A 71,631-nucleotide genomic window follows, 5' to 3' on the forward strand; every position below is an offset into this window, starting at 1 on the left:
AAAGGTTACAATAAAAGTTGGGACATCTAAGGAAAATGGATTAATTTTAGTTTGAAGGTTATTTTAGTAAGATTAGCTAGTTGTGCATGTATGCATGGGTTATATATGAGATATATTCTCTCCTCATTTTAGTTGTTGTAAGTTGTGTAGTCTTAGCATATGTAGTTGTTTCCTAACAAGAGAGTGTGAGAGAGAGAGATTCCGATATATTCTCTCTTCATTGTGGTCATTGTACGTATGCATTTGTTTTCTCGTATAAGTGTGTGTGTGTGAGAGAGAGAGAGCTTCCGATATCTATGTATCTATCTCTTCGTAATGAGCGAGAGTGTTGTTCATACAATTGGTGTCTTAACTCTTTAATCTCTCTGTTTTACTCATTAGCATTATGCTATGCTAAAACATTGTTGTGTTGACAGCAGAGATCTTAGGGTCCCCATACACGTGCAGTGTTTGAAGTCTTTTTTTGACAACAAAGGTCTATTACACTTATAGTGAAAGCTGTACAAGACGAACTTTAGAAGTTATTTCGATCAACTAGTTTAGAGTGAATGGGGCTTAGCAACTTTAAGCTATGCTTGCAAGCAAGTCCGTACAGTTTTCACTGCACTTGTGCAGGGGCCCCAAGTGCTCTTTTTTTAATCATAGGTTAAGATAAAATTGTCTTTAGAAGAGTTTTTTTTTTGTAATTTTCTACCCAAAAGTCTTTGTTGATTTAAAAATGCCCCCATTGCGTTAAATAGGAAGCATTTTGGGTATTTTTATTATTTGCCTTTAACAAATAGGAGGCCTATGCCTTAAAATAATCGTTAATATGAAAACCTTTCACAAATCCCTTTAGGCTTGCTTGAAGATGATGATTAATTAAAAGTTTATGATTTATGCCACAGATTCTTTTTGGATGGTGGATTCTTTTAGACTTTTATAAATGAAATATAAAATTTCAATCTCAGTCGCTATGTTCATTTGCATTTAAATTTAAAATGTGCCAAGCAAGACAATAAAAGCAATAACGATGACGACAACGACAACGACAAAGACGACAAGACACGTGAAATGCTTAGCTTGCCATATTGCTGTCTGCCTTTGTTGTGGTTGTCGAGTGATGATGGTGACGTTTTCCATTGCCTGTTAGCTGGGTTTAAAGTGAAATGTGTTGTTGGTGCTTGAAACAATTAATTAATTGTTTTGATGTACACATTTCATAATTATGTTTTATTTTTATTTTTGGCATATTTTCTTATGTTTTGGCGGTGGCACTTTGTCATTCTAACCTTGAAGCGAAATTAATTAGCAATCCACCCCCCTAGAACAATACCAACCAAATATGGCCATTAATGAAGGAGTAGCTGCTTAGGCTAATACCAAAGAAAAACCATTACATGGTTCACAGAGATTTGTATTTTGCCTTATAGCAATGAAAAATAAAATGGGAAGAGTTCTCGCCAAATGTCTTCGCCAGCAAAGGATCTTAAGATGATAATACACATCTTAAATTAAAATAGAAAAATTATTACAAAGGCTAGAGTATAAAAAAAGAAAAACAAAAAATAGCACACAATTTAACATTGTCTTCTTATTTTAAGAGAAAAGTTCACCCTAAGCCTAAGGCAGATTTGAAGAAAAAATTAATTGTCTCCCTTGGATTTTGTTTTTTTTTTCATATGATTAGCTAGGCCAGCAGAGTATTATCTGGAATGAAAATCTACGGTCCCCTTTCTTAATGATGATTGTTGTGTTCACTTCTGTTATCAGTTACGGCCTAAATAATGGCGAGAGAAATTCATTTACTTAGAGGCCTTTGAGCTGATTAAAAACCAGGAAAATTAGTGTAAAGGCTAATTTAGATTTTCCTTAAACACGAAATAATACTTTTACAAAATATAAGATTTTATGCAAATTTTGAATTTCATATTTCTATAGAAAATTTCAATAAAAATATAGCCAGTCTGCTTGGATTTGATTTTCATACAAATATTGAAAGTTTTCTATTTTGCTAAAAATGCTGCCAAAATATAAATTTTATAGAAAAGGATTATGAATTGCTATGCTATTGGAACTATGTCAGCTTATGAACCAATTCGGGTCATAGTAGGCTTGGATGTTGTAGACCATAGTAGATACCATTGTGCAAAATTTCAACCAAATCGGATAAGAATTACGCCCTCTAGAAGCTCAAGAAGTAAAATCGAGAGATGGGTTTATATGAGAGCTATATCAGGGAATGAGGAACGCGGTGAGGAACGCAGTGGGGAACAAAGTAGAGGACGAAGTGAGAAACGATGTGAGGAATGAAGTGAGGAACGAAGTGAGGATCAAAGACGGAATCAGGAACTTCGTAGGGAATGGTGTAGAGTAAGAGTAAGGGTGTTAGGATGGGAAACGATGCAGGGAACGACATGAGGAGTGGAATTGCGAGGGGAGTAGAGAGGCTGTAGGAGAAGGATTGGAGAGCGAGGAATGAAGCGAGGAACAAAGCGAGGAATGAAGCGAGGAACAAAGGGTGGAACGAAGTGAGTTAGCGGAAAAGGGGTTTGGAGAGAGGAATAGGGAACGAAGTGGGGAAGGAAATGAACAAAGAAGTGTGGAATGAAGTGTGCAACGAAGTGTGGAACGAATTGAGAAAGAAAGTGTGGAACGAAGTGTGGAACGAAGTGTGAAACGAAGTGTGAACAGAGTAGAGGACGAAGTGAGAAACGATATGAGGAATGAAGTGAGGAACGAAGTGAGGATCAAAGACGGAATCAGGAACTTCGTAGGGAATGGTGTAGAGTAAGAGTAAGGGTGTTAGAATGGGAAACGATGCAGGGAACGACATGAGGAGTGGAATTGCGAGAGGAGTAGAGAGGCTGTAGGAGAAGGATTGGAGAGCGAGGAATGAAGCGAGGAACAAAGCGAGGAATGAAGCGAGGAACAAAGTGTGGAACGAAGTGAGTTAGAGGAAAAGGGGTTTGGAGAGAGGAATAGGGAACGAAGTGGGGAAGGAAATGAACAAAGAAGTGTGGAACGAAGTGTGAAACGAAATGTGGAACGAAGTGTGGAACGAAGTGTGAAACGAAGTGTGGAACGAAGTGTGGATCGAAGTGTGGAACGAAGTGTGGAACGAAGTGTGGAACGAAGTGTGGAAGGAAGTATGGAACGGAGTGAGGAAGTGTGCAGGAATCGGAGTGACGAAGTGTGGAACGAAGTGTGGAACGAAGTGTTGAACGAAGTGTGAAACGAGTGAGAAACGAAATTTGAAACTAACAGAGAAAAAAAATCCGAAATATCAGAGGTTATAGAAAAAGTCATTGTGGCATATTGGATAAGAATTACGTTCTCTAGAGTCCCAAGAATTATAATCGGGACATCGGTTTTTCCAAATCAATAGCGTTCGTCTGGAAGTGTGGAACGAAGTGTGAAACGAAGTGTGGAACGAAGTGTGGAACGAAGTGTGGAACGAAGTGTGGAACGAAGTGTGGAACGAAGTATGGAACGAAGTGAGGAAGTTTGCAGGAATCGGAGTGACGAAGTGTGAAACGAGTGAGAAACGAAATTTGAAACTAATAGAGAAAAAAAAACCAAAATATTAGAGGTTATAGAAAAAGTCATTGTGGCATATTGGATAAGAATTACGTTCTCTAGAGTCTCAAGAATTATAATCGGGACATCGGTTTTTCAAAATCAATAGCGTTCGTCTTTGGACCAAAAAAGTGACTTGTGCAAAATTTTATGAAAATCGGGAAACAAATGCGACCTGTACTTTTATAACAAGAATACATGGACAGACAGACGGCCATAGCTAAATCGAATCAGGAAGAGATTCTAAGCCAATCGGCATACTTATCGATGGGTCTAGCTCCAACTTAGCGTTGCAAACAAATACACAAAGTTATAATACTTGCAACCACAATGGTGGTGTAGGGTATAAACAGAATTCTGTTTACAGCCCCAGTAAACAGCATTCTGCATATACACATTGAAACTTAAACTCTTCTAATAAAGCTGCCACTTATACCATATGAACATACTAAAAAAACTCACCATAATTATTATTTAATATTTACAAATATTTCAATAGCATTGCAGCAACAACAACAATGACAGCATTAAGCTCAATTGTCTATAAGAAGAAGAATTTAGGATAACATATTTGAAAATATTGCAATAAATATAAATTAAGAGTATTTGCTATTGCCTACTCTCTCAATTAACCTCACTTGGCATACAGTTGCACATAAACATCACACACTCGTGCGTTCTACCACTCGTGTAGACAATATTTACGGCCCATTGAGTTTGTAATGAGTTTTAGTTGGAACTTAAAACCAAAAAAAAAAACACAATGCTAAATAAATTATCAATTAAAATAGAAAATGTTTAATATATTTGTATATGTATATTAAATTTATAAAATCTCATTTATGAGCTGCATTTTGTGCAGCAAAATATTGAAAATTATGCATGGATATATTGAAAAGGCTGCCCCCTCTTCGCCACAGGCAAAAGAGAGAAGGGTAGAAATCATTTTGCCATAAATGCAGTGGTTTTAGAGCTGCCCTTGCGGTTTCCCAGGGTTTGTAATAAACAGATTATAAAGCCGACCGACCATAGTTAATGTAAATGAAAAATTTCCCCTGTTTTATATTAGCTATATGGGCAGGCAGCCCAAAAAAACCACAATAGACCATCATGGTTTTCTTGCAATGCTGTAGATAGCAAGATAGGCAAAATGAAATATTTCGAGTTTTTCATTTATTGTAATATGAAGGTTTGTACTTTTAGCATGCTATGCATTTCTAGCAAATCTTGTTTGGTATTTACAGTTCAGTTCACGGAAAACATATTTTTTTTTCAATTTATTTGAAGAGGAAATTAGAAATAGGTTAGATGAAAACATGTAAAAGCGTGCTAAGTTCGGTCGGGCCGAATCTTGAGAACCCACCACCATGGATTGGGACAAAAATTTCGGCTTGTTTGGGCTCATGAAGTCAAATCGGGAGATCGGTTTATATGGGAGCTATATCATGTTATAGACCGATTTGGACCGTACTTGGCACAGTTATTGGACGTCATAACAGAACACCGCATGTAAAATTTCTGCCATATCGAACAAAAATTGCGGCTTCCAGGGGCTCAAGAAGTCAAATCGGGGGATCGGTTTATATGGGAGCATTATCTGGTTATAGACCGATGTGGACCGGACTTGGCTTAGTTGTAGGACGTCATAACAGAACACCGCATGCTAAATTTCAGCCAAATCGGACAAAAATTGCGTCTTCCAGGGGCTCAAAAATTCAAATCGCGAGATCTGTTTATATGGGAGCTATATCCAAATCTGATCCGATATGGCCCATTTGCAATCCCCAATGACCTACATCAATATTAAGTATCTGTGTAAAATTTCAAGCGGCTAGCTTTACACGTTCGACCGCTATCGTGATTTCGACAGACGGACGGACGGACGGACATGGCTATATCGACTCAGAGCGCCGAGACGACCAAGAATATATATCCACTACGAGGTCTTAGACGAATATTTCGAGGTGTTACAAATAGTATGACTAAATTAGTATACCCCCTTCCTAAGGTGGTGGGTATTATAACATATATCTTGAGTATTTCATATAGTTTGCATTTTTAGGGAAATCTTGCTTGGACCCCATTTGGCAGTTCACGGAAAATATTTTTATACCCACCACCATAGAATAGGGGGTATATTCATTTGCAACACATCGAGGTATCCGTTTCCGACCCTACAAAGTATATATTCTTGATCATCGTAAAATTCTAAGATTTAGCGATGACCGTGTGTGTCCGCCTTTTGTAATCACGCTACTGCCTTCCAAAATTTAAATATTGAGCTGAAATTTGGCACAGACCCATATTATTTCCATAAGTTCGTAAATGGGCCATATCGGACCATATTTGGATAAAGCTTCCCTATAGCCCGATCTGCTGATTTAGGGTCTTATGCCCATAAAAACTGAATATTTCGTCGCATTACGCTGATATTTGAAGCAGTAAGTTGTACTAGGGCCCCCGGCGCGCGGCCCTATTATGGTCTTTATCGGGTCATATTTGCTTATAGCTCCCATATAGCACGATCTGACGCTTTAGGGTCTTAAGTCCCCGATTTCGCTTAATTTGAAAAAGGGAGTTGTTTTAAGTTGTGGACCGATCGGGATAATATGGGAAATATACACTGGGACAATATACACTGCGTTCCTCACTGCGTTCCTCCTCACTGCGTTCCTCCTCACTGCGTTCCTCCTCACTGCGTTCCTCCTCACTGCGTTCCTCCTCACTGCGTTCCTCCTCACTGCGTTCCTCCGCACTGCGTTCCTCCTCACTGCGTTCCTCCTCACTGCGTTCCTCCTCAATGCGTTCCTCCTCACTGCGTTCCTCCTCACTGCGTTCCTCCTCACTGCGTTCCTCCTCACTGCGTTCCTCCTCACTGCGTTCCTCCTCACTGCGTTCCTCCTCACTGCGTTCCTCCTCACTGCGTTCCTCCTCACTGCGTTCCTCCTCACTGCGTTCCTCCTCACTGCGTTCCTCCTCACTGCGTTCCTCCTCACTGCGTTCCTCCTCACTGCGTTCCTCCTCACTGCGTTCCTCCTCACTGCGTTCCTCCTCACTGCGTTCCTCCTCACTGCGTTCCTCCTCACTGCGTTCCTCCTCACTGCGTTCCTCCTCACTGCGTTCCTCCTCATTGCGTTCCTCCTCACTGCGTTCCTCCTCACTGCGTTCCTCCTCACTGCGTTCCTCCTCACTGCGTTCCTCCTCACTGCGTTCCTCCTCACTGCGTTCCTCCTCACTGCGTTCCTCCTCACTGCGTTCCTCCTCACTGCGTTCCTCCTCACTGCGTTCCTCCTCACTGCGTTCCTCCTCACTGCGTTCCTCCTCACTGCGTTCCTCCTCACTGCGTTCCTCCTCACTGCGTTCCTCCTCACTGCGTTCCTCCTCACTGCGTTCCTCCTCACTGCGTTCCTCCTCACTGCGTTCCTCCTCACGGCGTTCCTCCTCACGGCGTTCCTCCTCACGGCGTTCCTCCTCACTGCGTTCCTCCTCACTGCGTTCCTCACTACTTTCCCCACTTCGTTCCCCCCTTCATTCTTCTTTCAATTCCCAATTCCATTATCCAATCCTCCTCCTACAGCCTCTGTATTCCCCTCGCAATTCCACTCCTCACATCGTTTCCTGCATCTTTTCCCATCCCATCACCCTTAACCTTACTCTACACCACTACTTTTGACGTTCCCGATTCCGTCTTTTGCTCCGTTTTCTACTCGGTTCCTACTCCCTTCATTCTTCTGATCAATAATCCCTTTTCTAACTACAATTTTTACTTTGTGAGTAATCACTTCCCTACTCTGTTACCAACTCTGTTACCAGCTCTGTTACCAAATCTGTTACCAACTCTGTTACCAACTCTGTTACCGACTCCGTTACCAACTCTGTTACCAACTCTGCTACCAACTCTGTTACTAACTCTGTTACCAACTCCCTTCTCTACTCCACTCGCTACGTTGTTCCAGTGTTCTACTACGTTTTTTACTTCATTCCTACTTTTGTTCGCTTCTCCCTTAATCCTTCCGATCAATACTCCGTTTCCTTCTCCAATTCCCATACTTCCATATTCCCATCCCTACATACTTCTCTATTCCACTCCCTACATCGTTCCCCATTTCGTTCGACCCTTTTTCTATGCTTCCTTCTTTAGTGCCCTCGCTTCATTCTTCTGATCCATTTTCCGTTTCCTACTACAATTTTTACTCTGTTCCCTATTTCCTAATTTACTCCCTTTCCTACTCTGTATACTACTATTCAGCACTCTCTTCTCTACCCCACTCGCTGCGCCGTTCCAGATTGCGTGTCCTACTCCATTTTCTACTTCCTTCCTGCTTCCGTTCCCTTCTCCCACAATTCTTCTGATAAATACTCCGTTTTCTACTCCTATTCCCATGCTTCCATATTCCGTTCCCTAAAGCCTTCTCTACCCCACTCCCTACGGCGTTCCCGATTCCGCCTTCTACTTCGATTTCTACTCCCTTCAACTTCCCGTTGCCTTCCCCCTTCATTCTTTCTATCCATACTCCGTTTCCTACTCCAATTTCTATACTCCCATTCTTACACCCTTCTCTACTCCACTCCCTACTTCGTTCCACATATGGTTTGCACTTCTTCAATACTCCCTTTTCTATTCCACTACGTCTTTCTCGATTCTACGCCTTTCCCGATTCCGTCTTCTACTCCGTTTTTACTCCCTTTCTACTTTCGTTCCCTACTCCCTTTATTCATACTCCGTTCCCTACTCCGTTTCATATTCCCATATCTACACCCTTCTCTCCTCCTATCTCTACTCCACTCCCTAGGACGTTCCCCACTGTTTTCCCCATTTCATTCAGCACACCCTTCTTTACTCCCTTCTCCACTCCACTCTCTACGGTGTTCCCGATTCCGTCTTCTACTTCGTTTCTTACTCAAATTTCTATACCTTCATACTCCCATCCTTACATCCTTCTCTACTCCACTCACTAGGAGTAGAGTAGGAGTGGAGCCCTACGCCGTTCCCCACTGCGTTCCACATTTGATTTGCCACTTCTTCTATACTTCCTTCTCTATTCCACTTTCTACGCCGTTCCCGTTTTCGTTTTCTGTTCTCCTCCTTCAATCTTTCTACCTATACTCAGCTTCCTACTCCATTCCTTACTTCCTTCCTACTTTGTTTCCCACTCCCTTTCGTAGTCTGCATCTATTTCGTCCCCAGTCCATATATTCTTGCTACTCTGTGCCGATAATGTCCGCGCCCCTTGGTTCTTCATTTATCGGGCTATTGTTTTTTTTTCGTACTCACACATATCCTACATTGTTTTTACTCCGCAACTACTTCGTTTCCCCCACGTTTCTACTCTACACAGTTTCTACCCCATATCTACTTTATTTCCTACTCCATCCCTAGTCCATCCATTTTTTGTTTTTTTGCACACTTCATTTAAAACTTAACCACCGAAATTTCAAAAATTTTCTTTTCGGTTCACACAGCGAACTACCTACCTAGCCTTTGTGAGCAGATTTGTGTTAAAATCTTCTTCATGTGTCATATTAGTTACCTAGTGTGTAAGTGAATCCAAGTATTGAATGGCCTGAGAGCATTTGAATGTGTGAGTGTTTGCATATGATATTTAAATGCAAATTTGAATATTTTTCCTCAGTTTATCCTCTTTGGATGCCTTATCTGAGACCGGCCTATGTTTGTGAATACTAATTTGGAATATTGTTACAAAAACCTTGGGCGGCTCCGTTTCTCAATAAAAGGATTTGAATTTTGCGTAAAGGGTCTCTTTTTTGCTTTGCTTAGAACTCAGAAATTTTAGCTATGTTTGTGGCGGTGCCATTTTGCTTGTCGCAGTCAACCCACATGTGTTTCCCTCATCTTAGCTGTAGTTTATGTAAATTTTATTATAAGCCTCTCTGTAAGGCTTTTAGGCGGGGGGCGGTTGTGGTTAATGGTTGGGTAAGAGGGGTAAAAGGTAGCTAACCACCGAAGTTGGTGTAATTCCTTTGTATTTTTCACCTGTAGCAGCTTTTGTTGGGGCTTTGTTAAGACAAACAAAATCTGCTGATTTATTTAGACGGCATGTGGCTGTGAATCACTGAGGATAATGTACGAATCACTACATGGTGAGGGTATACAACGAATTTATTTTAGAGTACAACCGGTTTGACTTTATCAAAAGCAAGGGGACATTAATGACTTTAGCACATTTTGAACGATTAAGTTTGCTTTAGTTTAGAATATTTCTAAATATAAAAGGCCTATAAAATCCTTTTTTAAGTTTTTGTCTCTAATTAAAAGAAGAGAGAGACATGTTGACCTACTATTATAGGGTACCTTAGCAAAAGAGCAACTTCATAAAATTTTCATTATCAACTTTTAGGGGAGCACCGAGCAACATGACTCCTCCAGCCAGCATCATCGCGATAACAAAGCAACAAAATCTCCATTAAAAAAAAAGAGGAAAAAAAAGACGACTAACAACAATGATGAAAAATTGTGGTAATGCTGGCCCATGTCACAGCATGTTCTTCTCGACTCATTTGTAAGAAGAAGTACTACTTGATTTGCCAGTACTACGACACAAACCAGCAACTAACTCAACACTAATACTCGTACACAGTCATAAACACACATTCCAGAGAGTAGATACGTGTTTAGAACATAAATTGTGAATGTGAAAACTTTTTGTAGCCATAACGCTAGTGCAGGCATTCAGTAACCACTCCCTCCCCATGGGAAATGAAAGTACAAAGTTTGCACACGAACGTAACTTGACGATTGTGAATCAATGCTGGCTAAACCATTGTGTTTAATGGGCCCTAACGTTTTTGGGCGAAAGAATAGGAATTATTGAGACCAGGCTATTGAAATTGATAAGAAAATAGAAATTGTAGAAGTAGTTTAAAGTTAGTTGGAAATTTATAAAGGTCACTAAAGGTTGCATTACATATTGACAAGATTTTCTTACGATAATGCCCCTGTTCCTTAGTGGAATGTTCAGGGGCAAAGTTTGCAATTTGCAATGCCTAAATTGTGGCAAGTCAAAGGCCATATCGGATGAAAAATAAATATTTACGTTTTATCTACATCTGGATCTATTTTTATGAAATTTTGTGCACATACTGGGACTTCAAATAAAACACCACAATCTAAATTTTGTAGTAGCTACCAACATTGTAGCTACTACGGCCTTGAAATCCCATGTCTGATGAAAGTTATACATGGGAGCTATATCTAGATCTAATCCGATTTTGTTGCCATTAGACCAAACAAGTAAGAGCGTGCTAAGTTCGGCCGGGCCGAATCTTATATACCCTCCACCATGGTTCGCATTTGTCGAGTTCTATGCGCTGTATCTCTTTTTAGGCAAACAAAGAATATTGAGTAAGAACTGTTTTGCTATTGGAGCTATATCAAGTTATAGTCCGATTCGGACCAAAAATGAATGCCGCACATAGTAGAAGTCATTGCGTAACATTCGCTCATTTCATTCAGATAAGCATTGCGCCTGTAGGGGCTCAAGAAGCAAAATCGAGAGATCAGTTCGTATGGGAGCTGTAGCAAGCTTTTGATCGATTAAGACCATATTAGACACGTATGTTGATAGTTATTGGAAGTTATAACAAAACACCTCATGCAAAATTTCAGCCAAATCGGAGGAGAATTGCGCGCTCTATTGGCTCGAGAAGTCAAGATCCAAGATCGGTTTATTTGACAGCTATACCAGATAATGAACCGATTTGAATCATACTTCGCAAAGTGGTTGGAAGTGATACCAAAACACTACGTGCAAAATTTCAGTCAAATCGGATGAGAATTGCGCCCTCTAGAGGCTCAAGAAGTCAAGACCCAAGATTAGTTTATATGGCAGGTATATCAAAACATGGACCGATTTGGCCCATTTACTATCCCAACCGACCTACACTAATAAAAAGTATTTGTGCAAAATTTCAAGTGGCTAACTTTACTCCTTCGAAAGTTACCGTGCTTTCGACAGACAGACGGACGGACATGGCTAGATCGACTCAGAACGTCGAGACGATCAAGAATATATGTACTTTATGGTGTCTCAGACGGATATTTCGAGGTGTTACAAACAGAATGACGAAATTAGTATAAAAAGAGTGATGTGTGGAAAATTTCATGACAATCGAACCACAAATGCGACTTGTACCTTGATCACAAGTATACATATACGTACGTGGACCGATGGCAGACGGACACACCTTATTCGAATTTGGAAGTGATTCTAAGCCGATCTGTATAGTTATGTTGTTGTTGTTATTGTTGTAGCCATATTTTCATGTGGAGGTGACGATTCTCGTCAAGCTCCTGCAGGTGAGTAAGCTCGTTACGGTCCAAAGGACCGATCGCCGCGGGTACAGGTTGTATATTGGTTATAAAATTGAATCGGACAGTGAGTGTGGCGGCCTTCAAAGTCCGTCCTTCTGTCCCCGATATCTAAAATTTCTATCGTGCTTATTATCGTCTGTCCAAACGCCCTTTTTACTGTTATTCCTGCCATTCCTCATACTGTCTTTCCAGCGTGGCTACCCTCAGGGGTCCATCTGTGCTCCATACATATGGAACCTCATGATGGATCCCCTGCTGGGACGTCTCGCTGAGTCCAAAATCAGCGCATATGCGGATGACCTGCTCATCCTGGTTGAAGGAGATTCCAGACTTGCTGTGGAAACTCGCGGTGAGCTTGCCATGGGCATTGTGCGCGAATGGAGCGATCGTGTTGGTGTTGATGTCGCGGAGGACAAAACCGTGACTATGTTGCTCAAGGGCATCTTGTCGCGGAATCGTCCACCCACGATTCGATCTGGTAGAGCTAGCATCAGGAACGTAGCACTCGTCAAATATCTGGGATTGACTGTTTCGGAGAGAATGGGTTTCCTGGTCCATTTGGATCGGGTGAAGGAGAAGATGACTGGAATTGCCGGTATGGTGAAGCGTGTTCTGAGAAGCAATTGGGGTCTTAGTCGTCGCGCTGTTCGGTCCATATATGGTGGTCTATTTGTTGCTTGCGCAACTTATGGAGCGCCTGTATGGCACGGAATTGCTGCGACTGTCTTAGGACGAAAGAAGATCCTCTCTTGTCGGAGGGTGGCAATGCTGGCTTGCTTGCCTGTGTGCAGGTCTGTTTCGACAGATGCACTACAGGTATTGCCTGGCGCGCCCCGCTTGATTTACTCGTGAGTTACATGGCCGTTCTGTATAGTGTGAAAAAGGGAATTCCATTAGTGCGTGAGGATTGGCTCACCGCTTCCGAGTTTGCAGATGGGGATATTAGGCATGAATACACGCTTGTTATCCATAACGAGGTGTTGCTGTACTGGCGCGACTGTGTGATTTGGTGCTGCGCATGACATGGTCTGGCACCTGCCTTGCCCATGTTGATGCAGCGGTGTTTGCCCATTGTTGGTTTCCTTTGGTGTTGTGGTTGTGTTCGGTCACACGTAAGGGGGGCCACGTTGATTGTAAAGTCCCATGTTGATATATGTGGCGTAGACCGTGAGGGCTGCAGTGTCCTGTTTGTGTTTGTGTATATCGTCCCGTTGCATGTTTGATGCAAAGTTTTGTATGCTGGCTTGAGGTCGGCTTAGGGCGATTTTTCTCATTCAGGTGACCAGTCCGGAACTGTTTGGGGTTCAACTGGTAGTAGTCTTTTAAGGCTACGAAGTCTGACCGGAGACTTTAATCTGGTACCACGGGTGTCAGCAGCCCCTGGAACTTTGGTTCCAGCCTGACAATGGTGAGGCCCCAGTGGGGAGCAACGTGGTGGCTGTGGTTTGTATCCAAATCGCGGGTATAGCATAAGCTCGGCGTGGAGTTGCGTTTTCAACCGGGTGCCGTGACCCATAGAACGGAAGGAGTTTTAGGTAGCGCTCCGCTCCTAACCAAGGAGGTGAACATGTCCAAATACGTGGGATCAAATTGGTACTCATGTGTGGGTTACCACATGTGGGGGCGTTGGTAGACGCATTGTATTCACCCTTGGGCCTTAGGTCTCGCAGGTTTGGGCCGTGATGGCAGGTATCTGCGTAAAACTCGACATTCGTGTCCCCCTAACTAAAATTCCTATCGTCCTTATTATCGTCTGTCCAAACGCCCTTTTTACTGTTATTCCTGCCATTCCTCATACTGTCTTTCCAACCATCCTTCCTACCGTCCTTATTACCGTGCTTACTATGATCCTTTTTTTTACCCTCATCCCTTCAGTACTACCTATCGCGTTTCTTACCGTACCGTCTGTTCTTTTATTTATATATCTCTGTGACTACTTCAATGAGTCGCTCATTTTTCTCCTTGCCGGCCTACGAACATTTCGTTATTGCTTTCCTTTCCACCTTCGTTTGTTTTGTTTGTTCTTCTCCTGACCCTTAATTATCGATACGTCCCAATGTCCACCTCAAACCTCAGCTACCTAATTTGCGTGTGCTTGCTTTGTGCATATCTAAGGAGAAGAACACAAACGCGGTTATGCGGTTACGGTGGTCGCCATCGTCTTTAGGAGCTAAACATTAAAATTTAAAGATTTCAAACTTTTGCATGGTGAATTTGTGATGTCCACCAGCCAGGAAGCCCATAAACCATGGACTTAAAAATTCATCTCAGTTAGGTTGAGTTTCCTTCGAAATCAGAGACCTAAATGGATGGCAAGGAGTTTTCACATTTCGGCGAATTAATTCTTGCGTCTCTTTGGACCAAAAAAAAAAAAACAAAAATCCCAAAGTTACATGGAAATCCCAAACATAAATGGATTTTGACACCGACTAATAAATCAATGATGCCAAAGAGGAAAAGGCAAAATACGAAGAGCTAGCCAAGAACGACAATGTGTCGGCATGAGTACAGATTTTAATTATCACGGAATTTACTTTGAAGTGAGGCCCAAAATAACGAGGAACGGCTAAAGGGATTTGCATTTGTTAGGCTTTTGCGAAACAAAAGAAGCGGCGAGAACATTTTTAATGACATTAATGATGACACTGATTAAGGTGTCATATTCTCAATTAGCGCCATTTGGTTGCTGGCTTTAAAATGTGTCTGTCCCATTGCTTAGCTTTAGAGTGGAAATTGGCTGCTTTCCTGATAAGAGAAAAGGAGAGAAGAAGGGAGTAAGAGTAACTGCCTTAGACAGGATGTTTTTGATCTGACTACAACAGCACATTTCATTATGTCGTTCTGAGCGAAAGGGTGTCAATTTTCTTGCTCCAAAATATAGAAATTTTTGATAAAAATGCCAAGGATTTTTCAATAACAACATCTGAAGATTGCTCCTTTGCACCTTACCTTGGCCACCCACCTTGCTATGTGTTATGGCAACATGATACATTTGTATCCCAGGGCTCTAAAGCTACCAACTATAAAATACTACTTGACATACTACAATAATGAATTCTCTGAAAAATATTTGACATTGTTTTGGATGGGGTTGTCTGCAGCTATTTTCATGGCCCAGAGCCTCATCTAGAATTGCTGCTCATCAGTGGCACTAGGGCAATGAATGGATGGGGGGTGGCATTTGTTATGAAGGAATGCGGGTTGAATGTCTTCTAGGCAAATATTAACCTAAGTTGACTACACGGTCAATTGCAGCAATTTATTGACATTTCCCTAAGGCATGTAAACGAAAACGAAAACGAATTTTAGTTTTACTTACACATGCAACAATACCCGTATCTCAAAGGTGATTAGGGTTAGTGTTGGCAAAGTTGCTCAACAACGTACTATTGTTGGGAGGCCAACAATAGTCGTATGTGACGACTACAAGCTTTTTCCTAACTTAATTGGAAGTTATGAGAGGGTGTTATTTTGAGCATAAATGTCATGTTTGGGAAAATTGTATTATTTTTTTCGCTTGATTAGAAGGGAATTTGTGGACTGTGAGAATATTTTTCAAATATCCATTTTAATAATGGAAATGGGGAAGATTTCTATAAACTTTAACAAATGTCATACCCATAACATCTGATCTAAATTTAAATTGTTTGTGATACAACAAAAGTGTTAGCAAACATTCCTAGACATAATATTGGGTTGCCCAAAAAGTAATTGCGGATTTTTTAAAAGAAAGTAAATGCATTTTTAATAGAACTTAGAATGAACTTTAATCAAATATACTTTTTTACACCTTTTTTCTAAAGCAAGCTAAAAGTAACAGCTGATAACTGACAGAAGAAAGAATGCAATTACAGAGTCACAAGCTGTGAAAAAATTTGTCAACGCCGACTATATGAAAAATCCGCAATTACTTTTTGGGCAACCCAATATATGCAATCCGATATCTAAAAATTATATGTCCTATGTTCCGGACAAACTTACACCATATGTGAAATTTTTTAAAAAATTGGCTCAGCCGTTTTTGATCCTACGGAACAAACAAACAAACCGAATCCCCTATAGTCATGATGGATCATGTGCCCAGGCGTTTTTGGGGGGTAGGGTGACCCCCTATACTTCGATCTGATTTGATATGCCAGATTTGTAGTCTACTCCCGAGTGCCTTTCATTTGAGCCCCATATTGACATGAACGCCCAAAATGTCTGTGTGGGGGAATTTTGGGGTTTAGGCGGTCCGATGGGTACTTAGACCCAAATTTTAATACCACATAAATACCTTTATTTGCATCCCATATGATCTTTATTTTTCCATGAATTCGCTCGGTGGGTTAAAAGTCATCTAAGTTTGGATGTAAGATGTACTTCACTTAATAAAAAAAAAAACTTTATTTGTGCCCAATACTCTCATGGGGATTTTGGGAGTGGGAAGGCCCAAAACCCCCCCAAAAGCTTTGTCTAGGGTATCAATTTCGTGCTCTTCTCCCAAAGACCTCTTATTTAAATATTTATGTCCAATTTAGGGATGTTTTAAGGGGTGGGCTGGTCCCTCAAACATTTAGCCCTGAAATATTAACATTGTTTTTTACTATCAAACATAATTTGTTTGAACCCGATATTGCCATTGTTTTAGGGGGTTATATATTGGGTTGCCCAAAAAGTAATTGCGGATTTTTAAAAAAAAATTAAATGCATTTTTAATAAAACTTTGAATGAACTTTAATCAAATATATAATTGCCATTTAGTTCGATAACCTTTTGCCATCTTCCTGGCAAATTTAGTATTCCACGCTCATAGAACTTCTGGCCTTTATCTGCAAAAAACTGAACCAAGTGCGATTTTATAGCCTCATCATTGCCGAAAGTTTTACCATTTAAGGAGTTCTGCAAAGATCGAAATAAATGGTAGTCTGATGGTGCAAGGTCAGGGCTATATGGTGGATGCATCAAAAGTTCCCAGCTAAGCTCACTCAGTTTTTGGCGAGTGACCAAAGATGTGTGCGGTCTAGCGTTGTCCTGGTGGAATATGACACCTTTACGATTGACCAATTCTGGTCGCTTCTCCTTGATGGCTGTATTCAATTTGTCCAATTGTTAACAGTAAACATCCGAATTAATCGTTTGGTTCCTTGGAAGCAACTCAAAATATACCACACCCTTCCAATCCCACCAAACAGACAGCATAACCTTCTTTTGGTGGATATCAGCCTTTGAAGTGTGGTTTGAGCTGGTTCACCATGCTTGGACCATGATCGTTTTCGACTAACGTTGTTGTAAACAATCCATTTTTCATCTCCAGTTATGATTCGTTTTAAAAACGGATCGAATTCATTGCGTTTAAGGTGCATATCACAAGCGTTGATTCGGTTTGTTAAATGAATTTCTTTCAATACATGTGGTACCCATATTAAAATTGACGCCAAACAAACAAATGTAAACAAAATTTCGCGCACTTTTTTTCTAAAGCAAGCTAAAAGTAACAGCTGATAACTGACAGAAGAAAAAATGCAATTACAGAGTCACAAGCCGTTGAAAAAATTTGTCAACGCCTACTCTACTCTACTCTATTACCGACAATTACTTTTTGGGCAACCCAATAGGATGAGGCTACCCCCAAAACCTTTGGGCCCAAAATTAGTTTTTTAATATCAAATACCTTTCATTTGAGCCCCTTATTCCAAAGGTGGAGGTGGGTCTTTAAAACTGTTAATATCGGGCTCCACTCTCTCTGAGCCCCATATTTTCATGGTGAGCAAATCTGTCCAACTTGGGGTTTGTTATGGGGGAGGAACGTCCTGCAGACAGTTATAGTGCCGAATACTGATATCAAAGTCGTACTCTTTTCTTAAATGCCTTGAAGCGCCATATTTCCGTAATAAACAAACATGTCCCGTTTGGTGGGGTGTTTTGGGGGTTTGGGAGGCCATCCGGTGACTTGGCCCTGAAATATATATCAGATTCGAATTCTACTCTAAAATACCTTTTATTTGAGCCCCATATTGCTATGATCGGTAAATTTGGTGCTTTGTGGGGGGGCGACCCTATAGCCACTTTTTAACGACTTTTGATATCAGATTCGTGCTCTACTCCTAAAGACCTTTAATTTGAGCCACATATTGCTATGATTGGTATATTTGTCCTATTTGTGGGTTGTTTTGGGAGAGGGGCTCCCACCCAAACACTTAGTTCCATATTTGGATATCACATTCGTATTCTACTCTCAAATACCTTTTATTTGAGCCCCATATTGCCGCGGTCGGTAAATAGGTCCTGTTTGGGGGTGTTTTGGAGAAGGGGAGGACACCCAGAAACTTGGTTCCACATTTGGATATCAGATTCGTAGTCTTCTTGCAAATACCTTTCATTTGAGTCCCATATTGCCATGGTCGATAAATATGTTCGATGTAGGGGTTTTTTTGGGGGGAGTCCCCCTAACACTTGGTCCGGCAATTGGATATCAGATACGTTTTCTTATGCTAAATACCTTTTATTTGAGTCCCATATTGTCGTAATTGGTCTAAATACACATTTGGTAGGTTTTGGGGTGGGGTGCCCCCCCTAGGTACCCAAATTTTTGTTAGGTTAGGTTACTATAAGGGAGCACACAAAATTTCGCTTAAATCACATCACCCATTACCCATAAGTAACTGGGGCAAACTTCTCACATATCAATGAGTGCAGTCCGATTCAAGTTTAAGCTCAAAGATAAGGGTTCTCCTTTTTATAGCCGAGTCCGAACGGCGTGCCGCATTGCGACACCTCTTTGGAGAGAAATTTTACATGGCATAGTACCTCACAAATGTTGCCAACATTAGGAGGGGAAACCCACCGCTGAAATTTTTTTTCTGATGGTCTCGCCAGGTTTCGAACCCAGGCGTTCAGCGTCATATGCGGACATGCTAACCTCTGCGCCACGGTGGCCTCCTTACCGAGATCCTGTGTTTCTGAAAATAAAACCTCCTCTCTTCATCATAAGACCCTTGAAGGTGATCAAAGCCGCCCAGCCCTTCTTAAGCACCTGGTTCACATGTTTAATGAAGGACATGTCCTTTTGAAACATGATTCCCAGATACTTAATTGTGCTAGTATGACCTCTCCACCGATCTTAATGTTTGGGATAAAAGATCGAGCATTCCTATATACGTTGGCCTTTTTTCTCCTAAAAATAATAGATCGGCACTTCTGGATGTTCAGCTTCAGCCTTCATTATTGAAAGTGTATGTCCAATTGCTCTAGGTAATCCGTAGGAACTCTCTCAGCCGTATTGGCCCTGGCACTCATGGCGGCTACGATGACGTCATCTGCATAAATTATCAATACCTCTTCATTTTCAGGCCTTGGTATGTCGGCCATATAGAGCACCTTACCCTGTGGTACTGCTGCCGTTACATAGAGCAAAACTAAGGTTAATTCATGATCAATTCGAAAAATTGGTATTTTTGATAAAATTCGGTTAAAATTTATTTTTTCCTTCCAAAACTTCAAATGGCCATATCTTTTTAAATAAGCCTCGTAGAGCAAAACTAAGCCTAATTCGTGATCTCTTCGAAAAATTGATAGTTTTGATGAAAATCGGCCAAAAAATGAATTTCCCTTTCAAAACTTAAAATGGTCATATCTCCTTAACTTAGCCTCTGAGCGGATGTGGACTCAGCCGCCTCAACCGAGAAGCTTCTATCCCTCAGGTACTCGCATGTCAGCCTGGACAAATATGTATTGAATCCATACATCTCCATCTTGGGGGTATAATCCCCTGCCACACTGTGTCGAAGACTTTCTCAAAGTCCAGGCTGACAGATATGGTCGCCTTTTTTTTTTTTGGGAAATGTTGTCAACATCTTCATCTTATCTAAACATGTTTTTAATTTTGTTGTTATTTATAATTCCTGGCACTTTTAAACGTTATTCCGCACCATGTAATCGTCTTCTGGGAAACGTGCTCATTTGTGTGACTGCATAATTAAGTAAAATTTTCCAATTTTCTTTTTCCTTACAATTAGATTAGCCAAAATAATATTTAAATTGTCACTCTTCCAGAACCAACGCAGAAAACTGCCGAGCAGAAGCACCATGCGCTTCGAGTTTTTTTCCATTGCCTCTGTCTGTGGGTGTCATCTTCATGTGATGGTGATATGTGACAATTACTTAAGATTTGCCACCGCAGGCGGGACACATGGTAACAAAGGCATGTGAAAAAAAAACATCCTAGTTGAGAAAGGAAACTCGCACAAGAACGGCTTTTGCATGGTTGTGAGCATAAACATGTTTAAAAATATGAGCATCAGTTTAAATTGATTGTCAGCTACTGGCATAACTTCTTAAAATGGAATATGAATGTCGTCGTCGACAAAGTTTGTGTTTGCCCCAGAGAGGTTGAATGGCAAAATGAAAATGGAAAACATGCTGTTGCATTGTGCGTCATTATCAGCATTTTGCTTGCTTGATATTTTTTTTTTTTTTTTTTTGGGTTTGCATTCAACACATGAGCTCCCATTTGTTTTGTCGAGAAGACACTTTGTCCCTATTGTTTTGGGTGTTGAGGGTAGCGTGATAAGTTTAAGAGCAAAATGTGTAAAATTTATAACATTATGGTCCGTTTTGGACCACGTTTAACAAATAGGTGTAAGAGTCTATCAGAACTCAATGTTGAAAATTTCATCGAAATCGGATGAAAAATGCTCCTTATATAGGCTCCATACACTACAACGGGAGATCGGTCTATATGACAGCTATATCCAAATATGGTCCAATCTGGACTACATTTGACAGGAATGGCTAGAGGTCTACCAGAACTCACTGTGCCAATTTCCAATGATGTTTTTTTTATGGCCTTTATACCCTATATCGGGAGATCAGGCGGTCGGTCTATAGGGTAGGTCTGTATCCAAATATGGTCCTATCTGGACCACACTTCACAGAAATGGGTAGGGATCTACCAGAACTCACTGTGCCAAATTTCATCGAAATCGGTTGACCATTTTATTTCCACAAGACCTTAAGTCTGAAGATCGGTCTATATAGCGGCTATATATAACTAAAATCCCATTTTATCAGATGAGAACATCAGGTTTATACACAAAAAAAGAATACGAAATCACGAAACATTTTTTGGAAAAATTTCAGCTTTCGGATATATGGGGGAATACCCGGGTATTTACCCAATTTGCCAGGTAAATACCTTTTGGGTATTTACTCATCGCCCATCTCCATTCATTACGTTTGTAACACATCGAAATATTGATCTAAAATCCAACAAAGTATTTCTATATATTCTTGTTTTGGCAGCCATGTCCGTCCGTCTCCCAAAATCGGTTCATAATCTGATATAGCTGCCATATAAACCGATCTTGAATGTTGACTCCTTTCGCCTCTAGATGGTGCAATTATTATCCGATTTGGCTGAAATTTTTGCAAGAGGGGTTTTGTTTTGACCTCCGAAAGTTGTGCTAAGTATGGTCTAAATCGGTTCGTAACCCCATATAGCTGCCATATAAACCGATCTTGGATCGTGATATCTTTAGCCTCTAGAGGGCGCAAATGATACCCGATTTGGCTGAAATTTTGCACAAGGTGTTATGTTATGACTTCTAACAATCATGCCAAGTATGGTCTACATTGGTTTATAACCCGATATAACTGTCATTTAAACCGATTTTGGATCTTAATATCTTTAGCCTCTAGAGGGCGCATTTATTGCCCGATTTGGCTAAAATGTTGCACAAGGTGTTTTGTTATGACTTCTAACAACTCAATGCCAAGTATGGTCTAAATTGGCTAATAACCCGATATAGCTGCCATATAAACCGATCCTGGATCTTGACTTCTTGAGCCACCAGAGGGCGCATTTATTACCCGATTTGGCTGAAATTTTGCATGAAGTGTTTTGTTATGACTTCACACAAAATGTGATAAGTATGGTTCACATTGGTACATAACCTGATATAGCTGCCATCTAAACCGATTTGGGATCTTGACTTCTTAAGCCTCAAGAGGGCGCAATTATGTGAATCCATGTATTCTTATAATCAAATTACAGGTCGTATTTGTTGTCAAATCGTCATGAAATTTTGCACATGTCACTTTTTTGGCTCAAGAACGAACGCTATTGGTTTCGGTAAAAATCGGTTCAGATTTAGATATAGCTCTCATATATATGTATCGCCCGAATTGCACTTTAATGGCCGTAGTAACTAAAATTTTCAACCGATCTGCACAAAATTTGCTACGCATTGTTTTGTTTTTCATCTTAACATATCTGCCAGATTTCATTAAAATCGGTGCTGATTTGGATATAGCTCCCATATATATGTATCGCCTGATTTCCACTTAAATGGCCGTAGTTACTACAATTTTCCACCGATCTAAAAAAAATTTGGCATGGATTGTTTTGTTACTGATCTTACCAAATCTGCAAGATTTCATAAATATTGGTCCAGATTTAGCTATAGCTCCCATATATATGTATCGCCCGATTTCCATTTAAATGGCCGTAGTTACTACAATTTTCAACCGATCTGAACAAAATTTGGCATGGATTGTTTTGTTACTGATCTTACCATATCTGCAAGATTTCATAAATATTGGTCCAGATTTAGATATAGCTTCCATATATATGTATCGTCCAATTTGCACTTAAATGAGCATAGTTACAACAGTTTTCAACCGATCTGTGCAAAATTTAGCACGGATTATTTTGTTACTAATCTTAACATATTTGTAAGATTTCCTGAAAATCGGTTCAGATTTGGATATACCTCCCATATAAATGTATAGCCTGATTTGCACTTAAATGGCTGTAGTAACTACAATTTTCAACCGATGTGTTCAAAATTTGGCACGGATTGTTTTGTTAGTATATGTATATATACTTTCATTTCATTTTCACTTAAATGGCCGTGGTTTTTATATATTTTTAATTTTTTTAATGTTAGATGTTTATTATTTCAATTTAAGTTTATTTTTATTTAGATAGTTTTGTTTGTAATACTATATCTTAATATTATCGCATATATTTTTTTGTCTATCTTAAAGCTTTAACCTCTCTACGTTTCTTTTAAGAATTGAATTTTTAAGTAATATACCACACTTCAATAGCAATAACAATTTAATATTCGATGTCTCCATGTACATGCGAAATTTAAGTTTTTGGCCACAAACAATTTACCTACTAAACTGCATTCAATTCAATTACATGGCATAACAGTTTCTAGTATTGGGCAAAAGTTTCAAAAACCAAGTTGACTCAAACAAACCCCTAATTATTACACCAATTTTGCCACAAATTGATGGCATTCAAGTTGAAAAAGGGTAAGAGAGTGCATGTGCATGTGCACGTGTGTGTGTGTGTGTGTGCACAAGTAGAGTATTGGTTAGAGTGCAAAAAAGTTTGTTTTGATGCAATGAAAACTTGAGCATATGGGTGTGTGTTTGTCAGATAAGGATTAAAAGCATAAACATGCTTATAAAACTTCCACATGCTAACGCCTCCATACAAGCAGTCATACACACAGTCATTAACCCACACCCACACTCACATACAACCGAAAGAAAAAGCAACAGAGATGAGCTTAAATTGCCATACAAACAATATGAGCATATGAGAGCATGTAAGAGAATGAAAAGAGCGTGAGTGAGGGCAACTTAAGGCAACAGATAATTACTAGTGCAGCTAGAACAGTAGAAGCACATACACACACACACACACATACACACCCACCCAACAGTCCATGCAATGGGTTCTAGGCACGTGAGCAAAACTTTGCCGTATACTAGACAAGCAGGGCAGTAATCAATTTTTGCATTGAAATTGAAAACATAATTGGCCACAACTTTAATGGCCCACTGAACTGTAACGTGAATGACATCAGCTGGGAGCCGCACAACACCTTCCTATGCAGTATGGCAAACTGTAATACAGTAGTAGTAGTAGGCGTGTTGTGTGTGACTATAATCTCTTTGCTGGTGTTATGTAATTTCACAAATTGCCAATGGTCATCTTTTGTGAAGTTTCTTTGGCTGGCTGGCTGGTTGGTTGGCTGGCTTCTGGTTTGGGTTTTGTATGGTTTTCTAGTTTGGGGGGCGGGGTTTTTTTTTCTCTTTCTTATGTTTTTGTTTTGCTCAAAACTTTAACTTGATTTATGGTCAGCTGTCTGTCTTGCGAGTCGAAAGTCAAAGCCAAAAATGTTGACCCCCTCCTCTCTTCTATAACATGTCGTGCCCTAAGGCCAAGTTCAACCACAATAATAACAAACTAAGAGCGCCAAGACCAGAAGCACTAGCAGACGTTTAAAGTTTACAACTTATTTGCTTCACTTGCCCCAAATGAGATTTTTATGTTTTTCGGTTGGCCACCTCCTTTTGGTGAGCAGCAGCAGATTTTGGCTCTTCCAACAGCACACACAATTTGCTAATCTGTTTTATGTTGTGCTCTTCCATGAAAGGGGCAAATGGAGTGAGCGAGAAGCAGAAGGTTTAGCTGTTGTTAAAATTCTATTATTTAACAGCTTTTATAAGCAAGTGTTTGTGTTGGCATTTGGGAGGGTATGAATTTGTGTTGGCCAAAACTTGTTGCTTGAAAAGAAAATGAAAATACGCTGTCAAAATTTTTAAATGCTTTATTAATTTTATAGAAATATATGTTTTCCCCAGAAAATAATCACGATTATTAGATAAGGAAGACAAGCGTAACAAATTGCCAAAGGCGGGAGATTTGGGAGGATAAGTGATGTTTATCTAATTGGGCATTTTTCTTTTCTTTTATATTGAGTTTGAAAGCTTTGTTTAATTTGTAAATATGGATTTTTCTTTGTCGATTATTTCTAAATTGAGAATTTTTGGTAATGTTTTATTAAAAGTGACCATGTTTGTTTTTGTAAAAATATTGACTACAGCGTTAAGCAAAGTCTTTGAGATACTTAAAGAAATTTATTCAATTTGATGGAAAATTGCCAAATGGTTATGTGGAATGCTAGAAAATTATGGTTACTTTGATCCTAAAGTCGTATGGTGTATGTTTTTCTAAATTTTTTGTATAATTAAAAAAAAACTATTAGGAAATTAAAAAATAATTAAAAATTTTGAAGCTTTTTTAAAATAAGGTTTTTGTTTTTATAGATTAAAAACAAAAAATTAATTTGAAAATTGTAAAAAATTAAGATAAAAAATTTAACAAAAACTAAATAACACAATTTTCGCAGCGAAAAGATTTATTTTAGATTTTTCATACCCTCCACCATAGGATGGGGGTATACTAATTTCTTCAATCTGTTTGTAACACCTCGAAATATGCGCCTAAGATCCCAAAAAACTACATATATTCTTCATCGTCATGGCGTTTTAAGTCGATCTTGCCATGTCCGTCCATGTGTCTGTGGAAACATGCTAACTTTCGAAGGTGTAAAGCTAGAGGTTTGAAATTTTGCATAAATACTTCTTTTTTGTGTAGGTCGGTTGGGATTGTAAATGGGCTAAATCGGTCCATGTTTTGATGTAGCTGCCATATAAACCGATCTTGGGTCTTGACTTCTTGATCCTCTAGAGAGCTCAATTCTCGTCCGATTTGACTAAAATTTTGCACGTGGTATTTTGTTATGACTTCCAAAAACTGGTCTTAATTGGTTCATAATCTGATATAGCTGCCATATAAACCGATCTTGGGTCTTGACTTCTTGAGCCTCTAGAGGGCGCAATTCTTATGCGGGTCGGCTGTAATTTTGCACGTGGTGTTTTGGTATCACTTCCACCAACTGTGCGAAATATGGTTCAAATCGGTTTATAACCTAATAAAGCTGCCATATAAATCGATCTTGAGTCTTGACTTTGTGAGCTTCTAGAGGGCGCAATTCTCGTCCGGGTTGGCTGTAATTTTGCAAGTGGTGTTTTGGTATCACCTCCACCAATTGTGCCAAATATGGTTCAAATCGGTTCATAACCTGATATAGCTGTCATTTAAACCGATCTCCCGATTAGACTTGCTGAACTTTTAAAGGGCGTAATTCTTATCCAATTTGATTGAAATTTTGCAAACTTCGTTTTGGTATGACTTCCAACAAGTGTGCTTAGTATGACCCAAATCGGTAGATAACCTGACAATTTGACACTCTGAGCCACTGGAGGGCGCAATTTTTACTCGATTTACCTGCTATTTGGAATTATTTTTTTCTATGGATTCTAAAAGACATGACAAGTACTCTTCATATCGGTCAATTACTTGACCGCTGTATATATATTGAAAATTCATTTAAAGAACTAGGCAAATGCGATTCATGGTGGAGGGATTCGTCTCGGCCGAACTTAGCACGCTTTTAATTGTTTTTTTTTAGTTGGGAACCCTTTTCTTGGGGGAAGGTTAGTTGTAGTACGCTTTTCTTAGAGATGAGTAGATCTTATACCTTTTCCTTAACGAAAGGGTATTTTTGTACCCTTTTCTTTGAGAAAGAGTAGGTTTAGTACCATTTTCCCAAGGAAAGTCTATGTACCGGTTCATTGGGAAAAGGGTAGTCTAAGTACCCTTTCTTTGGGGAAAGGGTAGTTTAAGTAGCCTTTCCTTTGGGAAAGGGTGGTTTTGGTACCCTTTCCTTAGGGAAAGGGTAGTTTTGGTACCCTTTCCTTAGGGAAAGGGTAGTTTTAGTACCCTTTCCTTAGGGAAAGGGTAGATTTAGAAACCTTTCCTGGGGGAAAGGGTTGTTGTGTCCTTGGAGAAAGGATAGTCTTAGTACCCTTTCCTTGGCGAAATGGTAGTTTCAGTACCCTTTCCTCGGAGAAAGGGTAGTTTTAGTACCCTTTCCTTAGGAAAAGTGTAGTTTTAGTTCCCTTTCCTTGTGGACGAGGTAGTTTTTGTACCCTTTCCTTGGCGAAATGGTAGTTTTAGTACCCTTTCCTTGGGAATAGGGTAGTTTTAGTACCCTTTCCTTGGGGAAAGGGTAGTTAAGCACCCTTTCCTCGGGAAAGGGTAGTTTCAGTACCTTTTCCTTGGGGAGAGGGTAGTTTTAGTACCCTTTCCTTAGGGAAAGGGTAGTTTTAATACACTTTATTTGGGTAAAGGGTAGTTTTAATACACTTTCCTTGGGTAATGGGTAGTTTTAATACCCTTTCCTTGGCGAAAAAGCAGTTTTAGTACCTTTTTCTTGGGAAAAGTGCAGTTTTAGTAACCTTTCCTTTTGGAAAGGGTAATTTAATATCTTTTCCTTGGGGAGTTTAGTTCCCAAAGGGTAATTTTTGTACCTTTTACTTGGATAAAGGGTAGTTTTAATACCCTTTCCTTGGGGAAAATCCAGTTTTGTACCCTTTCCTTTGAGAAGGGGTACTATTAGTTCCCTTTCCTTGGGGAAAGGGTAGTTTTAGTACCCTTTGCTTAAGAGAGAGGGCAGTTTTAGTACCCCTTTCCTTGAGGTAAGGGTAGTTTAGTACCCTTTTCTTGGGGAAAGGGTAGTTTTGTACCCTTTCCTTTGGGAAAGAGTAGTTTTAGTACCCTTTCCTTAGGAAAAGGGAAGTTTAAGTACCCTTTCCTTGGTGATAGGGTAGTTTTAAAAGCCTTTCCTTGGGGTAAGTGTAATTTTAGTACTCTTAGCTTTAGGAAAGGTAAAGGTTAGTTTTAGTACTCTATCCTCGGGTAAAGGGTAGTTTTAGTACCATTTTCTTGGGGAAAGGGTAGTTTTTTTTATGGAAGGGGTTGTTTTAGTACCCTCTTCCTAGGGAAAGGGTAGTTTTAGTACCTTTTCCTTGTGTAAAGGGTAATTTTTATACCCTTTTCTTGTACCCTTTCCTTGGGGAATGAGCAGTTTTGTACCCTTTCCTTGGGGAAAGAGCAGTATTGTACCCTTTCCTTTTAGAAAAGTTAGTTTTAGTATCCTTTCCTTGAGGAAAGGGTCGTTTTAGTATCATTTCCTTGGGGAAAGGGTAGTTTTAGTACCCTTTGCTTGAAGAAAAGGTAGTTTTATTACCTTTTCCCTCAGGAAAGGGTAGTTTTATTACCCTTTCCTTGGGGAAAGGATAGTTTTAGTACCATTTGCGATATGATAGTTTAAGTACCCTTTTCTTAGGGAAATGGTAGTTTAATTACCCTAGGGGAAGGTTACTTTGAGTACCCTTTTCTTTGGGAAAAGGTAGTTTTAGTACCCTTTTCTTGGGGAAAGGGTAGTTTTTTATGATGGGAAGGGTTATTTTAGTACCCTCTCCCTAGGGAAAGGGTAGTTTTAGTACCTTTTCCTTGTGTAAAGGGTAATTTTTATACCCTTTTCTTGTACCCTTTCCTTGGCGAAAGAGCAGTTTTGTACCCTTTCCTTTTCGAAAAGGTAGTTTTAGTATCCTTTCCTTGAGGAAAAGGTCGTTTTAGTATCCTTTCCTTGGGGAAAGGGTAGTTTTAGTACCCTTTGCCTGAAGGTTTAGTTTTATTACCCTTTCCCTCAGGAAAGGGTAGTTTTATTACCCTTTGCTTGGGGAAAGGATAGTTTTAGTACCCTTTGCGATATGATACTTTAAGTACCCTTTCCTTAGGAAAATGGTAGTTTTATTACCCTAGGGGAAGGTTACTTTGAGTACCCTTTTCTTTGGGAAAGGGTAGTTTTAGTACCCTTTCCTTGGGGAAAGGTAGTTTTAGTACCCTTTCCTTGTTGTATGGGTAGTTTAGTACCCTTTCCTTTGGGGAAAGGATGGTTTTAGTACCCTTTCCTTTTGTCAGTATTTTTTTGTTTATGGCAACCTTTCTTTTCATCCATTTTTTTTTTCCTGAAATTATGATATTTTTATTTTTTCCCCCTCAAAGTCTATTATCTTTCAATGCCTGTCACATCGTTTTAACAGATTGCGTTTAATAAAATGTTTATGTGGGTTGGAGTTTCACATGTCTCCTCATTATGGCCATGCAATGACCCAGAAGGAAAATATGTTTTTCTATTAATAATGTCCCCTGTTTATATAATTTTAATTATTTTTTTTTTATTCCACAAACCATAGCAGCCCTAAATGAAATATAATTAATACATAATCTATTTTTTTAGGAATTTTGCAACAAAAATATTTTTGTTGGCCAGATTGTTGCTTTAAGTAGAGAATTTGTTGGATAAATCACTACTACGTTAGTTGTTTAACAAAGATCACAGGCAGCAAGTAATAGGCCGAACGAAAGTTAAAGCATTTTTTTCTCTTTTTTTCGTATTAGTCTTACAAGGGAAAAAAAATCAAATTGTATACATAATTCAGCGAGTTTAAATGACTGTAAGCTAAATTTGTATGCATAAGGATGATATAAGTATGGAACTTAAGAAAGGGTTATTATATTGAAGCATTAAAATATAAAAATTATGTTTTATTTAAAAATAATAGCTGAAATCTTTAGTTCAATACAAATATGAAATTCTCTTGTTTATAGAGGGAGCCAAAGAAAATACTTCCCAAGCCAAAGCAATAACAGTACCATGGGTTGTATGATGTATGCTAATGCTGTTTGTAATGCTCATACGTACCCATGTACCTTTAGATAGAAACTTTGCTAGAGCTTTGTTGTTGTTTAGGTTTTGCTCATACACTACAAAACGATTCATATTTGAAAAGTATTTTCAAACATATTTTAAAATGCGTTTAAACTTAATTTTTATTTAAATTTGTGCTTTTACTATAATAAAAAATAAACTGACGTTTATAGCAAGTACTTCCTTTTTTGAGGAAAGGAATTGGAACAAATTTCATTTAATTTCTTTTCCAAACATCTAACCAAGCTCTTAACAAAAATTTTCATTTTTGTTACCAAATTGAGCACAACATAAAAGAGGACAGCCCTTGGCAGCCAAAAGCAATAATAAGCGACCCGTTGATATTATGTTGTCAAATGTTTTGCGGTCAAGAGTTCGTTACTCGCAATCTTTGTTCCAAAGAAGAGAAACAAAAATAATTTGTTTACTTTTCAGCGATTTCTTAGGGTTCTATGACAACTTAAAGCGAGAGATTAGTAAAATTAAGTGTTTCACTTGACCTTTGTTTTGACAGATCAAAATTTATGATTGCCGTTATGAATGCCAAACAGAAATTCACGGGAAGTTTTTATTACATCTAAATATAAACGAAAAGTATCTGAAAGCGAATTGAAAATTTATGAAACGAGACAGTAAAATCTAATTTCAATAGAAATTTTGGTTAGCATTTTATTTTTATAGGAATTTTCTCTTAAAATTTCACTTCCACAGGAATTTTTTCTCAAAATTTCACTTCCATAGGAGATTTTGTCAAGACTGCAAGGCATTGCAAAATTTTATAGGATTGTAGTCAAAATCACATTTCCACTGAAACTTTGTCAAACTTTTTTAAAGGAGATTTGATCAAGATTTTATTTCTAAAATTTTGTTGAAATATAGTTTCTATGAAAATTGTTTTTATACCCACCACCGAAGGATGGAGACATATTCATTTTGTCATTCCGTTCGCAACACATCGAAATATCCATTTCCAATCCTATAAAGTGTATATATTCTTGATCAGCGTAAAAATCTAAGACGATCTAGCCATGTCCCTCCGTCTGTCTGTTGAAATCACGCTACAGTCTTTAAAAATAGAGATACTGAGCTGAAATTTTTTACAGATTGTTTTTTTTGTCCATAAGCAGGTTAAGTTCGAAGATGGGCTATATTAGGGCCTTAGGCCCATAAAAGCTACATTTATTGTCTGATTTCGCTGAAATTTGGGACAGTGAGTTGTGTTTGGCCCTTCGATAACCTTCTTCAATTTGGCCCAGATCGGTCCAGATTTGGATATAGCTGCCATATGGAGCGATCCGTCGATTTAGGGTCTTAGGCCCATAAAAGCCTTTTTTATTATCCGATTTTGCTGAAATTTGGGATAGTGAGTTGTGTTAGACCCTTCGACATCCTTCTTTGATTTGACCCAGATCGGTCCAGATTTGGATATAGCTGCCATATAAACCGATCTCTCGATTTAAGGTTTTGGGCCCATAAAAGGCGCATTTATTGTCCGATATTGCCGAAATTTGGGACATTGAGTTGTGTTAGGCTCTTCGAAATTTTTCTGAAAATTGGCCCAAATCGGTCCAGATTTGGATATAGCTGCCATATAGACCGATCCGCCGATTTAGGGTCTTAGACTCATAAAAGCTACATTTATTATCCGATTTCGCTCAAATTCGGTACAGTGAGTTGTGTTAAGCCCTTCGACATTCCTCTTCAATTTGGCCTAGATCGGTTCAGATTTAGATATAGCTGCAATATGGACCGATCCGCCGAATTAAGGTTTTGAACCCATAAATGGAGCAGTTATTATTCGATGTCGCCAAGTTTTGGCAAAATGAGTTGTGTTAAGCCTCTCGACATACTTCTGCAATATGGCCCAGATCGGTCCAGATTTGGATATAGCTGCCATATAGACCGATCTCTCGATTTAAGGTTTTGGGCCCATAAAAGGCGCATTTATTGTCCGATGTCGCCGGAATTTGAGACAGTGAGATGTGTTATACGTTTCAACATCTTTCTCCAATTTGGCCCAGATCGGTCCAGATTTGAATATAGCTGCCATATAGACCGATCTGGCGATTTAGGGTTTTAGGTCCATAAAAGGCGCATTTATTATCCGATTTCGCCGAAATTTGGGACAGTGACTTAAGTTAAACCCTTCGACATTCTTCTTCAATTTGGCCCAGGTCGGTTCGGATTTAGATATAGCTGATATATAGACCGATATCTCGATTTAAAGTCTTGGCCCCATAAAAGGCGCATTTATTGTCCGATTTAACTGAAATCCGATTTAACTGACACAGAAGTTTTGTCATATTTTAATTTCTACAGCAAATTTTGCCAAAATTGCATATCTATATCGAATTTTATTAAAATTTTAATTTTAAATTTATATGACTTTTTTTTTCGAAATTTCATTTCTTATACAGGCTTAAGGGTTGTCACATTTAAGTTTAAATCACTTCCTTTGAACTCATTATTAATTAAAATTATAAAAATGTTCCCCCTCTTTTCTCTCTCAACAGCTGTTGGCAGATTGCCTATTTGCATAATAAAGATAATGATATCATCCTGATTGTCTTTATCAAATTTCTATCCACGTTTTTTGTTTCCAAAGAAATTTTTGTTGGGAAGACAACCATAGCAGACATAACATAAATACACGTCATGTGGTGAATGTGGAAGTGGTTTTTCTAAAGTCAGTCTTCGTAATAAGATACTTATTAGCTACTTAACGATCCATTGGCCTTAATCTTTCGTCAGTTTCCTTAGAACCATGTGATAAACATCATGGCCCCAATGGAGATGACGATAAAATGGTGTCTGTAACATTACAACTTTCACTAATTAAGAACACATAAAAGAAAGTCAAGTTTTGCCGTGAACACTAAAACGGAGAGTATAACAACATCATTAACAACAATAGTTGGCAGGCATCCCTAAAAGGAGACAACATCTTTAAACAAATAAAGTGGCTTTTTAGGTTGGTACATATTTGGTGTAAGCCAACTTAAGTAACACATGTTTAAACTTTGTAAATTTCTCTGAAAGAGTTGTTTAATCACTGCCCCCCTTAAAGTTTACCAATATAAGAGAAGTCAGTACTATCATAAGGCTTGTCGAATGGACTTTATTTGATATTTGATTTTTTTTAAGTATCTGACTTCCGAGCAAAATATTTAGTTTCCTTCCAAATGATTGGCATTAGGGATGTTTGCAAAGGTTTCCATTGAATATTCGAAAAAAGATTGCAAATGTAATTTGTAGACAGAAAATATGTATTATTGTGAGTTGTTTACTACCTCATTCAAACATGATAGTATGTGGCAACATAGACTGGATTCATATTACTGCGTGAATATTGAAATTTTCTCCAATGGTGTTTATTCCCTACAGCAGTGATGGGCAAACTAATAGATGTTAACATTTCCAAGTCCATAGGTAGAGATTGGCAGCTACCCAGTGAATACCCAGTAAATTGCCACACATTGGACATTCATATTAGTTTTATAGAAGTTATGCAAAGGCAAATTTTACCATGAGCATTCCACTAAGGAACAGGGGAAAACTTCTCACATATCAATGAGTGCAGTCCGATTCAAGTTAAGGCTCAATGATAAGGGGCCTCCTTTTTATACACTTCTTTGGAGAAAAGTTTTATGAGGCATAGTACCTCACAAATGTATTAGTAGGGGAAAACTACCGTTCTGATGGTCTCGACAGGATTCGAACCCAGGCGTCCAGCGTAACCCGAAATGCTCCAACGTCTCATCATCTTCCCAACATGCCTTAAACATGCTACCACTTGCCACACAGATTTTGCATAAGTGAGCTCATAGAACTATACTGACCTGCTTCTTACTTCCTTTCAGTAATAGCCTTGTCCTCTCACAATCCGGATCACCGCATAGGATTTACGCCGCCCTACCGTCTGTTTCTCTGTTTCACAGTGTTCGTCGCCCACGCCCTTAACTTGAACTGCGTCGACCCTAAAGGCTTCGGGTTAACAAAGATTATTGAAGACATTCCTCTGGCCTTCACTGCCAAATCGTTTGCCCTTCATTCCCCCTTAAAGTTTATTGACGGCAGTTCTCTAGCCTTCACCGCCAAATCGTCTGCCCTTTCATTCGCCCTTACTCCGTTATGGCGCGGCACCCAAACGATGCGGATTTTGCCATCCTCAGAGAAGGCGTTAATCTCCTTACACTGCAAGACTGTTCGGGACCTCACCGTCTTGGTTATTATTTTCCTTATGGCAATTTTACTGTCGGCAAAGATGTTCACACTCGACGTCTTCGCGTTAGCACCACACCACCTCCCGCATCCCGTAATCGCCCGGATATCCGCCTCCAGGACCGTATTATGATCAGGCAGTCTAAAACAGATTTTAGTTCCTGGGTTCTCAATGTAAACCAATTTTCCCATTCTCAGAGAAGGCCTTAATCTCCTTCTTACACTGCAAGACTGTTCGTGACCTCACCGTCTTGGTTGTTATGGTCCTTATGGCAATTTTACTGTTGGCACTTGACGTCCTCGCTTTAGCGCCACACCACTTCACGCATTCCGTGATCGCCCGGATCTCCGCCTGCAGGACCGTATTATGGTCAGGCAGTCTAAAACAGATCTCAGACCCTGGGTTCTCAATGTAGACCCTCAGGCCTACTCTGTCCTCTAGCTTTGATCCATCCGTGTAACATGATCTTCCAGATGACAATACAGGTGTTCCTATAATCCAAGACTGTGCCACTGGCAGCAGTGCCTCGCGCTCGGCCGTCTTAGGTATCTAATCGGAAACCTCTTCCCTTCCTTTCGTCGTCTCCGCGATGGTATGAGCTGCTCCCATCCTCAATCCATTCTCCCATCGCCTTAAGTCTCATAGCCGCAGTGGCTGCCTCATACTTAGCATGTCCGCCTATGACGCTGAACGTCAGGGTTCCAATCCTGGCGAGACCATCAGAAAAAATTTTCAGCGGTGGTTTTCCCCTCCTAATGCTGGCAACATTTGTGAGGTACTATGCCATGTAAAGCTTCTCTTCAAAGAGGTGTCGCACTGCGGCATGCCGTTTAGACTCGGCTATAAAAAGGAGGCCCCTTATCATTGAGCTTAAACTTGAATCGGGCTGCACTCATTGATATGTGAGAAGTTTGCCCTTGTTCCAAAGTGGAATGTTTATGGGCAACATCATCGCTCCGCCTGTGCCAAGGCAACCTGTTCTCTGAACCTGTTGTATGGTCCTTATATTGCACTTTTTCTCCATAGCAGTCCACCAAACTACTGAGCCGTAAGTAAGTATTGGTCTAATCACGTTCCTGTAGAGCCAGTGGACTAGCTTCGGTTTCAGGCCCCATTTCGAGCCTACGTCCCATCTAAAAGTGTCCAACATCTGTGAGCCTTCTTAGTACGCTTCTGTTTCGGGCTCTATACCGATTCAGACCATATTTGCCACATATGTTGAAGGTCACGAGAGAAGCCGTTGTACAAAATCTGCCAAATTGGATGAAAACTGCGCCCTCTAGCGGCGGAAGAAGTCAAGATCCCACATTGGTTTCTGTGGCAGTTATATTTAAACTTAGTCCGATATGGCCCATTAATAATTACAACCGACTTACACTAATACGAATTATTTGTGCAAAATTTCAAGCGCCTAGCTTTTTACCTTCGAAAGTAAGTGTTGTTTTGACAGACAGACGGACAGACATAATATTTTCAATTTTTTTTGGAATAAAAATTTTAATGTTTTTTATTTTATTATTTATTTTTTATTTAAATTTTTTTTGTTTTGTTTTTTTTTTAAATTTTTTTTATTTGTTTGGCTATATTTTTTATTTTATTTTTTATAATTTGTATTATTTCCTATTTTTTATTTGTATATAATTTTTGATTATTTTTAATTTGTGTATAATTTTTTATTTTTTTTTATTTTTAAATTTTTTTTTATTTTATATATATTTTTTTTTTTAATTTTAAAAAATTTTATTTAAAAATTAGATTTTTTTTTAATTTTATTTTTTTTAATATTTTTTATTTTTGTTTGGCTATATATTTTATTTTATTTTTTATAATTTTTATTACTTCTTATTTTTTTTATTTTTTTTTTCTTGTATATTCTTATTTTATTTTTTTTTTCAGGAATAAGTTTTAAATTAAATATTTTAATTTCTTTTAAATATTATTATTTTTTGTTATATATTATTGCTTTTAATTTTTATCATTTCTTGTTGTTTTTTTCTATTATTTTTTATGTTTTTATCATTTTTTATATATTATTATTTTTTATTTTTTTTTTTTTTAATAATTTTTTTAATTTTTTTTTTTAATTTTATTTTAATTTTTTTTGGTTATAATTTTTGTTTTGGAATTTTTAAAAATTAAATAGCATAAGTAGTCAATATATGAATGTACATCTACACCATACATAGAGTGTCCGGCGTTGAGGGTTGATGGATATACTAAGTTTGATCCATCCATTTATTGCTTGGCTGTAGCGTACTATGTTTTTTACTTCATTTTTAGCATCAATCGTTTAGAATGCTCAGTGAAGCATATGCAAATTGATTTCTCAGTTTAAGACTTCAGTTGTGGGCCGGCCATTGAATGCATTTGCCAACAAAAACAGACAATTGGCTAAGAATGCATAATAGGGTTTTTTCAGGCATTGCCTTAAGCCATTGCCATAGACGATTTTCCATTTTGTGTCTAAGAGCTTCCTTCTCCAGCCGGCCATTATTGCTGTTAGTGTTAGTTAACATAGGCTCAGAGAATTGTTTGTTCAGGTGATTATTTCACAATGGACTGTTGCATGATGCTTTGTGTGCTAAGTGAATGCCTACATCAATTCAAGTGGAAATGTGTAGTGAAACAAAATTTAAAGCTAAATTTTAGTTCTTACAATTTTTGTTATTTTTTTCTTTCGTTTTCCTTTGAAGGGATTTCAGTTTTGTTTTTAAGGCAATTTTTTGTGGCTAGCTTTTGGGGCAACAGAGGTTTCGCCATATGTAAAGGTTAAGTTTAGGAAATTGAAAGTCAAAGGCCATAATGTCTGTTTTTGTTTTTTGTTTTCCTTAAAGGTTAATCTGTTTAACACTTACTTGCCTTTGGTGTTTTTTGGTAAAATAGTCTGCTGTTGGGATCAACAAATAAAATCTGATTTTATTTGTTGTCTGCTGACCTTGAAGCATTCTTAAAGTTACTTTAAACTTGTTATCCATTAACAGCATGCTTTGGTTTAGATTTTGTTTTTTTTTGGGGGGGTTTGCCTTTATTGAAAAGTTTAGTATGAGCTTCGATATCCTTTTTCACTGAAGTGATTTCTTGTCTTGTTTATCTTGTTGCTGTCATTTTCAAGCCATTTGGCATGGTGGCGCTTTATTCACTGTATAAACATATTTGACAAAGCAGTGCATCCTTTTCCGTTTCCGCTTTCCACTTTTGAACAAATTGTAGTTTACTAATGTTACTTCAAGCCGTTTGAGTGTTTTCTTTTTTTCTTCTTTGCTATATGGGATGATATCTAAACTTTTTTCATTTCCACCAAATAGTTAAGGGACTAAGGTACTGCTGCTACTGGTCTCGGTGTCTATTTGCGCAGGACACACATTTGTTTCCAGTACCATGGGTGCCTTAATCCAACTAAATGCTATGTTGAAGTGTCCGTGTGTGTGTGTGTGTGCAATAGTGTTTTAAGGCAAATTTTCTTGGACTTCTTCATCTTCCGAGGAAATGAAATCGAAGAGTAAACTCACTTGTGTGGCTGTTATGGCTTGTTTCCCGGAATTGTTTTTAGTTTCTCCCTTACTTCACATGCCATCCTAAATCAACGAACTGTGAGAAGCAATTAAGTTAGGCAGTATAGTAGGCAATTGAAGAAAACCAAAAATCCTATGCTGAATGAAATCGTTGGTATTTTGCAACAAACAAATGATATTTTCTTTAAAAAAAAAAAAACAAAATGTAAATGTAAAATTTCTCATGAACATTCCATTAAGGAACAGAGGATATTTCCTCATATCAATGAGTGCAGTCCGATTAAAGTTTAAGCCCAATGGCAAACTACATGAAGTCAATATGAAACTTGGCAATAGTAATTTTGCTGGAATGTCCTGTTTTAGGGAAGTAAGTGAAAAGTTTTTTAATAGTTGATTCTCCACTGTAGTGCCAAGATTTTTTATAATAAAATCACAAATTGCTGTTTATAGCTCTGTTCACAGCGCCAGCTTGGGCCCTTCGGTATATAACAGCGTAAAGTTGAGGCGTCTTTAGCCAAAACTCTCTTTTCACAGAAGAAAACATCCAAGTCATTAATTAAGAACGACCTGACCGGCCCCGTCCATAATCTACAGCCTTGCCGTTTCCGAAGACTCTCTTGTTGTATCGAAGAGAGTCTCAAAAGTGCCAGCTTTCTCTCTGTCAAAGGGCGGTCTTTTTACCTAATTTTAAAATGGTGCAAAGGCTCCGATCGTAGTATACTTTTAGGCGTTTTGCTGGCCCGTTGCGACATTTCAGCTTGAACCCGCCTATTTATACCGAGTGTCCGGAGATAAGCGGTATGCCTTCAGCCAAAATCTTACTCTCCGGGAAAATCTTCCAAGTCATTCGCGAAAAGGAACTCCTTACCCATTGCCGCTGGCACATTCCCTAGCGGTATAGGCGAGAATTCGAAAGCAGAAAAGCGTCAGGTTACTGAATCTCTCAGTTTAGATGTAATGTCGCGCTTTATCTTACATGTTATCCATGTAAAGACGCTCACAGGTGAGACCCGGTTGAATAACAATAGTAAATATCCAGTATACTGCCCTTGCCCCAAATTCTATCTTTGAAATTAGGAAAGCACTGGCGAACACTTTCACCATGGATGGCAGATGTTGAGCTCTTTGCCTGGTATCTCTTTTTAGGCAAACAAAGGATAAGGGATAAGAATTGCAGTGCTATTGGAGCTATAGCAAGTTATGGTCCAATTCGGACCATAATTAATATGAAGTCATTGTGTCAAATTTATGCCAATTCGTATATGAATTGCGCCCTTCAGGGTCTCGAGAAGCAAACTCGGGAGATCGGTTTAAATGGGAGCTGTATCAGGCTCTTGACCGAACAGACCACATTTATTTGCCACATATGTTGAAGGACAGACGTTGTATAAAATTATAGCCAAATCGGATAAGAATTGCGCCCTCTAAACGCTTAAGAAGTCAGAAGAAGATCTAAGATCGGTTTATAGGGCATCAGGTTATGAACCGATTTGAACCATACTTAGCACAGTTGTTGGAAGTCATTACGAAACACCTCAGCCAAACCAGATAAAAATTGTGCCCTCTAGCGGCGGAAGAAGGCATGATCCAATTTGGACCGATATGGCCCATTAACAACCAAAACGGACTTACACTAATAAGCCAGGTGACCAGTCCGGAACCGTTTGGGGTTCAACTGGTAGTAGCTTCGGCTACGAGGTCTGACCGAAGTCCTTAATCTGGCACCACGGGAGTCGGGGGCCCCTGGAATTTCGATTCCAGCCCGACTATGGTGAGGCCCCAGTGGGGAGTAACGTGGTGGCTGTGGTTTGGACCCAGATCGCGGGTAGAGCACAAGCTCGATGTGGAGTTGCATTGCAACCGGTTGCCGTGACCCATAGATCGGAAGGAGTTTTAGATAATGCTCCGCCCCTAACCAAAGGGGAGAACACGTCCAGACAACGTGAACTCGAATTGGTAGTCATGCATAGCTTAGGCTATGTGTGGGGGCGTTGGTGGACGCATAATATTCACCCAGGGTTAAGAACCCTGCAGGATTAGGCCAACGCGGCAGGTGCCTGCATTGAACACCACTAGGACTTACACTAATAAGAAGTATTTGTCCAAAAATTTCAAGCGCCTGACTTTTTTCCTTCAAAAGTAAGCGTGCTTTTGATGGACAGATCGACGGACAGACATTAATAAGCAGAGTTGTCGATTTTGGAGTGAAGACCAGCCAGAAGCATTGCAAGAGCTACCAATGCATCCAGAAAAATTCACCGTTTGGTGCGGTTTATGGGCTGCTGCTATCATTGGTTGTACTTCAAAGATGGGGCTATGTTCAAAGTCATGTCAGTAACAGACAAACCCACTTCAATTGACGCATTGGGAGGCAACAGTGAAACATTTATTCGTGAGCTACTGGCCGAAATGTTGGAAATAGTATGCCAAAATTGGACTAAGCGGATAGCCCATTTGAGGCGTAGTCACGGTCAACATTTGCATGAAATAATCTTCAAACATTAAATAATATGGACCGCATTATCGATTCAAATGGAGATATCATGCTTTTTCAGAATTTTATGTGTTTTTTCGAAAAACTTTCCTATAGCTCTTAAAAGTCCTGTAGTGCACAATGTAGGACACAAATTAACATGGACAGACGGACAGACAGACAGACGTACGGACAAAGAGACAGACATAAGGACATTGATAAATCGAATCCGAAAGTGATTATGAGTCGATCAGATACTTATCAATGGGTTTATCTCTCTTTCTTCTAGGTGTTACAAACAAATGCACTAAGTTATAATACCCTGTACCACAGTAGTGGTGTATGGTATAATGACCAATTTTTTCCAAAAATGGCCTGTATCTTGTTTCTTCAACATTAACGGCTCCAAATTGAATAGATTCGGAAAGAGTGTAGTTCCTATTATATTTCCTGTAAACGGTTTTAGCCCACTATTTCCCAGTTGGCCAAAGTAGTCCATTTTCTCTGAAAAATTACCCTCCACCAGAGTATGGGGGTATTCTAATTTCGTCATTTCGTTTATAGCACCTCGAAATTTTCGTCTAAGACCCCATAAAGTAGATATTTCTTGATGGCCATGACATTTGAAGTCGATCAAGCCATGTCCGTCCGTCTGTTAGACAGTCCCTCTGTCGCAAGCCCGCTAACTTTGAAGGAGTAAATCTAGGCGCTTGAAATTCTGCGCAGATACTTCTTAATAGTGTAGGTCGGTTGGAATTGTAAATGGGCCAAATCGATTCATGTGTTGATATAGCAGCCATATAAACCTATCTTGACCTCTTGAGCTTCTGAAGGACTCAATTCTTATCCGAGTTTTTTGCATGACTTCTTCAGCCTCTAGAGGGCGCCATTGTTATTCAATTTGGTTGAGATTTTGCGCATGTTGTTTTGGTATGATTTCCAATAACTGCGCTAAGTATGATCCAAATCTGTCTAAACCCTGATATAGCCGCCATACAAACCGATCTCCTGATTAGACTTCTTGAGCCTCTAGAGGGCGCAATTGTTATCCAATTTGGTGGAAATTTTGCATGAGGCGTTTCGTTATGACTTTCAACACTTGTGTCAAGTATGGTCTAAGTTAGTTAATAACCTGATATAGCTGCCATATAAACCGATCTCCCAATTTGACTTTCGTAGCCTCTTGAGGGCGCAATTATTACTTAAATTGCCTCAAATTTTGGAGGTGAAATTTTTCTATGACTTGTACGGCATGAGAAGTACGGTCCGCATCGGTCAATAACTGCTCATATATATTGGTTGCCCAAAAAGTAATTGCGGATTTTTCATATAGTCGGCGTTGACAAATTTTTTCACAGCTTGTGACTCTGTAATTGCATTCTTTCTTCTGTCAGTTATCAGCTGTTACTATTAGCTTGCTTTAGAAAAAAAGTGTAAAAAAGTATATTTGATTAAAGTTTATTCTAAGTTTTATTAAAAATGCATTTACTTTCTTTTAAAAAATCCGCAATTACTTTTTGGGCAACCCAATATATTTAAAAAAGTTATTCAAAGAATTGTTGAAATCACGCTACAGTCTTTAAAAATAGAGATATGGAGCTGAAACTTTGCACAGATTTTTTTTTTGTCTATAAGCTGGTTAAGTTCGCTGATGGGCCATATGGGACTATATTTTGATATAGTCCCCGTATAGACCGATCCGCCGATTTAGGGTCTTAGGCCCATTTAAGCCACATTTACTATACAAATTCGCTGAAATTTGGAACAGTGAGTTGTGTTGGACCCCTCGACATCCTTCTTCGATTTAGCCCAAATCGGTCCGAATTTGGACATAGCTGCCATATAGACCGATCTTTCGATTTAAGGTCTTGGGCCCATAAAAGGCGCATTTATTGTTCGATTTCGCCGAAATTTGGAATAGTGAGTTGTGTTGGGCCCCACGATATTCTTCTTCAATTTGGCTGAGATCGATCCGGATTTGGATATAGCTGCCATATAGACCGATCTCTCGATTTAAGGTTTTGGGCCCATAAAAGCCGCACTTATTATCCGATTTTGCTGAAATTTGGGACAGTGAGTTGTCTTAAGCCCTTCGATATTATTTTTCAATTTGCCTGAGATTGTTCCAAATTTGGATATAGCTGCCATATAGACCGATCCCTCGATTTAAGGTTTTGGGCCCATAAAAGCCGCACTTATTATCCGATTTTGCTGAAATTTGGGACAGTGAGTTGTCTTAAGCCCTTCGATATTATTTTTCAATTTGCCTGAGATCGTTCCAAATTTGGATATAGCTGCCATATAGACCGATCTCTCGATTTAAGGTTTTGGGCCCATAAAAGACGCATTTATTGTCCGATTTCGCAGAAATTTGGGGTCAGTGAGTTGGGTTAGGCCCTTCGACATCCCTCCTTAATTTGGCTCAGATCGATTCAGATTTGGATATAGCTGCCCTATGGACCGACTTTCGATTAAAGGTCTTAGGCCCATAAAAGGCGCATTTATTGTCCGATTTCGCCGAAATTTAGGATAGTGGTTGTGTTGGGCCCTGAGACATTCTACTTCAATTTGATCCAGATCGGTCCTGATTTGGATATAGCTGCCCTATGGACCGACTTTCGATTAAAGGTCTTAGGCCCATAAAATGCGCATTTATTATCCGATTTCGCAAAATTTTGGGATAGTGAGTTGTGTTGGGCCCTACGATATTCTTCTTCAATTTGGCTGAGATTGCTCCAGATTTGGATATAGCTGCCATATAAACCAATATTTACTGGGCCTTCATTTTATATTCCAAGAATTTTTAGAAAAATTGTTTGTTTGAATTTTTGAGCTGATCTCTTTTGGCAAAGCTTTTTTCCCCTAAAAATGTACTTCCGTTACTGTAATCTTCCTTATTTTATTACTGGACATATTACCCTTATATGTAGAAGGTTTTCATCAATGCTCTGTTTGCCCTTCCAACTGAGAGCATACATATTTTTCATAATTTATTGAATTTTTTTTTTCTTTTTCCAACTAAATTTATAAGTGTGTTGTAATTTGAAATAGGAATGGAATTCCATGCAATCACCTTAATCAAATTTACAGCAAAGCATAAATTTTACAAACATTAACAAATATTTTTTGTGGCATTGATTGATACACTTACAACTTTTCCAAAGCAGTGACATTTCTGACAGCCATCACAACAATCCAGCAATGAGAAATTTAATAATAAGTTTTATGATTGAATAGAAACTTTATATGAAATTTTTGATATATGATAAAGTCTGACTCTTAAAGGCAATTCAATATAGAGTTTTAGTTCAATTTTATTAAATTAATATAAAAATTCTATTGAGTTTATAATCACACATGAAGCAAAGCAATAATTGGTCTAAGTAAATAGTTTAGAGCAAGGATGTAAATAGACTGTGGAATATTTAACAAATTTGTTAAACACAAAGCAATAGCTTACCTTATAATGTTTATAGACTTTTAGGAGATTTTTTTTGCATAAAATCAGTTTGCCTGCTTATGGTAATTTTCTCTACATTACCCCAATAAGTGTCAACTTTGTCTTTTGTAATCAGATAACAAACTCATATTGAGTATAGCAAAGAGTTGCAGAGAATTATTGCAAAAACAAATTATAAATTAAAAATCTTAAATTAAATTTTCCCTAGACTTTGTTAGAGTTGTTGTATTTGTATTGACAAATTAAAGACATATTAAAATATGTCATCCTACTGCCTTTGTTGGCATCTCAAAGCACGTTGTTTTGCTGCAATTTTGCACGGAGTATGAGGAGAATGTGTGGCATGAAGTTTTACTATGCCACAAAAACCAAGAAGCCATACCACAGATGATGCCAACATTAGTGAGACTCAAAGTCAAAATTCAGCGACGGAGCAGACTAAGAAGAAGGTTTTTGTTTTGCATATCAAGGACAAAATTCATCTTACTTAGTCTTACTTACCTTGTGCACACAGAGTCTATGCGTGGTTGTGGTTTAGCATATGTATTTTACTTAAATTAAGATTTTCCGCACAATTGAAGCAATGTTAATACTTACAATTAATGGTTGCTAGTGGTGCTTAAATGTCAGCCACCAAACCTTTGTTGACAAAAACACAAATTACAAGTTTTAACAAATTTTCCTACAGAAATTTCCATAGGAAATGTTTAAAAAACTTTCCTAGGAAAAAAAATGAAATTGTTGTGCTGTGTTTGTTTGTTAATTTGTTTGTCTGTTCCGTATAGGCTCAAAAAATGCAGAACCAATTTTCATGAAATTTTCACAGATGTTAGAGTTTGAAAAGGATACTGCAGTTTTTGATATCCGAAGGGGGGGGCGGACCCTCCCCCTTACTCTAATTTTCAAAAATGACAGATCTTGGAGATGCTTGAACTGATTTAAGCAAAATTTTGTATGCCACCTCATGGTAACTCCAAAGCACGAAATTGGTATACATATTTGGGCGCAACTATCCTGGGGGGGGCGCCCCATCAAAAAACCCAGCCGAACGGACATGTTTACCGACTGGGGCAATATGGGTATCAAATGAAAGGTATTTAAGAGTAGAGTACGAACATGGCATAAAAATGTCACCCTTAGTGGGGGGGGTTCCCCATTCCCCATCTCCAAGAACTCCACCCAACAGGACACTTTTATTGCTTTGGGCAATATGGGTATCAAATGAAAGGTATTTAAAAGTAGAGTACAAATCCCACATACAAATGTATTCCTTGGTCCCTGAGGGGCTCCCCCAACCCCCAAAACCCCCAGCAAGACATATTTACCGATTGGCACAATATGGATATAAAATGAACGGCCTATAAAAGAATAGTAAAAAGCTGATATAAAAATGTATTCCTTGGTGTCTGAGGCGCTCCCCACCTACCAAAAACCCCTCAACAGGATATATTTACCGATTGTACTATATGGGTTTCACATGAAAGGTGTTTGAAGGTTGAGTATACATCTGTTATAAGAATACCGTCCGAGGTGTACCCCTGGGCCTCTTCAAACCCAAAAACCTCCAAAACGAGCATGAATGTCCAACGTCACAAAATGGGTATAAAATGAAAGGTCTTTGAGAGTTGAATACGAATCTGATTTACACATACGGGACAGTACGCTTCAATAAGACGTGTAGTTCGATCGGGAAATTAGGCCAATTAAAAGAAAGGTCTATGACAGTAGAGTTCGAATCTGATGTTGATATAAGGATTCAAGTGTCTGGGTCCCGTCCTGCCGTTCAGCCGTACATGTAGATCTAGACATTAAAGGACTCAAATAATTTGTCTTAGCGTCGAGGGGACCGACCCTATCCTCCTAATAAAAATAACACCAAACTGCCATCTAGGACGACCGAGAAAATATTGTATCCAAATGCAGGGATGTGTCAGAGGGCAACCGCCTACCCATAAAAAAAAGTTAAAAATAATAAATGAAGGCCAATCAGGATAGAATAGCATGACAATAAAAGTCAGAGGAGGAGAGTACACTTTTTACCCTCATTACCACGCGATGGCCTGCGGATCTTTAAAAATGTGGTATCCCAAGTGGAAGCTTTAGAATATGATTTTGAAAGTAGATAAACAATACAAAAAAATTAATTAATTTTGCGCATCTGAGCGAAACAAGTAGCCCTGAATATCTTGATCGCCACTTTCAAATTGCTTGACTTTATAGGGCTCAAACAAAATCGTGATCTAGCACGATGCCCATATTATTTCAGGGTCCTCCTAAACACCCTTTAAACCGGGCTAATATTTGATAGTAGAAAAAGAATTTTATATCCAATTTTGGGGCCAAGTGTTTGGGGTCGTCTCACTCCATAAACTCTGCCCAAACCAATTGCAATTGCTGCTCAAATAAAAGCTATTTGAGAGTGAAGCACGACACTGATTTTTTTTTCAGGGCTAATTGTGTGGGTGGCCGCCCCACCCTAATTACCCCCCAACCTAGACATATTTGTGGATTATGGCAAAAAGGGGTTCAAATTTGATATTCGTTTTATGACCAAGTGTTTCAGGGACTACTCATCTCATAAACTCCCCCTGAACCACACCACATATACCGCCTATAGGGAGTAGAGTATGAATCGGATATCCACCTTCGGGGCAAAGGGTTTGTCTACTCCAATCCACTTCCAAAACCAAGAGAATGAAGTAGATCCAACATCCAAACTTTAATTGGTAGACCCTCCCCTTACCCTTACGCCAGATCTCAGAGATAGATGGGGCGATTTACGCGAAATTTTATACGTTTATTGCTGTAAGAAATTTTGTCAAAATTTACTTTCCTTGGGAAATTTTGTGGAAATTTTCCTTCTTTTGGGAATTTTGTCGACATTTCATTTGATTTGGAGTTTTTGCTAAAATCTCCTCTCTTTGGAAAAATATGTCATAATTTGCCCCCCCAAAAAAAATTAATTTTGACAAAATTTACCAAGAAAAGAAATTTGTACAAAATTTCCCAAATGTAAGAAATTTTATCAAAATTTGCCAGAAAAAAAAGGAGTTTTGATAAAATTGCCAAAATATAATGAAATTTTGTCAAAATTTCTTATGGGAATAAAACTCTTTTTTTTGGCTTTGCTTTTCCATTTGCATCTCCAATCATCCAGCTCGTCTCGAAAGAGAAACAAACAAAAATTGTAAAATTTAATTATCTCGCCCTAACAGGCAAAAAAACTTGAAAAATTAGAAAAAAAAACTTTTACAAAATTTTACAAAGAAAGACAATTTTTACAAAATTTTCCACAGAAAGGATATTTTTACAAAATTTGCCAAAAAAGGATATTTTTGCAAAATTTTCCAAAGAGTGTTAATTTTTACAAAATTTTCCAAAGAAACGAAATGTAAAAAAAATATCCCAAAAAGGGCCATTTTGATTAAATTTCCCAATGTAAGGAAATTGTAACAAAATTTCCCAATGTAAGGAAATTTTAATAAAATTTCCTATAGAAATGAAATTTTTATAAAATTTCCCAAAGAAAGGAATTTCTTACAAAATTTCCCAAAGAAAGGAAATTTTTTAACAAATTTTCTCAAAAATGGAAATTTTTACAAAATTTCCTTAAAACTTAAATAAATAAATTTTGTAAGAATTTCCATAAAAATATAATATCTGTAAAATTTCCTTCAGAAATAATATGTACATAATAAAAATTTTAGCCAATTGTGCCAAAATTTCCTATGCAAATGAAATATTTTCAAAATTTCTAGAGAAATTAAATTTTTACAAAGAAAGGAAATTTTTAGAAAATTTTCCAAAGAAATGATATTTTTACAAAATTTCCCAAAGAACTGAAATTGTTGCAAAATTTCCCAAAAAAAAGGGAATGTTTATGAAAAATATCCTAAAAAAAGGAAATTTTGATTAAAGTTCCTAATGTAAGGAACTTTTGACTAAATTTCCTGTAGAAATGAAATTTTTACAAAATCTTCCAAAGAAAGGAAATTTTTAAAAAATTTCCCAAAACAAAGAAATTTTTACAAAATTTCCCAAAAAAAGGAAATTTTTACAAAATTTCCCAAAGAAAGGATTTTTTTTACAAAATTTTCCAAAGAAAGGAAATTTTTAAAAAAAATTTCTAATACAATTTTAATTTTTACAAAATTTTACAAGGAAAGCAAATTTTTGCAAAGAATGAACATTTTTACCAAATTTCCCAAAAAAGGATAATTTTGCAAAATTCCCCAAAAAAAGGATATTTTTGCAAAATATCCCAAAGAATGGAAATTTTGATTATATATCCCAAGCAGGGAAATTTTTACAAAATCTTCCAAAGAAAGGAATTATTTACAAAATTTCCCAAAAAAAACGGAATTTTTTTTACTCAATTTCCCAAAAAAGGAAATTTTGACAAAATTCGGTCTTATATGAAAAGACCGAAGTAAATAAATATTGTAAAAGTTTTTCACAAGAATATAAAATCGCTAAAATTTCCTTTAGAAAAATAATAAAATTTCCCACCAGATGGAATTGTAACAAAATTTCCTATGAAAATGAAATTTTAACAAAATTCCCTATAGATATGGCATTATGACAAATTTTCAAGTTGAAACTGTGTTTTCACATTAAACTTAAGCTCTCCATGTTATGTTATAACCTAACCCCCTCTTGCTTTATTTTTCCTTAAGCATTCCTTCAAGGGACTGAGGCAATATTTCTCCCAATATATTTAAGACCGCATATCTCTTAAAGTTTCTAATGGCAATCTTGATTTGTAATCCTGCAAGTTATTGAGTTGCGTAAGTCAAATAGCCTTGCCAAAACTTGGTGGCAAGTTGTTCAACATCAATAAGGATTGCGAACATTTGGGAAATCGAAGTTTTTGTTGACTCTGGCAAAAAGAAAGTTTAAGTACTCAAACCCAGCCAAAGGCAGCAAAGGGGAAGCCAACAAAAGAAGAAAATTTGTTGGCATCTTTGTGGCTTTTTGAGAGCTACTCAATGGCAACCAATGAGAAATTTCACTTAAATGATGACCACAAAGTCTTGGTGGTTATTCTTCGACACTTTGGCCGTCTAATTAATGGTGTGGAGGACTACGACTCGGAATGAATATTGAAAAGCAATGACGCCAAGAAGCATTAAGAACACCTCAAGAATTTATGCATTAGCCAAAAATCTTAATTTGTTATGGAAAATTGGTATGTAAGTAAACTCATGGTTGAATTACTTGCGAATGGTTAAGATATGAAAGGCCAATTGGGGTTTGTAACCACTAAAATTCCACAAATACCCTTGCCTTTTTTTTTGTAGCAATTTATGGTTTAACCGCATTGCACATGCTATAAATTACAACAAAAGCTGTGTAAATACTTGTCCATTTTCCATGGAAAGTGTCGATGTATGTGTGTGTGTGTATGTGTTTCACCTGTTGATGTGTGTGGGCATGGAGTGTGCGATATTGGCCAAAGCCAATGACCAGAGTGAAAATAAATTAATTCAGTCCCATGGAAATTCTGGCAAAATCTTTGGTTTATCAAAATTGAAACGTGTTGAATTGGGGATTTTTGTGGTGGGGAATTAAAGCTGATGAAATTGTAAATGGATGTGTATGGAATGCGAGTTTACTTTTGTGTGGCTGTCTTGCATAGACAATTTTGTCAAATTTGTATACTTTTTTTGTAGGCAAAATTTCCTTTTTTTTGATTTCTCTTAGTCGCCCTGCCTGTTTTTCATATCCTGATTCTACCATACCAGCATACCATCGAATTTTTGTCATGTCAATGGTTACACATCATTACAACACTTAATTAAACTATAATTGCTGACTGGTCTGGTGTATGCTGCCATAATTCTTCGTGCAAGGCAAAGAAAAAACTAAAGAAGAAGAAGCAAAAGAAAATCTTGCAGTGACACGTGTCCCACATGACTACGTGTCTTTTTTTAAGGCCATACAGTTTTCTTAGCCACACAAAAAGCAAGTCAACTACCAAGGCCCCTTTATCAAGAAATTAAAATACAGATTTTTTTTTTCAATTTTTTTCTTTTCATTTGCGGCAATAGTAATGAAGTCCTTAACACAGAATGAGTGTAATAAAATTTCTCAAGGAACCCAAAATAATGAGAAAATAAAATAATGTTTTTTTTTTGCTCTCCGGGACAAACAAGTGTCTTACATGGTTTAATCAGTTTCATTCCAACACACACACACATGCACTCATATTAAAGCGACACATCTGCATGTGTTAGTTAAAGATGGCATAAAAGAAAATCTTTCGATTCTTGGGTTGCGTGCTTTGGGATGAAATAATAAATGTGACCCACTTTCCCCGCAGATTGTATGAACATGATTGTGATATTTTTGTGATTCTCTCACAGTTGGAAGACTGTGTTCATAATTGTAATTATTTTTTTCAGTATTTCCCTCGCCCTCATCATATATTATGAGTGCTTCTTTAATTTGTCCTTTTGTGGTTCGTAAGCACTTATTTTTTCATTGTAAACATTTTCTTTGCAGGAATACGGATTCACCTGCCACTCCCTAGTCAGAGTAAGTACGCCCGCCTGTCTCACCATCCACTTGCTAATAATTCCTTTTTCTTTTTTTTATCGTTTTATCCCCGAAATCCTCTTGAATGAAGTCAATCATTTTCTCGCCTTAATGTAATGTCTTTTTTGTCCTTGATAATTCCGTCCGTCCTTTCACAAGTTCTTCTTTCTTCATCCATCGTTTTCGTATCACTATCTCTCCTCTGGTGGGCCATCGTAGCTCAGCGGTTAGCATGTCCGTCGTTAACGCTGAACGCTAGGGTATAATCCCGGCGAGAATACCAGAAAAAAATTTCAGCGGTGGTTATTTTCTCCTAGTGATGTCGCCAGGAGTGTGATGTATTGGGTTGCCCAAAAAGTAATTGCGGATTTTTCATATAGTCGGCGTTGGCAAATTTTTTCACAGCTTGTGACTCTGTAATTGCATTCTTTCTTCTGTCAGTTATCAGCTGTTACTTTTAGCCTGCTTTAGAAAAAAAGTGTAAAAAAAGTATATTTGATTAAAGTTCATTCTAAGTTTTATTAAAAATGCATTTACTTTCTTTTAAAAAATACGCAATTACTTTTTTGGCAACCCAATATTTACCTTTGGTAATCTGTCATATGAATTTCTCTACATAGTTGTGTCGCTCTGCGGCAAGCTATTCGGATTTTGCAATGAAAAGGAGATCCCTTACCATTGAGCTTGAACTTGTATCGGACAGCATTAATTGATATGAGAAAAATATCCCCGCTGAGCGTTAATGGAACATGAGCAAATTTGCAATCCTTTCCTTTGTAATTTTATTTCATCTACCTCGTTCTTTGTTTAATTTTTTCCTTTGTTTTTACATTTGCACTTGCCTCCTTCCTTCCCTTTGCTAATCCATTCTTTACTTCCTTACTTTGCTTCTTTGCTCGGTTCTTTACTTGGCCTTCGAACTTTCTTCCATCTGTTCCGCCATCCGTTCTGTCATACGTTCATCCGTTCATTCTTTAGTACATTCTTTACTTTGTGATTGCATTTGTTTTCAGTTCTTCCATCTGTGTTTCTCTGTCTAAACCCCTTTGCCACTCATCGTCTATTCATTCCTGCCACTGCCTGCTAAACCCTTCCTTTATCCTGTCTTTACTGTCGTTTTTTATATTCCCTATACTTTTCTTTGTTGTCCTTTCTATGTCCTTTTCTCATCCACCCTCTGCCTCACATTCCGTACCTTCTTTCATTCTTCCCTCATTTTCCACCCTTTCAATCGGCAGTTTCTTCATTCATTCTGCCGTCCCTCCTTCCGTTCTCCAATCCTTTCCTTCATCAATTTCTCTGTTCTTCCTGGTTTTCTTCCTCCGTCTCTTTTGCCGTTACTTTCTACGTCCCTCCTTCCACATTTCCCTACTTTGGTTCTACCTTCCGTCCCTCTTTAAAACATCATAGCCTCCACTTTGGAGAGGGCATCAAAAGGGAGGAAGGAATAATTGAGGTATGACAGGATGTTTTAAAGAGAGACGGACGTTCCCTCTTATACCTCTTAATCCACCCCTCCCTTTCCCAGGTCCTTTTCCGAGGTCCTTCCTTCCGACACGCTTTCATTCCTCCCTTCCTTTCGACTCGCCGTCTGTTCCTTCACTTCGTTCTCATTCCATTCCTTCTTCCATCCCTGCCCTTCATCTATTTTTCCGCCTCCCTTTACGTCCATACTATCATTTCTCCTTCCGTTCCTTTCTCCGACCCTACTTGAGACATTCCTTCCTTCAATCCTCAATTCCTTTCTACTTTTATTTGTCTTTCCTTCCTTTCTCTTTCCAATCCTCATCCACCGTCATTCTTAAGTACCTTCCTCCATCCTATCCTCCGTTCCTTCCTCCGTCCTTTCCTCCATCTCTTCCTCCGTTCCTTCCTCTGTGTCTTCCTGCGTTTCTTCCAACGACCTTTTCTACATTCTTTCCTGAGTTTTTTCTCAGATTCTCTTTTCGTCCAACATTTCGGTCCTCCATTCGACCCTGCGTCCTGCCATCGTTCCTCCGTACGTACTTACTTGCGACATTCCGTCCCCTATTTTTTTCTTCGTTCACCGTCCCTTACTTAGTCCCTTTACTATTCTTTTCGTCCTCCGTTCCTTTCTCCGTTACTTACTTCGTTTCTTCCTTAGACCCTTTTTACGTTCCTTTCCTCTTTCAATCCCTCCTTCCGATCCTTATTCTATCCCACCGTCCGATCCTCCTTCCGCTTATACTTGCCACATTCCTTCCTTCATTTCTTTTTTTTGTTCTGTCTAGCGTCTTTCGCTTAGTTCTTTTTCTTCCTACAATACTTCCCTTTCTCCGTCTAAAGCCCCTTTCATATTTTTGTTTCCTCTGTCTCTTCATTCGTCCCGTCTACCGTCCTTCTTTTCGATCCTACTTGCGACATTCCCTTTTTCGTCCGATTCTCTTTTCCTTTTTGTATCACATTCTCCATTCCTTCCTTAGTTTTTCCTTCTTTCTTCTCACATGCGACATTCCTACTATCATTCCTTCCACCATCCCTTCCTACGTCCCTTCCTACGTCCCTTCCTACGTCCCTTCCTACGTCCCTTCCTACGTCCCTTCCTACGTCCCTTCCTACGTCCCTTCCTACGTCCCTTCCTACGTCCCTTCCTACGTCCCTTCCTACGTCCCTTCCTACGTCCCTTCCTACGTCCCTTCCTACGTCCCTTCCTACGTCCCTTCCTACGTCCCTTCCTACGTCCCTTCCTACGTCCCTTCCTACGTCCCTTCCTACGTCCCTTCCTACGTCCCTTCCTACGTCCCTTCCTACGTCCCTTCCTACGTCCCTTCCTACGTCCCTTCCTACGTCCCTTCCTACGTCCCTTCCTACGTCCCTTCCTACGTCCCTTCCTACGTCCCTTCCTACGTCCCTTCCTACGTCCCTTCCTACGTCCCTTCCTACGTCCCTTCCTACGTCCCTTCCTACGTCCCTTCCTACGTCCCTTCCTACGTCCCTTCCTACGTCCCTTCCTACGTCCCTTCCTACGTCCCTTCCTACGTCCCTTCCTACGTCCCTTCCTACGTCCCTTCCTACGTCCCTTCCTACGTCCCTTCCTACGTCCCTTCCTACGTCCCTTCCTACGTCCCTTCCTACGTCCCTTCCTACGTCCCTTCCTACGTCCCTTCCTACGTCCCTTCCTACGTCCCTTCCTACGTCCCTTCCTACGTCCCTTCCTACGTCCCTTCCTACGTCCCTTCCTACGTCCCTTCCTACGTCCCTTCCTACGTCCCTTCCTACGTCCCTTCCTACGTCCCTTCCTACGTCCCTTCCTACGTCCCTTCCTACGTCCCTTCCTACGTCCCTTCCTACGTCCCTTCCTACGTCCCTTCCTACGTCCCTTCCTACGTCCCTTCCTACGTCCCTTCCTACGTCCCTTCCTACGTCCCTTCCTACGTCCCTTCCTACGTCCCTTCCTACGTCCCTTCCTACGTCCCTTCCTACGTCCCTTCCTACGTCCCTTCCTACGTCCCTTCCTACGTCCCTTCCTACGTCCCTTCCTACGTCCCTTCCTACGTCCCTTCCTACGTCCCTTCCTACGTCCCTTCCTACGTCCCTTCCTACGTCCCTTCCTACGTCCCTTCCTACGTCCCTTCCTACGTCCCTTCCTACGTCCCTTCCTACGTCCCTTCCTACGTCCCTTCCTACGTCCCTTCCTACGTCCCTTCCTACGTCCCTTCCTACGTCCCTTCCTACGTCCCTTCCTACGTCCCTTCCTACGTCCCTTCCTACGTCCCTTCCTACGTCCCTTCCTACGTCCCTTCCTACGTCCCTTCCTACGTCCCTTCCTACGTCCCTTCCTACGTCCCTTCCTACGTCCCTTCCTACGTCCCTTCCTACGTCCCTTCCTACGTCCCTTCCTACGTCCCTTCCTACGTCCCTTCCTACGTCCCTTCCTACGTCCCTTCCTACGTCCCTTCCTACGTCCCTTCCTACGTCCCTTCCTACGTCCCTTCCTACGTCCCTTCCTACGTCCCTTCCTACGTCCCTTCCTACGTCCCTTCCTACGTCCCTTCCTACGTCCCTTCCAACGTCCCTTCCTACGTCCCTTCCTACGTCCCTTCCTACGTCCCTTCCTACGTCCCTTCCTACGTCCCTTCCTACGTCCCTTCCTACGTCCCTTCCTACATCCCTTCCTACGTCCCTTCCTACGTCCCTTTCCGTCCCTCCTTTGGATCCTGCTGCCACCCGCACTTCTGTACTTACTTGCGACATTCCTTTTTCCTTCCCTTCCTCCGCTTCTTCCATATTTTTTTCTCCGTCCAATCTTCGGTTCCTTCCTCCTTTCTTTCGATCCTACTTGCAACATTTCTTCCTCCATTCCTTTCTTCGTCCCTTTGTCTTTTCCATTCTCCATCTCATGCTCCGTTCAATCTACCGTCCTTCCTTCTGCCCATCCTTTCGTCTCCCCTTCAGACTCACCTTTCGTACTTTTTTGCGACATTCCTTCCTTATTTGCTACGTCCATTCCTAAAACACTTCTTACTTTATTTCCCTCTTTTCATCCCTGATTCCAGTCCTCTTCCTTTCCACCTTTCGACACTCCTTCCCTACATACTTGGTAAATTCCTTCCTCTATACATTTCTCCGTTCTTTTAACCGTTTTTTGCTTCTTTCCTTCCTCCTTTCCTTCCTCCGTTCCTTCCTCCGTTCTTTATTCCGTTCCTTCCTCCGTTCCTTCCTCCGTTCCTTCCTCCGTTCCTTCCTCCTTTCCTTCCTCCGTCCCTTGCCTCGTTGATTTTCTTACTACGCCTCTTCTTTCTTTCCCTGCCCCGTTGTTTTTCTTACTACATCCCTTCCTCAGTCCCTTTAGGTCGCTTCCTTAGTCCGCTTCCACGTTCCCTGCTATGTCCCTTCCTACGTCCTTTCTTCTGTTCTTTCCTTCGTTCCTTCCAACATACCGTACTTTCTTTCTCAATTCTACTTCGCTTCCTGAGACGCTTCTAACGTCCTTTCCCTCTTTTCGTCCCTCTATCCGGTCCCCTTCCATCGCAATTTTCTACGCTCCTTCCGTACTTATTAGCAAAATTCCTTCCCCCGTTTTTTTCACCGTTCCTTTTTCAGCTCCTACCTACGATCCTTTCCTTGCTCCGTTACTTCTCTTACATCCTTTCCTCCATTCCTTTCCTTTGTCGACCATTCCTTCCACATTTCTTTCTCTTTCTAATCCTCCCTCCATTCCTACGTCCCTTCTTCTGCTCTTTCCTACCTTCGTTTCTACCAACGTACCTTCCTAAGATCCATCCTACGTCCCTTCCTACTTTCCGTCCCTCCTTTAGATTCATTTTCCTTCACCCTTCCGACACTTCTTCCGTACTTACTTGCAACATTCCTTCCTGCTTTCCTTTGTCCTTGCCGTCCCCCGCTTCTTCGACAGTTTTTCCCTGCCCAAACTTCCGTTGCCTCCTCCGACCGTCTCCCATTCCTCCTTCTTTTCGACCATACTTGTGAAATGTTTTCCTTCATTCCTTTCCCCGTCCTATTCTCTGTTGCTTTTCCATCCTATCCTCCGTTCTTTCCACCATCATTTCGTTCACCTTTATACCCTCCTTTCGCACTTACTTTCTTTCTCAGGTTCTCCATTCCATTCCATATTTTCGTCAATCCTTCTATTTTGGATTCTGCCCTCGTTTATCCTTCCCCATGTTCTTCTTTCTGCTTTGCAGACTTCCTTCTCTTGTTTGTTTCTCTTTCGAGGCGAGCTCAATGATCGGAGTTTTTTGTTGCTAGTGGAAAAAGAAAGACAGAGATAACAACACACACCAACCACTATGGGACGCATTTCGTCTTAGGTTAGAAGACTTTTCGACCATATTTGGTGTGATGGCTTCAAGGGCGGTGCTTTGGTATGTTGAATTTGAATCGTATTTTATTGTGAAAACTCCTCTATGATATGAATTACCACATTAACCACGCTCGACAATCCTGTCTATTAGCTGTACTTTTTCCCAATGCATGTGTTTTCGTATAATGAAAGACTTTTTTTCTGCGACAAATACACTGCTTCCATGGTGCACATGTTTCTGTGCATCTGTTGGAAGTTGTATTGATGGCTTCGGACGCTAGACAACGGCAACGGTTCTCGCTGTTGCTTCTCTTAGTTTTACTTGTGCCCGTTTCTTCGCTTTACTCTGTTTTCTCCTCTACGCTTTTAATAGCACTTCCATTTCTTCTTCTTTCTCTTTCCCTTTAGCCAACTTTTCGTCCTTCTTCCGTTACTTACGTACCCAGTTGGGTTTTTTCCGCTGTTACGTTCTTCATCTTGTCTTGCACTTTGTGATTCTTTCGCATCTCTAATTTTCGTGCTTTTCCATTTATAATGCCTTGCCACCTTTGACCTACCAAATGTGTTTCCCCTCGATGAGTTTAATGCCAGAATTTGCCTTTTTCATATTCACCTCTTAGTTAACCTCTCAAAATTCCGCCATTTCAATGCCCACATATCAATTTTTAAAATGGCATGTGGCTTCCTTCTGCATTTGACACCCTAATACTGAATTTCTTTGCCATTGCAGGAAAAATTACAAAAAAATGTCATCAACTAAGCCATAGGATTTACATTTTCTTCTATAGTCTAGCTCGCGAAATTTCCTTCCTCCTAGGATTGCCTCTATGTTTGTTTATTCTTTTCTAACATTTTCTCAGAGCAGGCCTTTTACTGGAAATTGCTGTGCTACTTTAGTTGTCCTACCAACCATCGAGCCATCCATCCTTCCCATGTTGTGTTTAAATGTTTTCTGAATGCCTGTCTACTTATGCGGTTTCCTTTAAGGATGTCTTCAAAGAAATCATTCTTTCGTTCAAATGGCACCATGGGACATTATTCACTTATGCGATGGCTTTTGTGTGTGTGTGTGTGAGTTTTTCTAAGAGGTTGTTGTTGGTGTTTTTTTTTTCCAGAAATTTATCTTTGATGTGGGAGACAATAAATTGTCACAGTTGAATTTAAATAGACGCGTTTCATAATGTTTCTGGCTTCTGTCTAAATGGTGTTGCATACTTTCGTGGGTTTTTATGAAACTTGAACATCTAAAATGGTAAAATCTCTTATAGAGATTTTTGAAATACACAACTTGCATGTTTATTTAAAATAATCTCTCTACAAATGATAAATGCCTATGCCACCAGCATATCTTTGAAAAGTTTTAATAAGCTTAAGCAAACAATTGATTAATGAGTTCCAGAACTGAGATTCAAGCGCATTACCTACCATCGCTTGTGGCTGTGTTTGCCTTCTTAACTCATGGCAACCTTGACTCCTCGATGCTTCCCAATAAATAATTGAGCTTAAGTGGCATTTTGTGGAAATTGTTTTCGAAAACACCATAATTAAGTGTTTTAAGTGTTTTTAAACTGCTTATGTTGCAGCTATTCTCCCTCAATTAATTTGGAAGCCGGAAACCATATTCCGTGCTATAATTTTGGTGCTTAAAAATTGTCGTCGTACCTTCCGTCCGCCCTAGTGCTGCACCCAAAAAAAACATTTTGCTGAGCTTCAACGCAAAGGGCAACCACGAGTGAAACTATTTTCGTTTTTATTGAGTGTAATATAGAGGGCAACTGGGGAGCAGAGTTTAAATGTGCATTATGTGATTTATCTATAATTTACGATATCACACGTATCACCAGGACCTACACCCCAGCATCTACAGCAACACCAACACTTGCTTACACATATCCTTTGGCATTTTTTGTGAGCTTTATGATATATGCCGTTGTTGTTTGGCCACGTAGGGTCTTGAGGAGTCAAGGAGGCAAGTGCAAAAGTGGCAAAATTTATCGTAAGCCTTATGTGTGTGTGTGGCCACACACTCATGTCTACCTTTCACATAAATTAAGGATGGGAGAAATTGTGAAAAACGACACATTAAATTATATTTTTCCCCACTTACACTTCATGTTAGGGGAACTTACGGGCAGCTCATAATTGAGTAATAAAATATTGAAAGTTTTTAATAGTTTTAAGGACATTGGGGTTTTGGATTTTTTCAATGGGGAAAATGGCAAACAAAATTTTCCAAAAGATCAAAATATTAGTAAAATTACCCAAAAAAATTTTTTTCATAAAATTTCTCAATAAGTAGAGAACGAAATTTTGGCCAAATATCCTAAAAAATTACATTTTGAAAATAAAATTTTAACGACATTTTCTTTATAAATAGAATTTCACAAAATTTTCAATAAAAATCAAATTTAAACTATAAAAATAAAATTTGACAAAATTTTCTATAAAAAAAATTTTACAAAATTTTCTATAAAAATAAAATTTTTACTAAATTTTCTATAAAAATAAAATATGACAAAATTTTCTACAAAAATAAAATTTTTAAAAATTTTATATGACCAGTTCTAAATCTTTAGAGTACACCTCAAAGCCCACCTGGCGGCCTAGTTTGAAGCCATCCGTTTAGTAGTCTAAGTAACTTCTATTACCGGGGATATCGTAGTTTCAATTGGCTCTATCAGGAATAGTGGTACAGTACATTTTATCGAAAAGTGGCTCAGATATGGTATAATCCACCCTGCCTGGAACTTTGAACATTGTATCAAGGCTAACACAATGTCTGCAGGCGCCACTTGACCAAAGAGAAAGCTCCCTTAGCCCCACGGCAGTGGTCGCAGCAATTTGTCTAGCCACAATATCCAGAGGCATTAGATGTAGCATTAAATTCACTGCATCAGATGGTGTCGTTTTTAGTGCGGCTGTGATGCACCAACAAGCCATCCTTTGGATTCGGTTAAGTATTGAACAGTAGGTGGACTTTTCAAGCGGCGTCCACCAGACCACAACACCATATAGCATTAGACCGTTTTTGCCCATTTACAATCCCTATCAACCTATATACGTTAGGTTAGGTTAGGTTGAAAAGAGGGTGCAGATATTAATCCGCCCCATGCCACTATGGACATACACCTAAGCCAGTAATCGGCTTGTTGTGCGCTCTAAAAACTATTCCTCTAAAAAGAAAATTTAAGTTAGCAATTCCGTGCTACTTACAAAATCCTTAATTGTTTCCAATACCACTCCCCCAAGTTGTTTCATTTCTGATATTGTGTCTCCACCTAAGTGCCGGTATCAGTTAAATGCGAATGCCGGGCAATGACAAAGGAACGTCTCATCATCTTCTAACGTCTCATCATCTTCTAACGTCTCATCATCTTCTAACGTCTCATCATCTTCTAACGTCTCATCATCTTCCCCGCATGCCTTACAAATTGTATCACTTGCGCACTGATTTTACATAAGTGAGCTCGTAGTCCTATGTAAGTTAAGTTACTCGTAGTCCTATGTGTCCCGTTATGATACCAATAGCTGTACTGAATTCCTTCTTGCTTCCTTTCAGTAAAAGCCTCTTCTTCTCATGATCTGGATCCCTCCATAGGATTTTCGCCGTCCTACCGACCGTTTTGCTGTTCCACAATGTTGCATGCGCATTCGTCGCTCACTCCCTTAACTCGGACTGCATCGACCCGATAGGCTTCGGGTTAACCAAGTTTATTGACGGCAGTCCTCTGGCCTATATAAATAAGAAGTGTTTATGCAAAATTTCAGGCGCCTTGCTGTACAGACGGACGGACAAACGGTTAGAACGTTTTAAAATGTCATAACGATCAAGAAACTAATTTAATGACACACCACCCAACCGATATCAGTGCTCCCACTCTATATTTGGTCTGTACATGCTCTGCGATTCAAAGCATGAGAGCAGTGCAAAGACCAGTGTGAGTGTGCAACTCTCAATCAGTGTGAGTGTTTAACTCACCACCAGTGTGAGTGTTTAACTCACCACCAGTGTGAGTTTATAACTCACCACCAGTATGAGTGTATAACTCCTCACCAGTATGAGTGTATAACTCTCCACCAGTGTGAGGGTCAAACTCACCGTCAGTGTGAGTGTGCAGCACACCACTAGTATGAGTGAGCAACTCACACCAGTGTGAATGTTCAATTAACCACCTTTGTGTGTGTGCAACTAAATAAACACTGCTCTCATTCTATGAATTGCGGAGCATGTACTGACCAAATATAGAGATCCCATGGTAGATGGCATAAAAAGAAGGGAAATATTGACGAAATATCCTATAGAAATGAAATTTTGGCAACATTTCGTATGTTTGCGCTTTCTTTCTTGATCTTTAAATCTTATTTAGATTCCATTGCAGGATATTGTCCGGCTATAGATCATTTCGTTCAATGCTTTCAATTCATAGAAATACAATTTTTAACAATATTTTCATGAATTTTGTCAAAAATTTTCGTATTTGCGACATTTTTCCTATCAAACGTAAATTTTTGCATAAATTATGATAGGTTTAAAAGTTTTGTTTTTTTTCCCGAATTGAGATGTCACTTCTTTGCAAGTGGCTTATTATTAATTCCTTTGAGTTATGTGGCGGCAATTCTACGAAGTTTTGAATGCAAATTTCTTTCATTTTGTTGTTCTTTCCTTTATTATTTTCTTTGCAACGCAATAACATAAAATTCCGTTGTCGGTTTGGTTGAAAGCAAACATCTTCGCTGTAATTGATTTTCTCCTACTTAGGTCATGAGAGCTGAAGCTGTAAGTAGAAAATGTTTGCAGCATTTTTTTTTTTCTTTTTGCTTTATAGCCTGCAGTGTAAATTCCTTAGAGGACATGCTACCTGCTAGCTTCCACCTGCTGTTGGCAATGAAGTGTAAAAGAGAAAACTTCACGAAAAGTAAGTGAAGTTTCATTTGAAACTTTTCTAAAAAGCATCATCCGTAGACTGTGAACGACATCCGAGGGATGTTGAGTCCGTCCTCATTTCCTGCATCATGTTGCAAGCATGTTGATGGTGGAGATTGAATAAATCGCCTTTTGTTCTGAGTGGATTGCTTGTTATACCACATAAATGAATAAGTTTAGCGAACGGAAGTGGTTGTTTTATGCCATTTGCAGTATCAATGCACTGATCGATAAGCGATGTCTTGAGGAAAGAGGAGTTTATCATGTCAAGAGAAAATAATTAGAAAAATTTCAATATTGGAAATAAAATGGGGCCAAAGCCAAGGAAGACTAAAGTGATCTAGCACTTAAAACTAAACATGTTTTTGGGAGGATTGCATCTCCCATAGAGATACCCCCTTTGGCCAATTTATGATATTTTTTAAACTTTGTTTCATTTCTATTATTTTTTTTTATATTTTTGTTGTGGTGTATCTCTTGTGACTTTCATTTTTCAATCATTAAGCCTATCTCGCAAGAGATATAAACACATAATTTTTATTTTGTTATATAAATATTCTGATATTTTATGGCATCGTTCAACAGCTTCATCTTTTACAATATAAGCAAACAAATATTTATCTTTATTTTAATTAAGAAATCTCCGCTAAAAAAAATTAGCAAATCAATGAGGCATGACATTCGGCTTTGCCTATAAAGAACCAAAGCTGTGTTAGTTTTGTTTATTTTTATGCCATCCTCCCAAAAAATGTTTGCCCGTTGTGCTGCTGCGTGTGTGCTGGGTCGTTGCATTCGTGTCTGTGAATTCAATTCAATGTTTTGGTTGTTCCCATAAATTTTCCTTTCCATTTTTTTTCCCAAAATGAAAACATTTGTTTGGCTATCTATGCCGCATGTAGTGGTGGTGGTGATGGTGGTGGGGGGTATGTGTCAACAGAAATGTCGGTCGTTTAGGCACTTTAAGGTTTCTTTGGGTGAATAAAACGAGCATAAAACATAAATTGAAACAAATAAAATTTATTACAAAATTCGTGTTCTCTCAAATCCAATCAAAATGAACGTCCTTCTGCATAGAAAGCCCTGAGGATGTTTTGTGTTCATGAGTGTGTGTGTGTGTGCCAAGCGTTTAGTACAAGGCTCAAGAAGTTTTTTATACCCTCCACCATAGGATGAGAGTATAACTACATAGTCATTCCGTTTGTAACACCACGAAATAAATACGTCTAAGACATTTTCATGACTTGATATTTTAAGTCGATCTAGCCATGTCCGTCCGTCTGTCGAAAGCTCTCTAACGTTCGAAGAAGAAAAACTTGGCTCTTGAAATTTTGCACAAATACTTCTCATGAGTGTAGGTCGGTTGGGATTGTAAATGGGCCATATCGATCCAAGTTTTGATATAGCTGCCATATGAACCGATCTGGGATCTTGACTTTTTGAGCCACTAGAGGGCGTAATTCTCATTCGATTTGGGCAAATTTTGAATGAAGTGTTTTGTTATGACTTCCGAAAAATGTGCTAAATATGGTTCAAATCGGTTTATAAGCTGATATAGCTGCCATATAAACCGATTTGGGATCTTGACTTCTTAGACCACTAGAGGGCGCAATTCTCATTCGTTTTGGCTGAAATTTTGTATGATGTGTTTTGTTCTGATTCACAATAACTGTGTTGAGCATGATTCAAATCGGTACATAACCTGATATAGCTACCATATAAACCGATTTTGGGATCTTGACTTCTTAAGCCACTAGAGGGCGCACTTCTTAACTGATGTGGGTTAAATATTGCATGAAGTGTTTTGTTATGATTTACAATAACTGTGTTGAACATGGTTCAGATCGGTACATAACCTGATAGAGCTATTATAAGAACCGATCTGGGTTTTCGACTTCTTCAGCCACTAGAGGGCGCACTTGTTCTGATTCACAATAACTGTGTTGAGCATGGTTCAAATCGGTACATAACCTGATATAGCTACCATATAAACCGATTTTGGGATCTTGACTTCTTAAGCCACTAGAGGGCGCACTTCTTATCCGATGTGGCTGAAATATTGCATGAAATGTTTTTTTATTACTTTCAACAACTGTGCTAAGTATAGTTCAAATCGGTCCATAACCTGATTTAGCTGCCATATAAACCGACCTGGGATTTTGACTTCTTAAGCCACTAGAGGGCGCAATTCTTAACCGATTTAGCTGAAATTTTGCATGAAGTGTTTTGTTCTGATTCACAATAACTGTGTTGAGCATGGTTCAAATCGGTACATAACCTAATAGAGCTATTATAAGAACCGATCTGGGTTTTCGACTTCTTCAGCCACTAGAGGGCGCACTTGTTCTGATTCACAATAACTGTGTTGAGCATGGTTCAAATCGGTACATAACCTGATATAGCTACCATATAAACCGATTTTGGGATCTTGACTTCTTAAGCCACTAGGGGGCGCACTCCATATCCGATGTGGCTGAAATATTACATGAAATGTTTTTTTATTACTTTCAACAACTGTGCTAAGTATAGTTCAAATCGGTCCATAACCTGATATAGCTGCCATATAAACCGACCTGGGCTTTCGACTTCTCCATCCACTAGAGAGCGCAATTTGTAACTGATTTGGCTGAAATTTAGCATGAAGTGTTTTGTTATGATTTACAATAACTGTGTAGAGTATGGTTCAAAACGGTACATAACCCGATATAGCTACCGTAGGAACCGATCTGGAATCTTGACTTCTCCACCACCAGAGGGCGTAGTTCTTATCCGATTTTCCTGAAATTTTGCCTGTAGGGTTTTTTTATGACTTCCAACAACTGCTATAAGTATGATTCAATTCGGTCCAAAAGCTGATATAGCTGTCATATAAACCGATCTTGGATCTTGATTTCTTTAGCATGTAGAGGGCGCAATTCTCCTCCGATTTGGCTGAAATTTTGCATGAGGTATTTTGTTATGATTTCTAATAACTATACTAAGTATGGTTTAAATCGGACCATAACCTGATATAGCTGCCATATAAACCGATCTTGGGCCTTAATTTCCTGAACCACTAGAGGGCACAATTCTCTTCCGATTTGGCTGAAATTTTGCATGAGGTGTTTTTCAATGACTTCCAACAACTATGCTAAGTATGGTTCAAATCGGTTTATATCCTAATATAGCTGCCATATAAATCGACCTCGAATCTTTCAATATGGATTGAATAGATCTATAGCCTGATACAGCTCCCATATAAACCAATGTTCAGATTCTGCTACTTGAGCCCCTCAATTCTTATCCGAATGGACTGAAGTATTACCCAATGACTTTTACCATGGTCTTCAACACTCAATTAATTTATGGTCCGAATCGGACTATTGCTTGATATAGCTCCAATAGCATAAAAATTCTTATCCATTATTCTTTATCTGCCTAAAAAGAGATACCTTGTAAAGAACACGACAAATACGATTCATGGTGGAGGATAGATAAGATTCGGACCGGCCGAACGTACGCTCTTACTTGTTTTTTTTGTTTTTTTGCGGCTACTTGATGCTTGTAGCTGCAGGGGGAGATAAAAAACTTTATTGGTTGAATATGCTGACGAACCTCGGAATTTCCCTTACTTAGTAAGTATGAAATTCCCTTAAGGGAGGAAATAAAATTATCTTTACCCACAAGTAAGAAAAAGAAACCAACAATAATAAGTGAGTTTCACTTAGTTTTATGGTATATCCTCATAATTTGTGTTGATTTTCTTTGTTTGGTGTTTTTTTTTTCCTTTGTCTTAGGCATTTTTCCTTTTTTTTGTTTTTCTTAATTTTGGCCTTTTTTCACTTGTTTTCTTTAAAATAATAATGAGATTTTTATTTATTTTCTTAGTTTGCATAAATATTTCGGCACAGTGATTGACAAAAAAAACTGAATAAAAGCCCAAATTATTTCAATAAAATTTGAAGCTTTGGCCTAATGAACCGCTATGAAGTCAAATCGGAGAATTGGTTTGTATGACAGAGTTACCCAAATGTGATATGGCTAGAGATGGGCGATGGGTAAATACCCAAAAGGGTAAATTGGGCAAATACCTGGGTATTTACCCATTTATACCCAAAAGCTGGGTGTTTCTAATTTTGCAGATATCTTGGTTGTAAAAACATTTCCAAACAACTTTTGATGATTTTGTATTCTTTTTGTATAAACCTGACCTTCTAATCTCCTAAAATCATATTTTAGTTATTTATAGCCACTATATAGACCGATCTCCAGACTTAAAGTCTTGAGGCAATAAATTGACCGTTTTTCTCCGATTTCGATGAAATCTGCCACAGTGAGTTCTGGAACACCCCTACCCATTTCTGTGAAGTGTGGTTCAGATCGGACTATATTTGGATAAAGCTGCCCTATAGACTGATCGCCCTATCTCCCGATATAGGGTATTGAAGCCATTTAAGATCGATTTATTACCCGAATTCGATGAAATTGGCCACAGTGAGTTCCGGTAGATCGGACCATATATGGATATAGCCGTCATATAGACCTATCGGAAGATAGATATTGATGGAGTATTCAGCCCATTGAAGGAGCATCTTTCATCCTATTTTGATGAAATTTGAAACAGTGAGTTTTGATAGACCTTTCCACCTTTGTGTCGAACATCGTCCAGATCGGACCATATTTGGATATAGCTGCCATATAGGCCCATCTCCCGATAAAGTGTATTGGGCCTATAAAAGGAGCATTTTAGACAAACGGTCAGACAGATAGATGAATGGACAGACCGACTGGCAGGCAGATAGACGGAGGAACCGGTGGACAGAAATGAAGACGGGCAGATAGATAGACGAACGTGGAACAGACGAATGGACAGACAGACGGATACACAAACAGACAGATGGACGGACAAATGGACAGACAAACGGACAGACAAATGGACAGACTAACGGACATATAGACAGAGGAACAAACGGAGAGAGGCCACCGTAGCGCAGAGGTTATTATATCCGCCTATGCCGCTAAACGCCTGTATTTTAATCCTGGGCAGAACATCAGAAAAATTTTAAAATATGCTAAGTTTGGCCGGGCCGAATCTTGAGAACCCACTACCTAGAATTCTGCAACAAATTTCTACAAATGATCTCAGTTGAAGACATTTGTGTATTTTTCATAGCAAGCCTCTGAAAATCAGGCACAATTTGAATTTTCTAGGAGCCGTAGAAGACTAAGCCGTTACTATGGAAGCTATATCAGGTTATAGACGGCACTGTACAAAATTTGAGCCAAATCAGATAACAATTGCGGCTTCCAGGTGCTTAAGAAGTCAAATCAGAAAATCGGTTTATATGGAAGCTATGTCCAAATCTCCAAAGCTATGTCCAAAGTCCATATACCAATGTGAAGTCTGTCCAAAATTTCAAGCGGATATCTCTTTTCGTTCGACCGCTATCGTGATTTTGACAGTCGGACATTGCTAGCTCGACTTAAAATGTCAAGACGATCCAGAATATATCTACTTTAGGGGTCGCTGATTAATATTTCGAGGTGGTCCAAACGGAATGGCTAGGTTAGTATACCCCCTGTGGATATAATAATAGTAGCTGGTGGGTATAACATTAGTGGTGGGAATATACCTATGGTGGTGTGTATATACCTATGGTGGTGGGTATATACCTATGGTGGTGGGTATATATCTATGGTGGTGGGTATAAATATTCTTCAGCGGTAGTTATCCCCTCCTAAAGCTGGCGACATTTATGAGGTACTATGCCATGTAAAAACTTCTCCCCAAAGACATGTCGCTCTGCGCAACGCTATTTCGACTCGGCTATAAATAGGATACCCCTTATCATTGGGCTTAAAACTTGAATCGGACAGCACTTAATGATGTGAGTAGTTTGCCCCTGTTTCTGAACGTAATATTCATGAGCAAGTTTTGCAGATAGACAGACTGACAGTTAGGCAGACTGGCAAACATGTACAGACAGACAGAGAAACAGCCAGGCGGAGAATTAGACAGACAGAAAGAAAATTGACTGTCCCTCTGTCAGACAAGGGACCGACAGACATAGGGACAACCGGACAGATAGACAGACAGAGAGACCGATGGATCGACAGACATAAAAAGGAACAGAAAGACTGGGGTAGACAGAGAAGTTGACGGACAGAAAAAATGATTCGCCGACAGACAGAATGACACAAAAACTGAAAGAGAGGCAGACAGAGCGAAGAGACAAACTGACGGCAGGCCAGCAGACAATCAGAAAACCGGACGTAGACGCAGACGAATAGAAGAATGGCTTAGATTAAAATTCCAAAATGACCAAACTTTTTTGTAGAAAAATAATTTTCGATGAGTTTTTTTACAAAACAAGTAAAATTATGTTCAGTTCTGTCGAGCCGAATGGATCGCATGGTGATGTTCTTTGCCTGGTATTTTTGTGTAGTCAAACAAAGGATAATGGATAAAAATTTCTAACTTATTGGAGTTATATCAGGTTATGAAACGTTTTAGGCGTTTGAAGACCATAGCAGAATTCATTGTGCAAAATTTCAGCCAAATTGCTTAAGAATTGTGCTCTATAGAGGCTCAAGAAATCACACCGGGAGATCGGTTTATATGTGGGGTTATGGACCGATTCAGACTATATTTGACACGTTTGTTGAAGGAGTAGATGTTGTACAAAATTTAAGCTAAATCAGATAAGAATTGCGACCACTACAGGCTCAAGAAGAATAATCGGGAGATCAGCTTATAAGGGAGCTATATCAGGTTATGAACCAATTTAGACCATACTTGGCACAATTGTTGGAAGCAAAAATAAAACACATTATGAAAATTTCAGCCCAATCGGGTGAAAACTGCGCCCTCTAGCGGCTCAATAAGTCAAGATTCGAGTTCGGTTTATAAGACAGCTATATTAGGTTATAAAACGATTTGTACCATACTTAGCACAGTTGTTGGAAGTCATATCGAAACACCTCATGCAAAGTTTCAGTCAAATTGGATGAGAATTGGGCCCTCTAGAGGCTTAAGAAGTCAAATCGGGAGATCGGTTTACATGGCGGCTATATTAGGTTATGAACCTATTTAAACCATACTAGGCAGAGTTGTTGGAAGTCAAAATAAAACATTTCATGCAATATTTCAAATCGGTTAAGAATCCTAAATCGGATAATAAATACGCCTGTTATGGGCCAAAGACCCAAAATCGGCAGATCGATTCAAATGGAAACTATGTTCAAATACTTTCCGATATGGACCATAGTTTGTAGGATATCAACGGGCCTAATTGAACTCACTATCGCAATTTTCAACGCAATCGGGTAATAAATGCGCCTGCTATGGACTAAAGACCCTAAATATGCAGATAGGAGTATATGTAAATATGGCCCGATAAGGACCATATTCTAGTTGGTTATTGATAGGCCTAAAAAAGCATTCTGTGTCGAATTTCTGCGATATCGGGAAAAAACACAGCTTTTATGGGCTTAAGATCCTAAATCGCCAGATCGGTCTATTGCTGATCTAAATATAGTCCGCTATTCAAAAACTTAACCAGCGTATAGAAGAAATTACAAGTTTGTGGAAAACTTTAAATTATTGGGTTGCCCAAAAAGTAATTGCGGATTTTTTAAAAGAAAATAAATGAATTTTTAATAAAACTTAGAATGAACTTTAATCAAATATAAATTTTTTTCTACAGCAAGCTAAAAGTAACAGCTGATAGCTGACAGAAGAAAGAATGAAATTACAGAGTCACAAGCTGTGAAAAAATTTGTCAACGCCCGACTATATGAAAAATCCGCAATTACTTTTTGGGCAAACCAATAAAATTTCAATTTTAATCTGTGCTAGCTCACACATACATCGTCAAATCGTCTCAGAATTTACGACGATCAGCAATATTTGTACTTTGTAGGGTCGGAAATATATATTTCGATGTTTTGCAATCGAAATAACTAAGTGAGAATAACAGAGCTGGCAGAATATCGATGACACTATCGATATTTTATTTTTTGTCTGAATATCGATTAATGTTTTTTCCTATCGATACTATCGCCAAAGTTCAAAATTTAACGGAAATAAGCGATCCGACACTGATCGTATCCTATAAGATGCATTGCGCCTATAGAGGGCGCAATTTTCATCCGATTGAGCTGAAATTTTGTACAACGACTTCTCTCATGACTGCCAACTGGCTACATTATTTGGTTGAAATTGTGCACGTAGTGTTCTGTTATGGCTTCCAACTACTGTGCCAAGTACGGTCCAAATCGGTCGATATCCGGTCGATATAGCTCCCATGTAAACCGGTCTCTAGATCATCCATGTTCGGTTCCTAGAAGCTTAAATTTTTGCTGATTTGACAGAAGTTTGGTTTGTAGAATAAAATTATGCCCTACAACAGATTCGGCCCGGCCCGAATTTAGCACTCTTTAACTTGTAACTTCTCATTTTCGTTGTAAACATAGGTGATGGGAAATTAACGATAGCTAACGATATTAACTATTGGAAATATCGAAAATATCGAATGTTTCGATTATTGATACTTTGCCAGCTCTAGTAAATATATGCCCTCTCCTATGGTGGTGGGCTAAAAATTTGGGTAATGCCATAAAACTGTCTCATCATATATTTCCCCCCCCCCCCCATATTCCTTGACTTTGTGACCACTTACTGCAATAATTGTTTTAGCTTACTTTTATCATGACATCGTACAAGACTAACGGTACCAAACTTTATTCGATATAAATTTCTTTTTTTTTTTGTTTTTGCACACTGTTTACATTACTTCTATGTTTACAATATGCTATTGACTTACACAAAATAAAGACATTGATAGGGGAGGACAAGAGTGTGGCGTGAGAGAGAGAGAGAGAGAGGGATACACATAAAATAATTAAAGAATTTAATAGGGCAAGGATGTCCCAAAGGCAATTGGCGTAACGTGATGGCATCGTTAAAACGTTTATCGTTTATCGCTCTTTGTTTAGACTGGGGCTAGAGGGTAGAGGGCCTACATCAGTGTCGGTAGTCTATGGCGTAACGGCACGCCCGATGCCTATGGCAGCGGTCGTATCGAATATTCAATAACGTTGTCGATCCAAGTGTTGAAATTTGAAGCTGTAATGGAATTCAAAATGAAATCAGCAATGGCCACAGCAAAGGCAGGATGTTACAATTAAGTAAACACAAGCGCTCAAACATTGAATGAGAGACAGGTGTACGCTACTACATACATATCTACTAATATGCAAATACATGTATTTAACAATTTATACTCACTTTCACTCACTCTCCTGCTTCGTTGTTTTCTTAACTCCCTCTCTCAGCATTCATTCATTCATTCATTCACAGTTGTAATTTACATGACAAATGAGCATTAACTCTGCCATCTGCTTGGCTTGCTAAGTGCTGGTGAGAATACATGAATGGGTGCGCGTGTGTGTGTGTGTGTGCGTGGGCGAGTGCAAGTGCGTGTCGCTCTATGTGTCGATGACTCTTTGGCGGGTAATGCAAATGAGTTTGCATAGCTAAGCAGTTTTAAGCGGATAAAGGGCTCCCCCCACCCCATACCCCCATCTCAACCAGCAGCTCTCAGCTATACGTAATCGCTCTTTAGTGGAGAAGTAAACATATACGAGAACGCAATATAAATAAGTCATTTGTTTGTAGTATTGCTTGCTTTTCAATGCTCGATTATTTGGTTTGTTGTTTGTGTGCACAGCAGACATTTTTATTTCAACTATTAAAGGGGAATTTAAGACTTCACCATGCTATAGTGTAGTTGCCTTTGCTGCTGCTTCACAATGGCGCTAATAATTAATAAATATTGCACACATGGTAGTTTTATCGTTGGTTGTACACTCATACATTCAAACATACGTACCTTTTTATATTTTTACCCATACACATTTGCTATACATTTGGCAGATAATGTTGGGCATGATGTTGCCAATATTGACGATGATTGTCTTTAAGAGTACTTAAGCCATAAATAATAATCGTGTCCTTGAACATTCTTACATGTGTGTGTGTGTGTCGCATATGTATTATGCCTATACATATGTGTGCACAAGTAAATGTGTGTGCAGACATTAGCTCTGGTCTCTTGTGGCAATGTGAGGACATTTTGCGGCAATAAACATAAACAATTATTTACATATAAATCCAATCTATTAATTTATGAAGCTATTATCAGGTCAGAGAAAATGTGTTGCAGATATCAATGTAATTATACCCTCTTATGTACATATACTTACATATATGTACATATATAAAGCATATTGTAATTTTATAGGAAAAGAAAACAGAAAATAAAGTTTAATAGTGTGGACAAATTTTTATTAAAATACTAAGAGAACAATTGAGAAAAGGCAAAAGTAAGCCGATGGCAGACAGATAGACAGACTTGTAAACTTTGTTTGTTCGTTTGTTTCGCTTTCGAGATGAGCTCAATGATCCAAAATTTTTTTTAGCAATGGAAAAGGAAAGCCGGAGATCACCACACACACCAACCACTATGGGGCGGGTTTTGTCATTTGGTTAGAATAAATCATAGGCCATATTAGGTGTGACGGCTTCAAGGGCCGTACTTATGTCGTTTATATTACGAAATCGCCTCTAAGATATAAATACCACATTACCCACACTCTCGACAACCCTTTCTTCTAGCTGTTCCTTTCCCAATGCTTGTATTTGTGTAATGGCAGATTTTTTGTCTACACAATTTCACTACTCCCATGGCATACACATGATTATGTGCATCTTTTGGAAGTTGTATTGATGGCCTCGATATAGAAACCGAAAGGCGTTACAAGCAATACAGAGCTGCCAAAGTGCAGATAGTACCTGAGAAGGTTGAGTAAGGCTGTGAACTATATCAGGTTAAAGACCGATTTGGACCGTACTTGGCACTGTTGTTGAAAATCGTAACAGAACACCTCATACCAAATTTGAGCCAAATCGGCCAAAAATTGCGGCTTGTAAGGGCTCAAGATGTCAAATCGGGTGATCGGTTTATATGGGGGCTATATCAGGTTATAGACCGATTAAGCCCTTACTTGGCACATTAGATGCAAATCGGAATGACTATAGTATAGTCATATCTCCATCCTATGGTGGTGGGTTTAGAAACAGACAGACGGCAAATGGTCAGATTGTCGGGCAGACAGAAAGGCGGACGTTCATACAGACAGACGGACAGAGAGACGGACGCACAGATAGACGAACATACAGACAGACAGGCAAAGACTAGCAACCTCAGTTACTAGTCGCCTAATTAGAGGATTCGCTAAGGAGATTGTTTTCTCCCTAGAAGAAAGTAGAAGAGAACTAGAGGCTCAAAAGTCAAGATCCCAGATCGGTTTACATAGCAGCTATA

The 71,631-nt window shown here is 38.9% G+C and overlaps 2 protein-coding genes across 2 annotated transcripts; both read right to left on the reverse strand.

Annotated features, from left to right (window-relative positions):
* Positions 1 to 1,057: 1,057 nt before the first annotated feature.
* Positions 1,058 to 9,080, reverse strand: LOC131997664 (cilia- and flagella-associated protein 251-like). The gene is made up of 4 exons (XM_059368878.1): positions 9,034 to 9,080; positions 7,349 to 7,483; positions 6,181 to 7,084; positions 1,058 to 1,132 (listed from the first exon to the last, which is right to left on the reverse strand). Exons 1-4 carry the CDS (start codon positions 9,078 to 9,080, stop codon positions 1,058 to 1,060), a joined length of 1,161 nt encoding a protein of 386 aa, XP_059224861.1.
* Positions 9,081 to 19,093: 10,013 nt separating this feature from the next.
* On the reverse strand, positions 19,094 to 53,916 carry LOC131997665 (cylicin-2-like). Its single transcript, XM_059368879.1, has 2 exons — positions 52,068 to 53,916; positions 19,094 to 19,287 (listed from the first exon to the last, which is right to left on the reverse strand). Exons 1-2 carry the CDS (start codon positions 53,914 to 53,916, stop codon positions 19,094 to 19,096), a joined length of 2,043 nt encoding a protein of 680 aa, XP_059224862.1.
* Positions 53,917 to 71,631: the final 17,715 nt, after the last annotated feature.

This window comes from Stomoxys calcitrans, chromosome 5 (assembly GCF_963082655.1).
Source record: "Stomoxys calcitrans chromosome 5, idStoCalc2.1, whole genome shotgun sequence".
Classification (NCBI taxonomy): Eukaryota; Metazoa; Arthropoda; class Insecta; order Diptera; family Muscidae; genus Stomoxys; species Stomoxys calcitrans.

Bases quoted from the DNA above. Each gene is read 5' to 3' on its own strand.
- LOC131997664 (XM_059368878.1), bottom strand. From the start codon at position 9,080: ATGACACATGAAGAAGATTTTAACACAAATCTGCTCACAAAGGCTAG. The intron at 7,484-9,033 runs GTAGGTAGTTCG...GGAGTAGAGAAG, and splicing joins AATCTGCTCACAAAGGCTAG to GGAGTTGGTAACAGAGTTAG. The intron at 1,133-6,180 runs GTATATTTCCCA...CTTTAAACCCAG, and splicing joins GCAGTGTATATTGTCCCAGT to CTAACAGGCAATGGAAAACG.
- LOC131997665 (XM_059368879.1), bottom strand. From the start codon at position 53,916: ATGGAGAATGGAAAAGACAAAGGGACGAAGAAAGGAATGGAGGAAGAA. The intron at 19,288-52,067 runs GTAGGAAGGGAT...AATTAACCTTAG, and splicing joins GAAGGGACGTAGGAAGGGAC to TTTTGCTCTATGTAACGGCA.